The sequence below is a fragment of the Eubalaena glacialis genome, chromosome 5 (assembly GCF_028564815.1).
Source record: "Eubalaena glacialis isolate mEubGla1 chromosome 5, mEubGla1.1.hap2.+ XY, whole genome shotgun sequence".
NCBI lineage: Eukaryota > Metazoa > Chordata > Mammalia > Artiodactyla > Balaenidae > Eubalaena > Eubalaena glacialis.
The window spans coordinates 147,497,971-147,569,046 of NC_083720.1; the positions used below are offsets into that span (position 1 = coordinate 147,497,971).

A 71,076-nucleotide genomic window follows, 5' to 3' on the forward strand; every position below is an offset into this window, starting at 1 on the left:
TGGAGCATGAATAAAAAACAAACCTTTGCTGTAAGCCTCTGAGTTTGGGGTTCTTTGTTATTGTAGCATAATCTATCCTGATAGATGTATTTTATGTTATTTCCTTCCTACTCTTTCTAACCTCCCAGAGGCCCCTTTTACCTAATGAAAAAAAGTCAAACTGCTTAGCCTGACATACAAAATTCACCTAGCCCTAACCAATCTTCCTCCTTTTATTTTTTTTAAAATTTTTTTGCTTTTAAAGTTATAATGAGACAAATGGCAGTTAATCACATTTGCCACATATTTAGCAAAATATTATGCATATTTGCAACTTGTACTTATTAATTACTTCTGTGGGTCAAGCCTCTGCTTAAGACCTAATAGAGGGTTTGACTAAGCCCATAGATGTGCTGGGCTTGTGGGGGGGATGGCTAGAGTAAACTCTTGCAAGAATCCATAGTCAGAAATTGACCCAGTGGGTTGATAACCAAGACAGAGCTGAGAGATCTGAAATGATTCTGTGCTGAGATATGATGATAGTGCAGGGCAATGGGGGAAATTGCATAGAAAGAGGTCAGTAACTAAGACAGAATTGAGAAATGAGTGTGGTTCCCAGAAGTAAAGCCACAGAGAATTAAATGTCAAAGTCTGAAAGATATATGGGGTGTTACAGACTGAACTGTGTCTCCCCAAAATTCATATGTTGACGCCCTAACCCCCAGTGTAACTAGATTCGGAGATAGAGCCTTTAAAGAGGTAACTAAGGTTGAACGAGGTCATAAGGGTGGGGCACTAATGTCCTTATAAGGTCTAGTGTCCTTATAAGAAGAGGGAGAGACCCCAGGAGTACATGAGTGCAGGAAAAAAGGCCAGATGAAGACACAGTGAAAAGACAGCCATCTCCAGCTAAGGAGAAAAGGCTCAGGAGAAACCAACCCAGACAGCACCTTGGTCTTGGACTTCTAGCCTGCAGAACTGGGAGAAAATTAGTTTCTGTTACGTAAACCACCCAGTCTGTGGTACTTTGTTATGGTAGCCCTAGAAAACTACCACACAGCATAAGCAAGGAGAAGGGTCCTACAGGCCAGGTCCTGGCCAAGAGAACTGTCAACACTCTGTTGTCACTGCAGCGTCCCTTCATCCATACTCACTTCCTAACTTGGGCTCTCCACTGTGTGAAATAAAATTCATATTTTATGGCAAGACAAGAAAAATCTAAACATAAAAGTTCTTCTCGGCCCTTTGGCCTCCTCTCTCCCCTCACTGTGCACTGTGTGTGTGCATTACGCATCAATCAAACCTCCCCATCGGCAGGAACACCTGCTCAACCATAGACAGCAACATTCTCCCAGCACCAACAAGACAGACAACTCCTGAAAAAAGTCATAAAGCTTTTTGATCTTGTACAGGGTCACATGACCTACCATGATGACCCTTAGATCTGGATCATGTAAACTGTCAATAATACATCATTTCTGACAAAGCATTAATCTCCAAAATTTACAAGCAGCTCATGCAGTTCAACACCAAAAAAACAAACAACCCAATCCAAAAATGGGCAGAAGACTTAAATAGACATTTCTCCAAAGAAGATATACAGATTGCCAACAAACACATGAAAGGATGCTCAACATCACTAATCATTAGAGGAATGCAAATCAAAACTACAATGAAGTATCACCTCACACCAGTCAGAATGGCCATCACCAAAAAATCTACAAACAATAAAAGCTGGAGAGGGTGTGGAGAAAAGGGAACCCTCTTGCACTGTTAGTGGGAATGTAAATTGATACAGCCACTATGGAGAACAGTATGGAGGTTCGTTAAAAAACTAAAAATAGAACTACCAAATGACCTAGCAATCCCACTAATGGGTATACGCCCTGAGAAAACCATAATTCAAAAAGAGTCATGTACCACAATGTTCATTGCAGCTCTATTTACAATAGCCAGGACATGGAAGCAACCTAAGTGTCCATCGACAGATGAATAGATAAAGAAGATGTGGCACATATATACAATGGAATATTACTCAGCCATAAAAAGAAACGAAATTGAGTTATTTGTGAGGTGGATGGACCTAGAGTCTGTCATGCAGAGTGAAGTAAGTCAGACAGAGAAAAGCAAATACTGTATGCTAACACATATATATGGAATCTAAAAAAAAAGAAAAAAAAAAGGGTTCTGAAGAACCTAGGGGCAAGACAGGAATAAAGATGCAGACCTAGAGAATGGACTTGAGGACACGGGGAGGGGGAAGGGTAAGCTGGGACAAAGTGAGAGAGTAGCATGGACATATATACACTACCAAATGTAAAAGAGATAGCTAGTGGGAAGCAGCCGCATAGCACAGGGAGATCAGCTCGGTGCTTTGTGACCACCTAGAGGGGTGGCATAGGGAGGGTGGGAGGGACATGCAAGAGGGTGGAGATATGGGGATATATGTATATGTATAGCTGATTCACTTTGTTATAAAGCAGAAATTAACACACCATTGTAAAGCAATTATACTCCAATAAAGATGTTAAAAAAAAAAAAACGTCATTTGATGTACAGCCCTCTGTCTCAAAAAAACTTATATAACTGTGTCTTAAAGTCTAATGGGTGGAACAGTTCTCAGAGCTTTCTGAGATGCTCTTCCTGGGCTATAATCCTCAAATTTGGCTCGAATAAAAATTTCCATTTCTTTCTGAAATCAACTGATTAATTTTTCATCAACGACTACTCCAAGGGAATCGTGCCCCCTTTTGACAATGAGTATATTCTTGTCTCTTAGACTCCTTATAGGCAGGAACTATGATATTTCTCTCCTATCACCCAGAGGTTTGTGCTGTGTATAACAAAAGGGCTCACTTGGTGCTTAAGCACTGATGAAAGTGTTCTCTGGCCCTGCACCTGAATCAGAGGTTCTTAACTTCATGGAACCCCTGGGGTAGGGGTGTGGAGGGCAGTTCATGGATGAACTTTAGGAGCTTGCTCACCGCTTTCGTCAGACTCTCAAAGGAAATCCGAGCATTAAAAAGTTGAAAACACACTTCAACTTTGATACTGACTTTTGTTAGACCCTTCTGACCAAAGCTGATGTTGTCTGGGTCAGTTCACACGCAGGAATGTAACAATCTTTTTTTATCAAAGTTCTCTCATCACATTTAGATGTTGGATAAGTTTCTAAATCTATTCCACAGCTCCGTCTGTTAAGTGGGTATTGGTGTAGGTTTATTGTCCTCAGCTGCATGAGCTGTAAACGATTTTAGAAATGACAGCTTCAGAAACAATAAAAGTTTGGATATCTGCCCATAAACATTCGCAAAATAAGGTCGTACTTAAAAGACATTGCGGATTCAAGGTCCCTTTACTAAAACACACACACACACACACACACACACACACACACTTTTCTCTATTATCTAGTTACAAGAAATACAGTGGATCCTTTTAACCATGTTATAGATTAATAAGACCTAGAGCAAACATCCTGTATAACTCAGAGTCAAAATTCTCAAGCTTTGCCACCTACAAAGGAACTCTCAGGGTACCTATTCACATTTGAGAGATAAATCCAGTTTGCTCTAACCAAGTTATTTTTTATGTTAGCATAGATCTCTGAAAGAAATTTTATGATCATTTTGCAAAGACATAAAATATCAATTTTAGTATTAGAGAAAATACTTTGGTTGGTCAAATCGTTTTCCCATAGCCCTCTAGCTAAAACTTTCTCTACATTTTCACTGAATTGCTGTAGTCGCCTGAAACCAACCTCATGAAGCTATGTCAAGTAAATGGGGAAAGTCGTTAGAAGAAGTTAGCATTTTGAGTTCCAGAGAAAACCGCCTTTGGCCAAGCCCGGGCAAAATCATCAGTAATGCTTGTCCTACATATTCCGCAATAGTCCCACCACACCTGTGGCCCTCGGGAGCCACTGGAGAAATGGTGCCTGTGTCTCCCACACTTCCCAGACCATGTGCACAGAAGCAGAGGGCCATCAGAGTCGAACACAGCCCATTCCTTTGATCCTTCCCTGCGGAGACTGCTCACACCCTAGACCTGGGCTAAGGAAAAACATCCCATTGTCTGAGGCCAAAGGACATCACGTCATTTCATCCTGTGCCTGGAAAGGCGGTTTGGAACAAGTCATCCTGATTCTGGAGATGTTGAGACGATCCCAGCTGCACTGTGGCCTGTTTTCGGTTCCTAGGCAAATTGCCCAGTTTCCTCCGCTCCCAAATTTCCCCAACTGCAAAATTGAGATCATTCTCGTTCCCTTTCTCTTGTGGTGTTCTGAAAAATAAATAGGGCAAATGTTTCTAAAGTGCTTAAGGACAACTGTCCGAGGGCATATTTGCCTAGAACTAGAGGTGGGGTTTTTCTTTATTTTTGTTAATGTTGTTTTGCTTTTGGCCTGACTTTGGCATCAATGTAGAAAAATCCAAGTTAAATTAAATTTTAACCATTTATCTAAGGTTAATGGAGCATTTACAGTATGTAAAGCATGGTGCTAGGCACATGGAGAACACAGAGCGGGCACGTCCCCACCCTCAAGGAGCTCACGGCTCCCACAGAAGGAGGTGTTATAGCCTAGAAGTTGAGTAACACAGATGCAGCAGTCAGCCGAGATAGCTGGGTTGGCATCCTGCTCTACAACCTACGAGCCAGAGAACCTGGAAAAATCACTCAGGTTCACCAAGCACTGGTTTCCTCATGCAAATCATAATCACTAACATTTGAGTGTCTGCGGGGTGGCAGGAAGTGTTTACCTACTTAAAACACAGGACAGCCACCTGAGGTAGATACTAATATCATCCCCTTATTTGTACCCGTGTCTTATAGATAAGAATTCTGAAGCTTAGAGACATCACCTAACTTGTCCCAGGTCATATCTAGTTAGGAACCAAGATGTAAACCCAAGCTGTGTGGCCTCAAACATGGAGACTTTCCCACTAAACCACACTATCATCAGATGGGTGTAATACTCACTTCATGTAGACTTGTGAGGATAAACTGAAATGGATGCATTAAAAAAAACGTTAGCCAGTGTCTGACGTAGTAAATGTGCAATCAATGTAGACGTAGCCGTGGAAGAGATTAGATACATACATAAATAACCAGAATGCCAGGTCTATTTCATGGCAAAACTCTTTCTTCCAGACCAATCATCATACAGAAGGTTGTGGTAGGGAGCTGTGTAGGGGGAAGAATAGTCTACGAACTGTAACATTCCTGAATCGGCTTATAAATGAGCTACACTATGAAGGAGTAATGCTTCACATACATGTACATTTCTGAAGGTCACTTAAAGAAAGGTTGAAGCATCTGCAGTATCCTGCTGTTAACTAAATTCAGGCATATTCGTGAGAACAATTTTTGCAGAAGCAATGTAAAAATGCATCTGCTGCAATTATTCTTACCCCTTCCTTAAACCCCACCCCACCGATTTCCTTTAGGAAGAAACCACAGCATGGAGTTTCTTTTCAGTCTTAAAATAAAAATTCCCCCCAAAGGGATCCTGCTTGTAAAACCTTTTAGAGTTGTTTGAAAAAGAGAAGAAAAACAGAAAAAGGCATAAGGAGCCAAGTGCTTATATTCTGGCCAAGTTACAAGCCTCTGAGAACAAGAGCTTGAGGGGAGAACTGTTAACCCATTCTCTCCGGGAGAATGAGCTCTCTCCCTGTGGGTCTGCGCTGCCTGTAAAGCTCAGCGCGCCCTCGCCCTTGGAGTGAGAGGCTAGCCCGCTGGAGAACTGCAGGAATCTGCGACAAAAACGATGACAGTCTGAAATACATCCCTGTGCCAACCTCCAAATTCGTCTGTCACCTCAGACCCTGAGTAGTTGACAGAGCAGCAGAATTTCAACTCCAATAGACCTGAATGCGTTTCTGGGCAAAGAAGCAGGGCTTAACGAGGAAAGCGATTTAAAGAGTATTGGGCATTTGTGAAACTTATTTCCTGACTGTGTGCAAGGACAGGATTCAACTTCAATTTTCTGCCAAGGCTCTGGGTCCAGCCGCGTACCTGAAGGTAAATTTTAATAAGTTTACTGTATTTGTTAACTTGATTTGCATGATCTGATAAAGATGTCTAATATTTTTGCCTAATACAAAGCCATTTTTTAACAACAAGAACAAAAAAACCCTTTTGCATGATTTACAGAAAAGCTACTTACTAGGGAATGTTAACACTTGAATTCATGTTTCCTTTTCTTCTCCAAGATTAAATAGTAAGAACTAATAAATGATGTTTAGAAATGTAGAAATGTTGTTGGCCAGACTAGCATTCAGATCTTGGTGAAGTCTGAAATCCTGAAATGTGCTTTGTAGAAATAGTTTACTAAATATATTAAATAAATCAAAAGGAAAGTAGTTAAAAAAAAAAACTTTCAAATCAAAGTAATTTGGGTGTTTTCCATGGTTAAATTATCTGAAGTTATTCAATCACCACCACTATCCCAGTCTGTACCTAACAGCAATGTAGAAATGGAACATTTTGCTTTTCCAAAAGGTAAGAAAATCCCTATAATACTATATTTTCCTTTGATTATTTTTTAGTTATTGTGATTATTTTTTCCTGACTCCCTTTTATAGTTTTCTGACTCACTGTCTCTTGTCCCCTTCTATCATTTTTTAGGATACACACACACACACACATACATAAAATTTCTAATTCCTAACGATGTCTAATTTAGGAAGGGAAAAAGGAGGGAGGGGAATCGAAGAGCTAAAAAATTATGATAACTCCTATATTGTAAGGTACCTTCATTTCTGGCTCTATCTTCTAAAATAAAACAATAATGCAAGTCATGCTCCCTCATTCCTCCTGGGTATTAGAGGTCACCCTGCAGGAGAAAACCATGCTTTCAACTGCAGATCAATGCTGTTGATACTATAACCAAGAGGTAGTGCAGAGAGAATATCTCTTTTGAACTGCCTTTAATCTGCACAGAGGTTAAATATGTCACCTTGGCATTATATCTGAGCTCCCCTCTGGCCCAGGGCCTAAGTACACTGAATAGAAATGTTCACTTGGTCCAACTCAGCAGAAATCTTTTTTTTTTTTTTTTGATTCTCCCCTTTCTCATGGATACCAGTTTTTTTCAATTCACAGCTTATTCAGCTAAACGTTGATGGGTACATTAACTATGAATATTAAAAAAAAAAAAAGGACACCCCTCTCAGGAAAGATTTAAGTTTATATTTCTGTCCATTTAACGAGATCCAGCAAGGTACAGCAGTCTGTTTCATCTACTTATCATCCAATCAAACAATGCTGCTTTCCACATTTTGGAAAAGGATATGTGCATGTTATTAATGAATCTTGCCTTTTTTCTTTCAGGGAATTTTTGTACAGCCATTTAGCAATTTGAGTACTGGGGTTTCCTTCCAAGTCCTTCGGTATTTAATCCCCAATAGGCTCTTATGCACAGTTTCGCTTATCAACTAAGTAAAAATAATAAATAGTGATGACGGAAATGAAATGAATAGTGATATATCTGGACAACTCCAAAACATTCTTCATTTCATTTCCTCTTGACTGCTTATTATTTTTATTCAGTTGATATGTAACGGTACACAAACATTGCTATTTTAGCTAGTTTAGCACAAGGTCCAGAACGTGTTGGGAATCTTTTTCCACCAAGAACATAAGCAACTGTTTTTCAGACTTCAGATGGCTTCTGGAACACCCTTCAGTGAAGGAGAAGGGGGGCCCATAAATCCAGGAGAACTTCCCCAGTAGGTCTGGCTGCCCAAGAGATGCCCAATTAGGCCAGGGTCTGGTTCACACAGGGCCCACCGAGCATCTTCCCCCAAAGGCTGGGCTTGCACAGGTAGTACCACCTGAGGCTAGCCTGATTTTTATCTTGGGCATCAAAAGATGATCAGAAGTTTGGGGAACAGAGTGTGTGGTCTTGACTGATTGTAGGGAGACGGTGTGATAAAGTGAACAAGATCACGGGCTCTAGAAACTTACAGATCTGGTTTATATCTGGGCTTTCCCAGGGTCTGTGACTTTGCACAAATGACACTTTGAACCTCTGTGCCCTCATTTGCCAAAATGGGGATCATAAAATTAGTTACAACCTTAGAGATTTGTTGTGATAAACGAGGAAAACAGCTATGTCTGGTACGTTTGAATCAATCTATCGATCGTAGCTGATATTAAAGCACTAGTCTACCTATATGTCCCGAATGGAACTCTGTAGAAAGGGAATTTACTCTAAGATTTCCCTCAGGGTTTCTTCCTTGTACTTACACACTTTGCTGTATAATAAAACATCAATGCCAGGTCTATGCCTCAGAGTCAGCCCGACAGAGCAGATACAGCATGGGTTTCAGCGTCTAACACGCCTCAGTTTGAATCCTGGCTCTGCCTCTTACAGGCTATGGGAGCTTAGGCAGTCACTTCACACCTCCAGGACTCAGTTTACCCATCTATTAAGCAAATAGTGATAATAATACCCACAATGGGGTCATTGTAGGAATTAAATAAGATGTTTTTTAAATGTCAGGTATAGCACCTGGCAGAGTACTAGACACACAGTGAGGAAGTGTTTGATTACACACTTGGAATAATTTTTCTGGCAGTAATAGTGGGGGTCAAGAAGGAAATATTCTTTGAATTGTCTTTTTTTATCCAAAGAAATGGAAAAATAAATCTGACACTACCGTATGCCCTTGAGAGGGCCTCAGCATGAAGTATTTATTACTGAGTCCTTACTGCTTCATCCATTAGTAGCTTCTTAATGGCCAAGTCAAATGAAACCAGAGTGAGTCTTCTGTTTCAGATTGCCATTAAGAGGAATGAGGCGAAATGCTGCTTTGCACTCAATTCTGTTTTATTGGCCTACCTGGAGGGGGGGAAAGGCCCCAACATTTCTCCTTTCTTATCTTTTCTAAAGGCAGGAATTTCTAAAGGCAGGGTATTTTTTTCCTCTCTAACTGAAATTCAAACAAAAGGGTTTGTTTTTTGTTTTTTGTTTTTGTAAACCTCTCCTCTACGTTCCTAGAATTGAAATGTCAGCTGCTTTTTCTGGCTACATGTAGCAGGAGCAGCCTGTCGTCATAGCAATGAAAGAGTATAGAGAGGCTCGAGTTTCACAGCCCTCTCTGTGAAATAACTCTTAGTCTGCTTTAAAAATCCTTGAGAAATGAAGTCTCCCATCCTGGCTTGTTTCCTTCCTATTATGCAACCAACTTAGTAGCCAAACATTTCCTTTAAAGAGTCAGTGAATAGGTGTTAAGAAAATGAACAAGAAAGCTATGAAATGGTGACCAGCTTACTGTGGAGTGCAGGGAAAAGCAACCGGGAAGGCAAAGGAGGAGAAAGAGACAGGACCGCACTTTGTAGGACAGGCTGGGCCCTACAATAAGGCCATTTTTCGATTCCCCACTACCGCCTCCCACCTTCACGATGTGCTTATCTAGGTGGTTATCAATCAAGGGGACTCAGGGCCAGGCTGCCTGGACTGCCCTGGCACTTATACTCTCTAGTTTTTTTATCTCATCCACTCTTTGCCTCATCTTCTCATATGTAGAAGAGAGATAATAATGGTCATAATATTGTCACAGGAATTGAATGAGATACTGTATGTAAGGCTCTTATTACAGGATCTGACCAGTGGTAAAGGTTGGCCGTGAAGTTCACCAAACCTCAGTTTCCCCTACTTCTTCAATGGGGATAACAGCTAATTCATAAGACTGTTGTAGGATTAACAGAAACAATGGATGGAAGTGCTCAAGAAGTAGTCATTCTTTTAATACTTTTCTCATTTGGTCTAACTCTGATAAGAATGGCTTTTTTGAACTTGGAATCTCCCAGTGAGGAAACTGGAATGAAAACAGGCCTCAGAATTATCCTTGTATAAACATGAATCATTGAATTTCTTAAGAGAATAAAAGGGAATAATTAAGGATTTTTACATTTATAAGGAGTAAAAGAGATTCTTCTCATCTTGATTAACTCTAGGGCAAAATGCGTCAAAACATCTTATCTTTCATTAAAATAATTTTTATTAAAATTTCTGTTTTAGTTTCTCCAGTGTTTTCCAGGTCATGAAATAAGTAATATTTTTATCTTATGTCTCAAACAACTAATGTACTCAGTTCTATTCTGTGTGAAATGCCAGGGATGCTACAGGAACAGAGAATGGCTGTGCTCTTGTGGCACTTACTATGTAGTTAGGGAGACAGTTGTTAATCAAAGTATCACATTAATAAAAACTGCATTCGTGAAAAAGAATATATATGTTTGTGTGAGTGTGTGTGTGTGTGTATAACTGAGTCACTTTGCTGTACAGCAGAAATTAACACAAGATTGTAAATCAACTATACTTTGATAAATTTTTTTTAAAAAGTATATTTGCCCCAAAATAAGGTGACCTCAAATACAAAGCCACCTTCATTTTTCTAATAAAAAGATCCTCGGCCAAAATCTTTGGCCAACCTAAACGCACAGATGGATAATATTGTAAGGTATGCTTAGGACACTTACTCTATTGTTACAAATACATTATTTTAAATCTCATTTCATTTAAAATATTTTATACTTATAAAAATGATTTTTTTATCCTCATACTTCATGAAATGATTTTGCTAAAACTCTCTCTGTGCCTCTTTAACATCACTGTCTGTGTTCACTGGATCCACTCTGTAATTGTCTGATGGAGAGTAGCGCGTCATCAATCCTCTGCAAGTTGTTTATAACTCCCTTCTCAGAAACCTGCTAGTGTTGCAAATTTGAGCCCCAAGCATAAATTCTCATTCCACGGTGATGATCTCTACATATTAATTACCTCCTATATGGCTTTTTCCAGTGCTCTTTAAAGGGCTTATTGAAAACCGCTTGAGTCTATGAAGTGTGGTTTTCTAAAATTGTGTTAATTCCAACAGTTGCAGAAATGGAGTCATACCTCAAGAATAATTGCTAAACCTGCTTTAAATATCTTTATGTCCTTTTCTATTGTCCAGGTGACCTTCTTAAGAACAAAAATAAGCATTGCTTGAGATCATTTCAGGCTGTTTGCCTGAAATGGTACTTTGTTGTTCAAAATGAAGTAATTGAGACAATATCCTTTTATGCGAGAGACCTCAGAAATGCTAGAATATAAGGCACATCCCTTTTTTTATAGCATGATTTTGGGGGGTGAAAAAGTTCACATTATATTGAGCGTGTATTGTATAATTATATGCTGAAATAAGTGTTAAGAGGGAAAAGCACCTTTCTTCTAAGAAAGCATGTAAGGATCCCGACTTCCACTCAAGGTCAGGGATGGCTTTCCTTGATCGCAAGGCTAAACAGAGGTTAGCCCTGTGGGAGGCGTGCGTGCTGGGCAGTGGTAGCTGGAGCAAGTGGATGCTGACAAGAGAAGTCTGAGCGTGCAAAGACCCTGTGGCAGGAGGGACCATAGACTGAGGAACAGAGAGAAGGCCAGATGCTCTGAGAGGAAGGGGCAGAGCAGCGGGAGATGTGAAGCCCTGAAAGTATTTGTCCTCTGCTTGATTCATGTTTAATGTTGAATTCTGGTTAGACTCAAAGTTCCGATGGGCATGAACCGTATCTATCCCTAGCCTAGACTCACACAGTGGTAGGTTCAGTTAGGCAGGATGCCAGGCAGTTGCAGGTCAGAGCGCTAGAAAAGTCTGCATCTTTGAGTCTGAGTGTATCATATATACTGGCAGGACTGGGGCACTTTGAGGTCAAATGGTGACTCAGCAGAGAACTCAAAATAGAAAGCCATCCTTCTTAAATCTTCAGATTAATTTAACACCAAGCTACAGAGCTCTCCCCAGAGACTCAGTCATACTTTAAAAGCCCTAAAGCATCAGTGTTAACTCTGGATCAGGTAACAACATGTATACGTTAGCCAAAATATGACTAAGGGGTTTGCTCTCTGATAATGAAGCCTTTGGCCATCATGTAAAATCAGGGTGAAGGAGAATGTGCTGTCTGAGTCTGATTAGGAAGCACCTATAATAATCATTTTGTTTACTACATTTCCCTGAAGGGAAATTTTTCCATAGTTATAATAATTACTAAAAATAGTTGCCTACATTCTTCGCCTGATATAAACAAACTCAACAAAAGATACCTGGCCTTATTTGGAAGTGTAGATGTACATACTCCAGGAAATAAGAAACCAGTCGTAAGAAGAAAAGTAAAGTAACAGGGAAAACAGTCAGGGAAAACTTCTCCTTTTTCTGCACGTACGTATGTCATTCTCAATTCTTTTGACCTTAGACAAGGTAAGACAAACAGATCAAGTAGTCATCGTCTGCCTTGAAAACCAAAAATGCTGAAGGAAGTTTCCTTGGTCTCCAAGAGAAGGAGGAAGACTTATACATTTGGCTGAGGCTGCCAATGAAGGAGCCAACAACCGGGGGTGGGAGAGCAAGGGGAGGGGTTACGGAAAATACTGGCCGCCTGAGGAGCTCCAGGCAACATGAGGGAAATTCAATTAAAAAAACTTGGAACGATAACTACCAGCACTAAAATTTCCAAGGAGTCATTGACATAGCCAATACAAGAGATGGAAAAGGGTAGACTCCAAGCCTGTTCCTGCCTTTAAAAGTATGGATGGCCATGTTTCCACTCTGGTTCAGTGGTCAGACAGCTTGTTAATGCTTAGGAGAAAAAGAAAGAACAAGGAGATAAGAAGAGAAAAGAGATATAGCGAGACAAGGAGTGCCCAGTGGAGATAGATGGTTAGATGAAGTAGATTTACGTGGCAAGGCAACAAGCAGAACTTCAAAAATAAAATTCGCCATTTTAAATGTGAATTTAAATTAACGTTCTTTTTAAAAACTGTAACAACTGAAAAGAAATCAAATACAAACACCTACTCTGACATAACCGCATTCCAATTTAAACTTCTAGAAAATATTATGGAAACTGAAATGGAACCAATACAACTAAGAACTCAAAATGAACCACAGTACCCAAAATATATTCTGGTTGTTTGTGTAAGTTCATTCCTAAATCTAGATGGAGAATGATGTTCTAGAATGTTCCAAAGTTTAGATGCCCTCCGCTTCTCTAGGAGATAGAAGTTTCAGGAGGCCAAGAGACAGAGAGACCAAGAGTCAGAGGGTTTCATTCGGAGGAATGTCCTATGTTTCCTACCAAATGCCAAGAAATCTTTAGCTGTCACTTGCATTGCTTTCCACCCTCAACCTGAAGGACCACGCACTCAGTCTTGAAGCCAGAGTTGACATTGTTCCATCAGAGGTCGGGGGAGGATGACACACCCATGGCCCATTCTGCCCGAGCCTTTCAGACCAATCTCTGCAGGCTTGGCTGGCTACCTTTCCAGCTAGAGGAAAGAATATTCAGGCCCTTTTTTCTGTTTTTTCCAGGGACAGAACTCATAGACCTGCTGAGAAATCTAATTACAACTTCCTTTCATGGTGAAATCCAGTTACAGCCTCTCCCATGGTGAAAGCCAATCCTTTTGATACAAAAGGAAACTAAACAAAGGGGTTTCAGACATGGGGATGTGTCTGTGTTCTGCCTTCTCTCTTAGGCAACTATGCAGAAAGGTTGCAGTGACCTTGACCGGCCTTACTTAGGAATGATGGTCATACTATTACTACCCCCATTCCCATAAGAAGGAAAAATATGTTCATATCTGATGCCAGGAGTTTCTGGAGATTTCCTCCAGGATCCATTAGCTGAGCAAAGCAAAATCCTTTACATACACATTTTTGATTCAGCAAGATGACTTCTCTTTTTGAATTTGGAATGTCATGTCAAACAATAAAAAAAAGTAGTGAGTTATTTAAGCCAGTATCCTCCTATAATCTTTTCCTGACATCTTTAACGCCCTGTGCCACCCTTTCAGCCAACCCATTCCCTTGAGGATAAGGAGAAACTGCAGTGCTGCTTAAAGAAGGGTCATCCTAAATTCCTAAAACTTAATTGAGATAAATGGAGATAGTTCTCAAAATAGTCATTTATGGAAATACATATTTTACAAATACCTGGCAAAACTCTATAATTGTTGAAACAATAAAACTACCAACCACATTCTAATCAAATCTCTATCACTACAACATAATCACTGTAGTCTACTGAATATGTATAAAACCCAGATTTGCAGCTTATCCCCCCAAATGGGCAAAATTTTTAGAAGGAGCATCCAATCAACTCATAAGTTTTTAACTGAATATGAGTGGAATATGAACAGGTAAATGCTTTTGTTTTGTTTTAATAGGATAAAGTTTACCATAGGTTCAATAATACTGATATGCACATAGAGTTAATAAAAAGTAAATAAACAAGGATAAGAATCCACCATTCATAGTTACCCTCAAAGAGCACCAAAAGTAATGCATTTTTACCATACTTGGTTCAACTTGAGTTACCTAATCATCTATATAATATGATAGAGACCCAGTAGGAAGGTGGCCTGAAATCTACAAAAGTCAGAAGAATTGATCTTGATTATGGGTCAAAGAAAACCTGTAGCAGGTTTCAAGACACCATGATTGGTCAGATCTTCATTCTGTCTTAGCACAATGGAATCATTTTTAACTCTCAAGCCATTTGTTCAGTGGATTTCCCAACCTTTTATTGGGGACCAAGCAACTTTGAGCTAACTTTAAATCTACACAGCATTCTGTTGGAATTCAGAAGAAACAAAATACAAATGCTGAACCCCAAGGGTCTTCTTCCCTTCTCCTTTTCTTCCCTGCTCCCCAGTTCCAGCACACGTAACAGCAGGCTTTCAGGACCTCATAACGGGGTAGATGAAGCTCTTTCTAGGAAAACTTCTCAGTAATTTCCTAAAATATAGGTAGAGGAAACTACTGGAAGCTTTTGCTTTAAACTGGGAGCTTAAAGCTTTTGGCATAGACCTTGGCACTCCCAGTGACCTTGCATTCAGTAGCTTCTTAGATAGGCATGGGGGAGGGAGGGGTGGGAAGTACAGCATCAGTTCACCGATAAAAACAACTGGTTGATGTCTTCTTGTGATAGGAAAACAATTTAAAGTGATTGATTTCAAAAGCAAATAAATGTTTTCTTATAATTTGAAAAATACTCTGGGTAGGAATGCTGGAGGTTACTATAGCCTGAGATCTGGATATGACTAACTTCTTTTCTTTTCCAAAAGATGGCACACAAAAATCCAGCCCATGCTTACTCTACATTTGGTTCTTTGTTGTTTTATTTTTCTTAAATCCTGTGTTTAGATGGTGGCCAGAGTAAGGTCTGAGGTTGTGGTCATGGCTGGAGGTGGCTGCCTCGCCTTATGCGTCCCAGCATCTTGTTAACAGGGTTAATATCTGTAGAGGTCCATAGCCCAGCCAGTTACTGAATGTGGTATGTACATTTTAGTGCCATGAAACCCAAAATAGTCATTATCCAAAAAGAATTAACAACAGACTCCCTTGTGCAGCATTATTCATGCAAAATACAGTTTTGTTTTAATGTGGCTAATTAGACTACTCTCTCCCTCTCTCTCTCTTTTTTTTTTTTTTTTTGGCTGCACCATGCAGCATGCGGGGATCTTAGCTCCCTGACCAAGGAAGAAACCTGTGCCCCCGGCAGTGGAAGCGTGGAGTCCTAACCACTGGACTGCCAGGGAAGTCCTAATTAGACTACCCTTGATTAGGCAAATTTCTACACATTCTGGGACTAACAAGCCAAAACCAGTATATTTAGAACAATGTTTAAAATGTTCAGTCAAACTAAGCTAATGAACTGGGTTTCCTTTGGTGTGGGAAAGGACTATAATGGAAGGGAAAAGAACAGAGAGACTGATTTACTTCCCAAGCCTCCAGAGTAATCCTGGTGTCATAACATTCGAGCAATTACATGAAAAGAGAAATAGGAGGGTAAAGTGAAAATGCCAAGTTCCAACACAAAACACTCCCAGAGCTAGATGCCCATATTTCTTTCTAAAACTCTTCGATTCTAGAACACCTTCAAATCCTGGGTGAAATCAAGTTTATTGAGTGCTAATCACGTGTTAATACCTTGTAACTTTTGATTCTCTCCAAAGGTGAGGACTGCTATGTTCCATTCACTTTGTTATGAAGCAGAAACTAACACACCATTGTAAAGCAATTATACTCCAACAAAGATATTTAAAAAAAATTTTTTTTAAATAAATAAATAAAAAGAAATATGTGCACCTGCTAAGGCAATGTAAGGGAGGAAAAACTTTTTCCTCTATCCTCTTATATTCAGTAATTGGGGCCTGCAAATTAAACTGACAAAATACAGATTAATAGGAGAGAAACGTTTATTTATATGCATAGAGAGGCCAACAAAAGTAGCTGGCTCCTTAAACTGTTAAAGGCTTACTGACCTAATTTGGTAGGAGAAAGGGAAAGGGGAGAAACAGCTTCTGTGGCAAGAACAAAAAGATTTTTTAGGAAAGACAAATGGGTTTTTAGAACAAACTAGAGATACGAGAGTTTATGGTATTTGTCATAAAGGTATAAGTGGTTTTTCTGTCTTTTTCAAGGTGATAAAACTGCCCTGGAGAGGAAATTATGGTAGATTTACCCTTGTTCTCTCTACTGGGAATAGAGCCACCCTGAAAAGGGAATTTATGGTAGTTCTCATTTCTCAGAAGTTTCTGCTTTTAGTCAGACAAGGAATGCTCTGAGAAGGCTTCACTGTTGGATCTCAAATGTCTTCATCTTAAAATAATCTTTATACAAACCCATAGCAACTATAGAAAGACTTGAAACAGGGCAGCACTGGGGAGCAGGAGACAGCTTTGCTGGCAGGGGATCTGAATTATATTCAAACCCATGAATCCTAAATTTGGATCAAGTGCTGTGGGTCAAGGTCTAGCAAGGAAATGGCGGATCCGGGCAGGAAAACTGAATTTGGGGATTTGAGGAGAGTGGAATTAAGGGATGATTGACCAAAGAATGGGCAGGGCATAGAGAAGTCACAAGGTGTTGTAGGAATAGACTAGTAAAAGCTAAGCTTGTACGAGCCAGGGAAAGGAGAACTTTTTGAGCCCAGACAGAAAATGCTGTGTGGAGAGGGACACTGAGAGGGGCTGTGACCTTCCAGAGAGGGACACAGTCACAGAGAGGGCGCTGAGAAAATACACACCCTGGTTTTACTCTCCTCCTTCCCTCAAATCTCTCCTGCCAGTACACCCCATTGGCTGAGCCCAACAGAAACCATCGTGCAAGAGAACCTGATGCTACAGTTCACACAGGCCCTGGGACAGCTCAGGGCGGAGAAGGCAGGAGAGTGGGTGTGGAGTGGATTTGGGGGAGCAAGTGGAAGATATCTGGATATTCAGAGAAAAATAATCTCTTCCCAATGTGGGAAAGGCAGAATGTACAGCTGTAGACAAGCCGTGTCTTCTCCTTGCTTGAATAAATCTTCCAGGGCTTTCCCTCTGAGGGCATAAATAAGCGTAGGTTTTCACCCTATTTTCAAAGAACTCCTCAAACCTCAGCCACAAAATCCGCTGCGGTGTATTGTATCTGCTTCTTTCACAGAAGGCAGGTAATGAGTAACATTGTACCACTGGGCGAGCAGTCTTTCCCTATTCAGTGTGTTGGCTCTCAACAAGGCTCACGAGAAGCGTGATGAATCCTGAAGGCACTTCTGCTTGAAGTGAACGCTTTCATTAGCGGTTCGCACAAAAGCTACTCATCAAAGCCCACCGCTGTTCCCCAGCGGGTCCCAACGCCATGAGAATGAGGTTACTTGGAACTGTTCTTAGGTATGATTTGCTGTTTTTCTTAATCCCGGAAGAGAATTACCCCAGTAAGTAATTCTTGGTACTTTCACAGAGCTGAAACACTTGAAATTCTTCTCCCAACCAGCTGAACTTAACGACCGACTTACTATATTAACTAAAGAAGAGAGACAATTTCCATTGAATCCAAAGACGTTTTATATGCTGGTAGAGTTTAACTAATAAGGGAAATTCAAATAAGAGGAGAAAGCTAAGAACCTGGCATTCAGAGAAAAGAAATTTTAAGAAGGTTGAGAATAAAATAACTTAGGGGGTAGAGAGAAGAGCTAAAGGCAGAAAAAGAATAGGACTCATGTAACTGATCCTTTTAGGGGCTAGGGAGGTTTCAAAAGGTGAATTGCCATGCTATTAGGACTACGAAGCAAATCATTCAGATATTACTAAGTCCTGCAACATGACAAATGCCACAGGCATTCAGGTGAGCCGTACTAAGGAGTAGATTCACCACTTGTGAACCAGAGGTTTACACAATGTGTGGGACCTTCTTTTTCATTTTTATTTTTTTATTTTTTAAATATTTATTGATTGCTTGATATTTCGGCTGCATCGGGTCTTAGTTGCAGCATGAGGGATCTTCGTTGCGGCATGTGGGAACTTTAGTTGCGGCATGCGGGATCTTTAGTTGCGGCATGCAGACTCCTAGTTGTAGCATGCATGCGGGATCTAGTTCCCTGACCAGGGATCGAACCCAGGCCCCCTGCACTGGGACCGTGGAGCCTTAGCCACTGAACCACCAGGTAAGTCCTGGGACTTCTTTTTTTTAAAAAAAATAAAAACATAAAAATAAAAGAAGAACCTCATTTAAAAACATGCATGCATGGGCTTCCCTGGTGGCACAGTGGTTAAGAATCTGCCTGCTAATGCAGGGGACACAGGTTCAAACCCTGGTCCGGGAAGATCTCACATGCCATGGAGCAAATAAGCCCATGCGCCACAACTACTGAGCCTGTGCTCAAGAGCCCATGAGCCACAACTACTGAGCCCGTGCACCACAACTACTGAGCCTGCACTCTAGAGCCTGCGTGCCACAACTACTGAAGCCCATGTGCCTAGAGCCTGTGCTCCACAACAAGAGAAGCCACTGCAATGAGAAGCCCGCGCACTGCAACAAAGAGTAGCCCCCGCTCTCCGCAACTAGAGAAAGCCCGTGCACAGCAATGAAGACCCAACACAGCCAAAAATAAATAAATAAATATTTTTTAAATGCATGCATAATTACAGTAACAGATTCCAATATAAATCTTTCAAAATCTGACAGATCTAGAAGATAAAAATTTAGCTGGGACATAGAGGATCTGAGCATTAAAATCAACCAGCTCAATTTAATAGATGTGTATAGAACTTCGAAACCTACAAATACAGAACATGCTTTTTTTTTTACCTTATGTCAATAAAACATTTGTATATTTATATATATTTCAATATCAGGTATATTTCTATATCATATATATACATATATATATGTGTATATATATATATATGTGTGTGTATATATATATATATATATATATATATATATATATATATATATATATATATATATATATATATATATATCATGTACTTGGCCACAAATAAAACTTGACAAATTCAAAAAAGTGAAAAAAAAAAAATAGAAAGATCAAAATGAGGCGTAGGGATTTGTAAGGAGCCTGTAAAAGTGAGGAGCCCTGAAACTTAAGCTTCTTAGCTTTGTGGTGCATCCACCTCTGGCCATACTCAAAAGTCTATACCCCAAAGAATATGCAAAAAAGCAGGGAGGAATAAATAGATGTAAATGTGAGAAAGCCCCACATTCACAGAAAAAGAGGAACTTAAAGGACAGATATCAGAGTATGATTTGAGCAAAGAGAATTAAAGGTGGCCAAAGTCATTCCTCCCCTACACCCCAGGGCAGGGAGAGGTGGCGACTTTCTGAAGGAATGGCAAATGTCTCAGGAGAGGAGCAGAGCACTGCCTCCAGGGGGCCATCCCGAATGAAGCTGTGAAATGAGACCCAGTGAGATTAGTGAGTGGTGGGTGACACAGTAAGATGAGGAACTCTGAAAGGAATGATGAAGAGGTGTGGGGACAAGGCTATCGCACAGTCTTGCCTAAGATAAGCCTGTGGGGTTCCTCTAAATATAGTTAAAGGAATTCCTCAATTACACATTATATAATAGGCAGACTATACTAATTTCTCCTGAGCTAGAAAGAGAGAGATCTTTGAGAATGTCAAGGCCACCCCTTTGGAAATTCCTTTGGCTTCCATGCTCCTCACTCATGACTGGGCACAGTGGCACAGAGGGATGTGCAGCAAGCTCTCATTGGATGGATGGATACTCTATGAAGTGGAGGTGAGGTGACAGGTGGGAATATATGGGTGATGCATGGGTGATGTACTTACCATAGTACCTGGCACATAGTAAAATCTCAAAAAATATAAGCCATTGCATTAGCTACTATGTTAAACAGCCAATGATAAGAACCTACTTTTTCAATAAAATAATACTTTGATGAACATAAGTTATTCTACTTCTAATGAATATTTCACTCAAGATATTTAATGTTCAGTCCAATTCTTCATTGCTGCTTACCAATTGTGACTTTAAACAACAATTATTACATAATTTCTCAAGATTTTGTGCGTTAGGAGTTTGGGCAGGTCACTCAGAGGTACTGAGCTGGCAGGTGAGCCACTCTGGAGGATCCAAGGTGGCTCCACTCACATACACTGTGCCTTTGCAAGGACACGTGGATAGCTGGGATCAGGGACCATGAAGAGTGTCTTCTGTGGTGTGACAGTCTCTTACAAACTGGCTTGGGACTCCCAAAACAAGTATTCCGAGAGATTAAGGTCAAAAGTCCAAGGCCTCTTATGAGCTAACCTCCAAAGTCCCAGAACATCAATTCTGCCTCAGTTGTTTGGTCAGGTAAGTGACTGACTAAGCCAGTCCGGATTCAAGGGGAGGAGAATTCAACTTCACCTCTCAATGGGAGGAACAGCAAAGAATTGATAGGCATCTTTACTTTACCATACTGTTTATACATATCAAATGAAAAATGTTAGAAACTGTGTCAAGACAACTATTCGCTTGAGTTAGAATAGAATTGACATTCGTGGGTGTTTAGTTCTTAATGGAAGACCTATTTCTGCCATGTCAAACGTTTCATCTGGATATTCGTTTTGATGGTATATGGGCCAGCCAGTAGAAGAACTGCAGGCATTTGAAATTCTAAATCCTGGGCTTCCCTAGAAAGGCCATACCTAAAAAATGGAGTCTAGCAGTCATCTTTTAAAATTCCAGATGAGGTTCTCCTAAAAGTTTGGTAATGAGACACTTTGTTCCTAAGAGAAGGAAAAGGCTCTCCTTGAATTTCCCCACCATCTCTCATCTTTAACCTCTCTAGACCCATGAAAAGAAACAATGGGACAAAGGTAAGAAAAAAATAACTTAAGAACTGTAAGTAAAAGGATGAATTAGGGGCTTCCCTGGTGGCGCAGTGGTTGAGAGTCTGCCTGCCAATGCAGGGGACATGGGTTCGAGCCCTGGTCTGGGAAGATCCCACATGCCGCGGAGCAGCTGGGCCCGTGAGCCACAATTACTGAGCCTGCGCATCTGGAGCCTGTGCTCCGCAACAAGAGAGGCCGCGATAGTGAGAGGCCCGCGCACCGCGATGAAGAGTGGCCCCTGCTTGCCACAACTAGAGAAAGCCCTCGCACAGAAACGTAGACCCAACACAGCCATAAATAAATAAATTAAAAAAAATGTTATTAATAACTATTAGGCACTACTAGAATTGAAAAAAAAAGGATGAATTAAAGTCTCTGTGGATTATTACTTATTAGGGTTATTAAGCCATTTTTTGCCTTATCAATGTTTCAAAGAAATATTATCTTTCATTTCATATTGACAGTTAATAAAATTATCACATGACTATCTGATCACATTTGAGTCTCAAAACAACCCTAGAAGATAAGTAGGAAAGCTACTATTATTTTTCCTGTTTTGTAGATGAGGAAACCAGTGACTTGACCGAAGTCTCTCTGCTGGTAAAAAGTAGTTTAAGTCTGGACTTAGATCTTCCAATTCCATACAACGTGTTCTTTCAGCTGTACTGCTGCCTTTGAATCAGCTCACACATTTAGGCAAAATAATATTCATCTAATTTCACATCACCACTGCATATTTACGTCTTCAAGAATAATAACTCTATTCAAAAATTTGTCTCACTTCTGCATTTTTCATATAGAGTTTCATTTGCTCTTTCTGCAAAAATAACAATCTGCATCTTGTAGAGAGTGCACACAAATTCAAATGTCTCAAAATATATGACGTTTTACTTATCCAAGAATGAATGGTATTCATCATACTTAGCAAGAACATCATGGGTTTCATTTTCGAAGTATTTTGCAAGCATCAGCTAATTAAGACTCCTGTAGTCTTCAGTTTGACAGTTGTTTTCAAAAGTCTCTTGTTTCCCAGGAAAGTTCTCCCCTCTGTCTTATTTATACAAATCAGCACATTTGTTCGGTTGTTAAAATAAGAAGCTAAAGGCTGTGAAATTATTTTTGATCAGTGTGTGACAAATACAATGAGCTCAGTGAGATAAAAATGCCCAGTGACTGGTCTGAAGGACAAATTGGAACACAGCAGAAGAACTCAAGGTCTTCTACATTCTAAATAGATACTGGATTGTTCCACAACGTCCTATCTTTAAAACTACAGCACAGGCATCTGCTTTACAATTAAAACTTGAAGTGGTTTCCTACTTGGATCATTCTGTATTTCTGTTTGTTTGTTTGTTTGCTTGTTTTAACATCTTTATTGGAGTATAATTGCTTTACAGTGTTACTTTCTGCTGTATAACAAAGTGAATCAGCTATATGTATACATATATCCCCATATCTCCTCCCTCTTGCATCTCCCTCCCACCCTCCCTATCCCACCCTTCTAGGTGGTCACAAAGCACGGAGCTGATCTCCCTGTGCTATGTAGCTGCTTCCCACTAGCTATCTATTTTACATTTGGAATTGTATATATGTCAATGCTACTACCTCACTTCATCCCAGCTTACCCTTCTGCCTCCCTGTGTCCTCAAGTCCATTCTCTATGTCTGCGTCTTTATTCCTGTCCTGCCCCTAGGTTATTCGAACATTTTTTTTTTAAGATTCCATAATATGTGTTAGCATATGGTATTTGTTTTTCTCTTTCTGACTTACTTCACTCTGTATGACAGACTCGAGGTCCATCCACCTCACTACAAATAACTCAACTTCATTTCTCTTTAAGGCTGAGTAATATTCCATTGTATATATGTGCCACATCCTCTTCATCCATTCATCTATCGATGGACACCTAGATTGCTTCCATGTCCTGGTTATTGTAAATAGTGCTGTAATGAACATTTTGGTACATAACTCTTTTTGAATTATGGTTTTCTCAGGGTATATGCCCAGTAGTGGGATTGCTGGGTCGTTATGGTAGTCCTATTTTTAGTTATTTAAGGAACCTCCATACTGTTCTCCATAGTGGCTGTATCAATTTACATTCCTACCAACAGTGCAAGAGGGTTCCCTTTTCTCCACACCCTCTCCAGCTTTTATTGTTTGTAGATTTTATGATGGTGGCCATTCTGACTGATGTGAGGTGATACCTCATTGTACTTTTGATTTGCATTTCTCTAATGATTAGTGATGTTGAGCATCCTTTCATGTGTTTGTTGGCAATCTGTATATCTTCTTTCAGGAAATGTCTATTTAGGTCTTCTAGCCATTTTTGGATTGGGTTGTTTGTTCTTTTGATGTTGAGCTGCATGAGCTGCTTCTATATTTTGGAGATTAAACCTTTGTCCGTTGCTTCGTTTGCAAATATTTTCTCCCATTCTGAGGGTTGTCTTTTCATCTTGTTTATGGTTTCCTTTGCTGTGCAAAAGCTTTTAAGTTTCATTAGGTCTCATCTGTTTATTTTTCTTTTTATTTCCACTTCTCTAGGAGGTGGGTCAAAAAGGATCTTGCCGTGATTTATTTCAAAGAGTGTTCTTCCTATGTTTTCCTCTAGAGTTTTATAGTGTCTGGCCTTACATTTAGGTCTTTAGTCCATTTTGAGTTTATTTTTGTGTATGGTGTTAGGAAGTGTTCTACTTTCATTCTTCTACATGTAGCTGTCCAGTTTTCCCAGCACCACTTATTGAAGAGGCTGTCTTTTCTCCATTGTATACTCTTGCCTCCTTTAGCAAAAATAAGGTGACCATATGTGCGTGGGTTTATCTCTGGGCTTTCTATCCTGTTCCATTGATCTATATTTCTGTTTTTGTGCCACTACCATACTGTCTTGATTATCGTAGCTTTGTAGTATAGTCTGAAGTCAGGGAGCCTGATTCCTCCAGCTCTGTTTTTCTTTCTCAAGATTGCTTTGGCTATTCGGGGTCTTTTGTGTTTCCATACAAATTGTGAAACTTTTTGTTCTAGTTCTGTGAAAAATGCCATTGGTAGTTTGATAGGGACTGCACTGAATCTGTAGATTGCTTTGGGTAGTATAGTCATTTTCACAATGTTGTTTCTTTCAATCCAAGAGTATGGTATATCTCTCCACCTGTTTGTATCATCTTTAACTTCTTTCATCAGTGTCTTTTAGTTTTCTGCATATAGGTCTTCTGTCTCTTTAGTTAGGTTTATTCCTAGGTATTTGATTCTTTTTGTTGCAATGGTAAATGGGAGTGTTTCCTTAATTTCTCTTTCAGATTTTTCATCATTAGTGTATAGGAATACAAGAGATTTCTGTGCATTAATTTTGTATCCTGCTACTTTTCCAGATTCATTGATTAGCTCTAATAGTTTTCTGGTAGCATCTTTAGGATTCTCTGTGTATAGTATCATGTTATTTTAAAACAGTGACAACTTTACTTCTTCTTTTCCGCTTTGGATTCCTTTTATTTCTTTTTCTTCTCTGATTGCTGTGGCTAAAACTTCTCAAACTACGTTGAATAATAGTGGTGAGCATGGGCATCCTTGTCTTGTTCCTGATTTTAGAGGAAATGGTTTCAGTTTTTCACCATAGAGAACGGTGTTGGCTGTGGGTTTGTCATATATGGCCTTTATTATGTTGAGGTAAGTTCCCTCTATGCCTACTTTCTGGAGAGTTTTTATCATAAATGGTGTTGAATTTTGTCGAAAGCTTTTTCTGCATCTATTGAGATTATCATGGCTTTTATCCTTCAGTTTGTTAATATGGTGTATCACATTGATTGATTTGTGTATATTGAAGAATCCTTGCATTCCTGGGATAAACCCCACTTGATCATGGTGTATGATCCTTTTAATGTGCTGTTGGATTCTGTTTGCTAGTATTTTGTTGAGGATTTTTGCATCTATATTCATCAGTGATATTGGCCTGTAGTTTTCTTTTTTTGTGACATCTTTCTCTGGTTTTGGTTTCAGGATGATGGTGGCCTCGTAGAATGAGTTTGGGAGTGTTCCTCCCTCTGCTATATTTTGGAAGAGTTTGAGAAGGATAGGTGTTAGCTCTTCTCTAAATGTTTGATACAATTTGCCCGTGAAGCAATCTGGTCCTGGGCTTTTGTTTGTTGGAAGATTTTTTTTTAAATTAATTAATTTATTTATTTATGGCTGTGTTGGGTCTTCGTTTCTGTGCGAGGGCTTTCTCTAGTTGTGGCAAGCGGGGGCCACTCTTCATCGCAGTGCGTGGGCCTCCCACTATCGCAGCCTCTCTTGCTGCGGAGCACAGGCTCCAGACGCGCAGGCTCAGTAATTGTGGCTCACGGGCCCAGTTGCTCCGCGGCATGTGGGATCTTCCCAGACCAGGGCTCGAACCCGTGTCCCCTGCATTGGCAGGCAGATTCTCAACCACTGCGCCACCAGGGAAGCCCTGTTGGAAGATTTTTAATCACAGTTTCAATTTCAGTGCTTGTGGTTGGTCTATTTATATTTTCTATTTCTTCCTGGTTCAGTCTCGGAAGGTTGTGCTTTTCTAAGAATTTGTCCATTTCTTCCAGGTTGTCCATTTTATTGGCATATAGTTGCTTGTAGTAATCTCTCATGATCCTTTGTATTTCAGCAGTGTCAGTTGTTACTCCTCCTTTTTCATTTCTAATTCTTTTGATTTGAGTCTTCTCCCTTTTTCTCTTGATGAGTCTGGCTAATGGTTTATCAATTTTTTTTATCTTCTCAAAGAACCAGCTTTTAGTTTTATTGATTTTCCTATCATTTCCTTCATTTCTTTTTCATTTATTTCTGATCTGATCTTTATGATTTCTTTCCTTCTGCTACCTTTGGTGTTTTTTGTTCTTCTTTCTCTAATTGCTTTAGATGTAAGGTTAGGTTGTTTATTTGAGATTTTTCTTGTTTCTTGAGGTAGGATTTTATTGCTATAAACTTCCCTCTTAGAACTGCTTTTGCTGCATCCCATAAGTTTTGGGTGGTCATGTTATCATTGTCATTTGTTTCTAGGTTTTTTTGGATTTCCTCTTTGATTTCTTCAGTGATCTCTTGGTTATTTGTAGCATATTGTTTAGCCTCCATGTGTTTGTATTTTTTACAGTTTTTTTCCTGTAATTTATATCTAGTCTCATAGTGCTGTGGTTGGAAAAGATACCTGATATGATTTCAATTTTCTTAAATTTACCATGGCTTGATTTGTGACCCAAGATAGGATCTATCCTGGAGAATGTTCCATGAGCACTTGAGAAAAAAGTGTATCCTGTTGTTCTTAGATGGAATGTCCTATAAATATCAATTAAGTCCATCTTGTTTAATGTGTCATTTAAAGCTTGTGTTTCCTTATTTATTTTCATTTTGGATGATCTGTCCTTTGGTGAAAGTGGGGTGTTAAAGTCCCCTACTATGATTGTGTTACTGTTGATTTCCCCTTTTATGGCTGTTAGCATTTGCCTTATGTATTGAGGTGCTCCTATGTTGGGTGCATAAATATTTACAATTGTTATATCATCTTCTTGGATTGATCTTTTGATCATTATGTAGTGTTCTTCTTTGTCTGTTGTAATAGTCTTTATTTTAAAGTCTATTTTGTCTGATATGAGAATTACTACTCCAGCTTTCTTGTGATTTCCATTTGAATGGAATAGCTTTTTCTATCTCCTCACCTTCAGTCTGTATGTGTCCCTAGGTCTGAAGTGGGTCTCTTGTAGACAGTATATATATGGGTCTTGTATTTTATCCATTCAGCCAGTCTATGTCTTTTGGTTGGAGCATTTAACCCATTTACATTTAAGGTAATTGTCAATATGTATGTTCCTATGACCACTTTCTTAATTGTTTTGGGTTTGATTTTGTAGGTGTTTTCCTTCTCTTGTGTTTCTTGCCAAGACAAGTTCCTTTAGCATTTGTTGTAAAGCTGGTTTGGTGGCACTGAATTCTCTTAGCTTTTGATAGTCTGTAAAGGTTTTAATTTCTCCATCGAATCTGAATGAGATCCTTGCCGGCTAGAGTAATCTTGGTTGCAGGTTTTTCCCTTTCATCACTTTAGATATGTCCTGCCACTCCCTTCTGGCTTGCAGAGTTTCTGCTGAAAGATCAGCTGTTAACCTTATGGGGATTCCCTTGTATGTTATTTGTTGTTTTTCCCTTGCTGCTTTTAATATTTTTTCTTTGTATTTAATTTTTAACAGTTTGATTTTTATGGGTCTTGATGTGTTTCTCCTTGGATTTATCCTGTATGGGACTCTCTGCGCTTCCTGGACTTGATTGACTATTTCCTTTCCCATGTTAGGGAAGTTTTCGACTATAATCTCTTCAAATATTTTCTCAGATCGTTTTTTTTTTTTTAATTTATTTATTTATGGCTGTTTTGGGTCTTCGTTTCTGTGCGAGGGCTTTCTCTAGTTGCGGCAAGCGGGGGCCACTCTTCATCACGGTGTGCGGGCCTCTCACTGTCGCGGCCTCTCTTGTTGTGGAGCACAGGCTCCAGACGTGCAGGCTCAGTAGTTGTGGCTCATGGGCCCAGCTGCTCCGCGGCATGTGGGATCTTCCCAGACCAGGGCTCGAACCCGCGTCCCCTGCATTGGCAGGCAGACTCTCAACCACTGTGCCACCAGGGAAGCCCCCTTTTTTTTCTCTTCTTCTTCTGATACCCCTATAATTCGAAGGTTGGTGCGTTTAATGTTGTCCCAGAGGTCTCTGAGACTATTCTCAATTCTTTTCATTCTTTTTTCTTTATTTGGCTCTGCGGTAGTTATTTCCACTATTTTATCTTCCAAGTCAGTTATCCGTTCTTCTGCCTCAGTTACTCTGCTATTGATTCCTTCTAGAGAATTTTTAATTTCATTTATTGTGTTGTTCTTCATTGTTTGTTTGCTCTTTAGTTCTTCTAGGTCCTTGTTAAAGTTTCCTTCCATTTTCTCTATTCTATTTCCAAGATTTTGGATCATATTTACTATCATTACTCTGAATTCTTTTTCAAGTAGACTGCCTATTTCCTCTTCATTAGTTTGGTCTGGTGGGTTTTTACCTTGCTCCTTCATCTCCTGCATATTTCTGTCTTCTCATTTTGCTTAACTTACTGTGTTTGGGGTCTCCTTTTCACAGGCTGCAGGTTCGTAGTTCCCATTGTTTTTGGTGTCTTCCCCCAGTGGGTAAGGTTGGTTCAGTGGCTTGTGTAGTCTTACTGGTGGAGGGGACTGGTGCCTATTTTCTGGTGGGTGGGGCTGGATCTTGTCTTTCTGGTGGGCAGGTACACGTCTGGTGGTGTGTTTTGAGGTGTCTGTGAACTTAGTATGATTTTAGGCAGCCTCTCTGCTAATGAGTGTGGTTGTGTTCCTGTCTTGCTAGTTGTTTGGCATGGGACATTCAGCACTGGAGATTGCTGGCCGTTGGGTGGAGCTGGGTCTTAGTGTTGAGACAGAGATCTCTGGGAGAGCTCTTGCCGATTGATATTACTTGGGGCCTGGAGGTCTCTGGTCATCCAATGTTCTGAACTTGGCTCTCCCACCTCAGAGGCTGAGGCCTGACACCAGGCCGGAGCACCAAGACCGTGTCAGCCACACGGCTCAGAGAAAGGGAGGAAAAAAGAAAGAAGAATAGTAACTAAAAAGAAAAAAGAAAATTATTAAAATAAAAAAATTAAAAAGTAATAAAAAAAAAGAAGAGAGCAACCAAACCAATAAACAAATCTGTCAATGATAACAAGCGCTAAAATCTATACTAAGATAAACATAAAAATCAGAAACAAGTCAGTCACAGACAGCAAACGCCAAGTCTACAGTTGTTCCCAAATTCCATCGCCTCAATTTTGGGATGATTCGTTGTCTATTCAGGTATTCCACAGATACAGGGTACACCAAGTTGATGGTGGAGATTTAATCCACTGCCCCTGAGGCTGCTGGGAGAGATTTCCCTTTCTCTTCTTTGTTTGCACAGTTCCTGGGGTTCAGCTTTCGTTTTGGCCCCGCCTGTGCGTGTAGGTTGCCCTCAGGCTTCTGTTCCTGCCCAGACACGATGTGGTTAAAGGAGCAGCTGATTAGGGGGCTCTGGCTCACTCAGGCCGGGGTGAGGGAGGGGTACAGAATGCGGGGCGAGCCTGAGGTGGCAGAGGCCGGTGTGACGTTGCACCAGCCTGAGGGGTGCCATGTGTTCTCCCGGGGAAGTTGTCCTTGGATCACGGGACCCTGGCAGTGGCGGGCTGCACAGACTCCCAGGAGGGGAGGTGTGGATAGTGACCTCTGCTCACACACAGGCTTCTTGGTGGTGGCAGCAGCAGCCTTAGCGTCTCATGCCCATCTCTGGGGTCCGTGCTGATAGCCGCGGCTCGTGCCCATCTCTGGAGCTCGTTTAGGCTGTGCTCTGCCTCTGTGGGCACACAGGGAAGGAATCCCTTCTCCTTGTGCACCCTGAAACAATGGTCTCTTGCCTCTTAGGCATGTCCAGACTTTTGCCTGGACTCCCTCCTGGCTAGCTGTGGCGCACTAGCCCCCTTCAGGCTGTGTTCATGCAGCCAACCCCAGTCCTCTCCCTGGGATCCGCCCTCCGAAGCCCGAGCCTCAGCTCCCAGCCCCCAGCTGCCCCAGCGGGTGAACAGAAGCCTCTTGGGCTGGTGAGTGCTGGTCGGCACCGATCCTCTGTGCGGGAATCTCTCCGTTTTGCCCTCTGCACCCCTGTGGCTCTGCTCTCCTCCATGGCTCCGAATATTCTCCCTTGCCCAGCCCCCGTCTTCACCATTGAAGGGGCTTCCTAGTGTGTGGAAACTTTTCCTCCTTCACAGCTCCCTCACACTGGTGCAGGTCCCGTCCCTATTCTTTTGTGTCTGTTTTTTCTTTTTTCTTTTGCCCTACCCAGGTACGTGGGGAGTTTCTTGCCTTTTGGGAAGTCTGAGGTCTTCTGCCAGCATTCAGTAGGCGTTCTGTAGGAGTTGTTCCACATGTAGATGTATTTCTGATGTATTTGTTGGGAGGAAGGTGATCTCCACGTCTTACTTCCAGCATCTTGAAGGTCCCCCCCACTTGGATCATTCTAAATGACGTAACCATATACTGTCTTTAAATTATGTTCTTGATTTCAGGATGGAAATAAACATGAGACCCCTAAAAAATAGTTCCAACCTGGGACACAGTAAATAATCAGGGACCATGCAGCAAAAGTTTATGGTTGACTCCCAAAAATCCTGCACAACTGGCCACCTAAGCTCATATGACAAACCCTATACTTATCCTGCCTTAATATGTCTTCTCCACAGCTATGCCAAGCATCTCAGCCTTCTATAGTTCCTTTAGGTTAAGGCCAATGTGAAGATACCTCTTACCAGGACTAGAAAGGCATTAACTTAGAAATTTTCTTATCTTCTACCCATGGATTCGATGCATGTAGAAAACTAGAATGTAAATATGTGGAATATAGGACATGTGAGTTTGTTTCATTGAGTGAACTAAATGTGAAAATATTTTGTAACTGGGACTCCTGGGTAGCTTGATGTCACCAAGGGGAAGAAGACGTGAAAAGAGGGAGGAGAAAATGTAAAGAACACTAAAGATTCATTTCCCTTATACCACACTAAATATAAGACATAAATGGCTTTAATGATAATACTGATGACAGCCACCAGGCAGAGCAATGGAAATAATAATCACTTACACGTGTATGTTATTTCAGAGTTTGCAAAGAGCTTCCCCACTTCAATGGCTCCCTTTGACATTGGAATTGTTATTCCCATTCTATAGATGAAGTTTGGAGAAATTAAGTAATTTTCTCAAAGTAGCATTTAGGACTTGGCAGTACCAGGGCCCAAAGCCAGACTTCTGATGTCTAGTGTGCAGCCTCTTCTGCGCAACCATGTGAGAACCCTGGATTCTGAGTCCACAGCACAGCAATCTAATCCGTGCTCACCTCTCAAGTCTTGCACATCTAGCCAAATAATTTATATTCTTCAAGCTTCTGTTTCTTTATAGTTAAGTGTTATCTACCCTCCTTTTCTTATTGGATAAAATGAAACAGTATACAAGAAAATCTTTTATACACTGTGAAATGCTATATAAATGTGAGGAAGGTGTAACTCAGTCCAACTTAACGACTGATATTTCTCGGGGCCTCACCTCTACGTATCCTTACAGTTAAGCTTTCCTCCCTTTTGTCTGGAAGAACAAAGAGTCTCTCCTTCTCTTCAAAGTTAAACCTTCCACCTGTGCTTATATGAGACCGGCAAATATTTATCAAGGGCTTACTGAGAGTCTATTGTCTCACTTAATCTCCATCATCATTTTACAGATAAAGAACTGAGGCTCCTAAAAGCTGAATAATTTACCCAAGATTATGCAAATTAAGTATTAGAGCCCAGGAAGTCCCATTTCAGAGCCTACGTCTTTAATCACTGTGCAATATTGCCTCCCCAATGACTCAGGCAACTTCTCTGTTTTCCCCCATTTCAGTCATCTATTACTGCATAACAATCCAGCCCCAAATTAAATGGCTTAAAACCAGTCCCCCTATTTGCACATGATTCTGCAATCTGTACTGAGCTCAACTGGGTCATTCTTCTGTTGACTTTGTCTGGAGTCACTCATGAGGCTCCAACCAACTGGGAGCTTAACTGGGGCTGAACCATCCCTTGTGGTTTCTCATCCTCCAGGGTTCTCTTCATGTGGCTGCTTATCATTCAGTGGTCTGGACTAGCCTCTAGTCCAAGCATTTTTATAGCATGGCAGATGGCTTCCACAGGAGGACAAATCCCACTTTGCAAGTGCTTCCTAAGTCTCTGTTGGCATCCTACTTGCTAATGTCCCTTTGGCCAGAACTAGTCACAAGGCCAAGGGCAAAGTCACAGGGTATGAAACCCAGGAGGTGCAGTTCACTGGAGGCCATCATGTTTACCACATCTCCTCTCTTCCCGTCTATCTTCTCATTCATTACTTATGTTTCCCCCTCAGCATAGAAAAGACTTGGACGACCACATCTGAATACAAGTAAAAGTTTCCTGTGACTGCATTTCCCCTTTAGCTACCATCTCCATCTTACTCTCTTTCCTTTCATAGCCAACCATCTTAAGAGTGGTCTACACTCACTGTCTTCACTCCATTACTGTCTATCTACTCCCCAGTCACTGGAGACTGGCCTCTACCAACACTGTTGCACCAAAACTACACTCCCTCAACTCTCCAATAACCTCTGCATTTCCAAATGCAGCGGAGAATCCCTAGACTTGTTTACTTTGACCTCTCTGTAACATTTAATGTTTTCTTTTTCTTACGTGACTCTCTTTTCTCTCATCCTTTGTATGTTTAGTTCTTCCCATCCTCTAATGGCACCTAATGGTCTTCACTCACCAGGGTTCTGGCTCCTGCCCTCTGTTCTACTCACTGTATAGCTTTTCATGCGAAAAACACTCAAACTATACCTTTAGCCCCAAACTCTATGCTTACCTCCAGACCCATTCATTTAGGTATATCTCTACTCAAATCCAACAAGTCCAAAACGAATCATCATCTTTCTTCTAAAACTCTTATAATCCCTTATCTTTGTATTACCACCACCGTTTACCCAGTTGCCCAAATTAGAAATGTGATAGCCCAAGACTCTTCCTTTGCTTCTTCCCACAGTATACAATTTGACATTAAGTCTTATCTGTTCCAGCTTTAAATATTTCTCATAACTATCCAGTGGTATACTGGCAAATGTTTATCTACCAGCTTTTGCAGGGGATGGGGGATTAGTAGCATTTGATGATCTCCATGGTGTAATCCTCCCACCATGGTTGATTTCAAGCTACTAATGTGACATCACTGAATAGAATTGGGAAGAGAAGTGCATTACCACACATTATATAGTATTTCCACCTACAGATACAATAGGCATAAATAACCTCAAGAGAGTAGTAGCAGTAAAAGTAGTAAAATAAGTATAAAATGATGAGTTTTGAGTATTTATTTCTTTTGTTTTTAATATAACTAAATTGTAAGTGTATATACTTTAATTTTCAATGATGGCTTTGTTTAATAGCCAGCACACAAAATTCCTGGAAATTTAACAACTGGCTCTCATGAGCCAGTACAAGCTGGATCTATCCCTCTCTTTCCCATTCTCAAGACCAGAGGCAAAATTTAAGGCTCTGACCACCTGTCATCTTGATATTGCAATTTCCTCCTCGTAAGTCTTTCTACTCATCTGTCCCCCACATTGCTGTCCCAAGGACCCTTTCTAACACTCAAATCTGATTATATCATTCCCCCACTTACAGTCATTGAAGTCCCATAGCTTTTCAACTGGAACTTAAAATTCCTAGTTTAATGCACAGAGACTTGCCTTGTTTTGAGCCTTATCTCCCTCTGCTTCACCCACTAACACCCTAGCAACTCAAACATATGCTGTCTTTTGACTCTGGACCTTCCCCCATGCTGCTTCCACCCTCTAGATTGCCCTTCCATCTTTCACACAGCTAACTAGTACTGAGTGGTTTTTCAAATCTCAGGTCAAGAACTCCCTCCTCTGAAAGTCTTTTCTATACAGGGGCAGTATAGAGTACTGATTAAGAACACGGACATAAAACCAAACAGCTAGGTCTCTAATGTCGGTTCTGCCACTTAACTGAGTAACCTTGAACACGTTACTTAACCTTAGTTTCCTTACTAATAAAATGATGAAAATAAAGTGCTACCTTGTAGAATTGTTGGGAAGATTCAAAGAGTTACTATGCGCAAAACCCTCAGAACAGTGCCTATAACTTAAGCCCTTAGGACTCAGTAAATGTTAGCAATATTAACTACCTAACTGTAAATGCTTCTTATCTGTATTTCCACTGTATTGTGTACACACTCATCACATGATACTAAATCACTGATTTACTTGACTTCCTCCTTTGTAACTCTTCAGACAGGAACCATGTGGCCCTGTGCTTAGGCAGTGTCTAGTAAGTGCTCAATAAATGAATAAAAGAGTAGATGAGTGTTGCAAGCTCTGGCCAACTGGGCACATGTTTCTTTTTGACTCATTCAGCTGCATTAGATTTAAGAAAGTGAAGGGAATTTGTGAGATCCTGTGATCAAATCAAAGGGAAATATTTTCTCAGATTTAATTAGCTATACATGGTGCTATAAAAACTAAAATCAGAAGGAAATCAGTTTTAAAACCTGCAATGCTTTTGCTGATTTTTGCTTCCTCTTTATGTTGCTACCATTTATAAGAAATGTGGTAACGGTGCCTTAGCCTAATTCCATTGTTATTTGTGATGAATGTAGGAAAGACTCCTCGAGTTAAAGGGAGCTTTGGTAAATGTGTGGGCAAAAGAGACTCTAAATGTCCACTGGAAAATTATCCTGACCTCACAGCAAAAAATTAAATTCTATTATTTTCTGAGGCTCTAAGTTGTTTATCTAAGAATCGCAATTTGACTTTTATGGAAAATGAAAAAAGAAAGAAGAAAGATGTATTGAGCATCTCCTAGGTATCAGGCATTTTTACAAATACTATTTCTTCTAATCTTCACAAAACTGAATTAGATGTTGTATTAGGGTTCTCCAGGGTGGCAGGGAATAGATATGTGTTTATGTTTATGTTTATATATAGAGACTGATTATAAGAAATTGGCTCATTCAACTATATACACTGATAAAGTTCCATGATTTGGCTTCTGCAAGCTGGAGACCCAGTAAACGTGGTGATCTCACGTAACTCTGCAGTTCTAGTCTGAAGGCCAGAGCACCAGGAACTCTGATGGTATGTGTTCCAGACCAAGGGCAGGAGAAGACCAATGTTCCCGCTCAAACAGTGAGGCTGAGGGAGCAAATTCTCCCTTATTCCAACTTCTTGTTGGCCCTCAACAGATCTGATGAAGCCCACCCACACTGGAAGGGCAATCAGCTTTATGCAGTCTACTGATTCAGATGCTAATCTCTTCTGGAAACACCTTCACAGACACATCTAGAAATAATGTTTAACCAGATACCTGGGCATCCCACAGGCCAGTCAAGTTGTCGCATAAAATTAACCATCACAGATGTTATCCCCATTTTCAGATGGGGAATCTGAGGTTCAGAGGGTTAAGTAATTTCCCAAAGATTACATAGATGGCAAGTGTGGGTTCAAGTTCAAATATATGTGTTTCTAATCCCAAAGCACCATGTTCCTTCTACTAAGACAGTAGTTCTAAATCAGGTGAATTTGCCCTCCAGGGTCACTTGGCAATGTCTAAAGACATTTTTGGTTGTCATAACCGGTGGGGACTGAGGGACTTGCTACTGACATGCAATGGGGAGAAGTTAGGGATGCTGCTAAACATCCTACGATGCACAGGACGGCCCTCACAACTGAAAATTATCCAGCCCAAGATGTTAATAGTGCCAAGATGAAGAGACCCTGCCTGAAACTATACTATTTGAACAGTTTTCCAAAACAGTAGACTAGTAATAATATGCTGATCTAAAATATAAATGACTAGAGTTCCATAAACCTAATAAATACTGGTGAAAAGAGTGAATGAATGTTAAATTCTAGATTATGATTTATTTTAATAGCCTCACCTACCTTGGAAAATGTGGGAAGAATAAGTGATGGGTACATGGGAAAGTACTTTGAAAAGGGAGGCAATTTCTAGGTCCAGACAAAAACAAAATATTGTTCAAGAAAAGAAATGTAAGTATTATTCAACACAAGAAACTGCTACTTGGCTCAGCTGTGACGAATATTTACCTTGTCATAATGTTAAATAGTGATTTAAATAAGAATTGTGATACAATTATCTTAGGAAGGGGGGAGGGGAAGGAGGAGAAGAAGAGTACTGTGCGCATGTGTGCGTGCATGTGTTGTGTGTGTGTGAAGTGATAGCTGTTACAGTATTAAATTAGTTGAATAATGTTAAATATTAAGATATTTTTAAATACCCGCTTAAGCATTTATTTAAAAATATTGAGTAACTAGCAGAAGAAATTGCTCACTTTCTTTATAAACATCAAAGTAATATTTAAAGCTCTATGGATGTATTTATATAGAAAGCTATGATTCTAAAAAATCATTTAATAAGTCATATTCTAGTTCTGGGAGATCCAGAGAATCTCTATTAAAGAATAAAAAGTGTACCCCTAATCCCATTCAGAGTTCAGACTACCAGGCTTAGGGATACTCTGCAAGAAAATGTAGACAGCCCACTATTTTAAGAGTTCATGTGGAGGCCAATTTACTTAGCCTCTCTGAGCCTCACTTGTTTCATCTCTAAACTAAATAAGTTCATTTGGAACTAATTAAACTCAAATGCATGGCAAATAACAAAAATGAGACAGACCAGGTACAACTGCCAGCATCACTTATAGATGATAGTCTCAACTCATATCCAGTCAGCGGTTGCCATAAAGACATATTGGTGCTAAGAGGCCCAATGGTTCAAGAGAAACTACGAATCTGAATTTTCACATGAAAGCTCCAGATTTTAGAATGCTAGTTTAAAACACACAGTTCCTGCCAAACCCAACCCATCTGCAAGTCACCACCAGCTCACAGATTCCCAATGTGCGACCTCTAAATTAGTGAACATGGATGGCCCCTGTAGGGCAGTGCGATGTCTCATTTCTCAAAATCTCTATTGAATGTATGAGTTTCTCCAACACCAAAGAAGCAGTTTGTTTAATCCAAACCTGACCCTCTATATTACCTCACTTTGTGACTTTTACATTCACTGTGAACACTCACAAATCTTCAGACCCAAGATCTCCATAAAGCCTTTATCCAAGGAAGCATAGTCATCAACAAAGCTAGGTGGGCTTCCCTGGTGGCGCAGTGGTTAAAAATCTGCCTGCCAACGCAGGGGACACGGGTTCGATCCCTGGTCCGGGAAGATCCCACGTGCCGCGGAGAAGCTAAGCCCGTGCGCCACAACTACTGAGCCTGCGTGCCACAACTACTGAAGCCTGGGCGCCTAGAGCCCGTGCTCCCCAACAAGAGAAGCTACGACAATGAGAAGCCCGTGCACGGCAATGAAGAGTAGCTCCCGCTTGCTGCAACTAGAGAAAGCTCGCGCACAGCAACGAAGACCCAACGCAGCCAAAAATAAAAGAAAATAAATTAATTAATTAAAAAAAACAAAACAAAGACAGGTTCTGCCAAACACAGCTGGGCCAAAAAATCAAAGAGTCATTCTCAGAGGGACATGATTGGGTAAAAACTGTCATTAATCGGTCTTTTCAGACATGTTAGTCCACAAAGACAACAATTGCCTTTACATACAAAGGACAGTATCAAGCTCAATATTTGCTAAGCAGAGTATCTTTTAATCTTTTACAAGGAAACTTTTACCCACTACTGCTAATTATCTTCTTGGTTTACAGGTCTAGAAAAATGAAGTCTGTGATTTGTTTCCTATTCATTTTGGGAACTGCAGTTGCAATCCCGGTAAATATCCTTTCTTCTATTGTTACATCTCTCCTTCCTGACATTCAATTTAGAAATCCTCCATTTCAAAGAAAATGTTCTTCAGCTTGCGCTGTTTACTTAGTAGCATGTTAATCATATCACTTGTGAGGTGGTTTTGATTTTATATAGCCCTAAATTGTTAAGAAATAAACAAATCAGGGACCACCCTCCCAAAACAAACAAATAAATAAATAAATAAATAAAATGTTCTTATAGAATGGTTTGAAGTTCTCTTTTTTAATTTTTTTATGTTTATTGGAGTATAGTTGACTTACAATGTTGTGCTAGTTTCAGGTGTACAGCAAAGTGAATCAGTTATACATATACACATGTCCACTCTTTTTTAGATTCTTTTCCCATGTAGGCCATTACAGAGTACTGAGTAGAGTTCCCTGTGCTATACTTAGGTCCTTATTAGTTATCTATTTTATATATAGTAGTGTGTATATGTCAGTCCCAATCTCCCAATTTATCCCTTCCCCACCTTACCCCCCTGGTAACCATAAGTTTGTTTTCTGCATCTGTAACTCTATTTCTGTTTTGTAGATAAGTTCATTTTTATTTTAATCAAATTATTTTTTTCCCAAGCAAGGAATGAATGACTAGTAAAAATGAAATAAGGTACTTTAAAAAAATATATTTCTTGGGAATTCCCTGGTGGTCCAGTGGTTAGGAATCCATGCTTCCACTGAAGGGGGACTGGGTTCGATCCCTGGTTGGGGAACTAAAATGCCGCAAGCCGCGAGACACAACAAAAATAAAGGTCAACAAAAAAAATATATCTTTAAGAGTTAACAGGTTCTACAAGATACAAGTACGCAGCTGAAAGTGTTGACTAGCAGTCTATTAGCCAGGGAATATGCCCAAATACCAAAGAGAACAGGAAGAAATAAATTCTCCTATGGAAGCTCACCAGGCTAATATGAGAAATCTAAGAAATTAGTATGAGAAATCTTGGAGCAAATACCCACACTCGCCAGCAGCATTTTCTTCAAGATCAATACATACTGGCTGAGAAATTCTGAGTCTATAATGAAAGCAGGACCCAATAGGTTAGGGACAGGAAATGATATGGTAACCATAAATCAGCTCCTAACTCACACTTGGGGGTACGTCCAAGCAAACATGCTGAAAGCAGACAGTGCTAGAACTTTCTTTTCTTCACAGCCAGATATACTAGCCCCACCATTCACACTGCAATAAATCAGCCACACACAAATCAGATAATCTGAGACTATGTCAGCAGACTCAAAATACCTGAAAGTTGTCTTTGTTTATTTAATGGGACCGTAGCTTGGAGGATCATTTGGATATCTCCCAAAGGATCCATATCATCCTTCATGAGACTAAAGGATTTGTGCCATTTTTTCCTTTTCACCAAATGGATGAATCAACCTCCTTAAAATAGACAAAGCAATTTATCTCTTGTCCCTTCTCTCCTTCCCTCTCTACTATGTCTAAGATTCTGTCCTTGCTTTTGTTGTTGTTGTGGTTTAAAGATTTATTTATTATTTATTTATATATTTTATTTATTTTTGACTGCGTCGGGTCTCAGTTGCAGCACGCAGGATCTTTCTTTGTGGTGCACGGGCTTCTCTCTAGTCGTGGCGTGCAGGTTTTCTCTTCTCTAGTTGTGGTGAGCAAGCTACAGGACACGTGGGCTCTGTAGTTTGCGGCACATGGGCTCTAGTTGAGGCGTGTGAGACAAAATTGTTCATTGGTTAGTGAAAAGTTCTGCTCTTCCCCACTGGCATACTCCATTCTTTTTTTTCCCAAAGATTTATTTATTTATTTGTTTAATTTATTTTTGGCTGCATCAGGTCTTAGTTGCGGCACGTGGGCTCTTCGTTGTGGTACGCAGTCCTCTCTTTAGTTGTGGCGTGGGCTCTGCAGTTGTGGCGTGCCGGTTCCAGAGCGCATGGGCTCTGTAGTTTGTGGCACAGGGCTCTAGTTGAGGCGTGTGAGCTCAGTAGTTGCTGCGCGTGGGCTTAGTTGCCCCGCGGCATGTGGGATCTTAGTTCCCTGAGCAGGGATCGAACACGCGTCCTCTGCATTGTAAGGCAAATTCTTTACCACTGGACCACCAGGGAAGTCCCTGTCCTTGCTTTTTGGATAGCTTCTGGTTAACAGATGTGTCAGCAAGGATAGACACCATGCCACCCAGACCAAGTAGTTCTTAGAAAAAAGAATTTATGAGCACTGCTAAGAATCAGGCTTAAGTAGTGAGGGGCTACTCCAGCTGTAATTATAAATTTTCCTCTGAAATTACAGAAGTGGGATAATTAATATGTTCAGCACAGAGAGAAGTTCCCACAGAACCATTGTTTTCTCCTGAAAATGCGGTTTGCCCTTGCAGCTGTTGCCACTATGTAAACAAGCATCAAAAGGGTCTTTGGACCAAATGTTTGAATGACACGCCTGCATATAGACATGTTCCAGATGTTTCCCTCTTAGGAAAATTTTTTTTCATACAGACTCAGTCCCGTGTTAAAAAACTAAGTATCTTCTCAAAGGATATACCTGTTAAAAATCTTGTATCATTTTCCCTGCCTGCCTGAATTCTCCAGAAATAAGTGGGTTCTGTATGGTTCGGAGAATCCACACAGATTTCCAGAGGGTATGTTGTTACAAATATACATGTGGAGAGAATGATGAAACAGAATTTCACTTTCTGAAAATTTCTGAAAGATAAGCTGCTGTGTTTCTGAAAGATAAGCTGTTGCATTTCTTCCAGCTTGCTGAGAGGGAGTGGAGGAGGAAGGGTGCAGAGACGGGGAGCAGTTCTCCATTAATAAGCCTAAAGTCTCCTCCACTATTGTCCTCCATCAGGCCCTTGCCAGCGACTTGCCAAACTGGCCACCGTTCTTTCTCCATGCTCCTCTTAAAAATGGCTTCTCTGGAAATTTTTTCAAATATGATTATTCCTTTTAGTTGAAAAGGTAATAAGAAGCAAGAGAAGAAACCACATCTAAAAAAAATCCTGGGGGTGGAGGGATGAATTGGGAGATTGGGACTGACATATATACACTACTATGTATAAAGTAGGTAACTAATGAGAACCTACTGTATAGCACAGGGAACTCTACTCAGTGCTCTGTGGTGACCTAAATGGGAAGGAAATCTTAAAAAGAGTGGATATATGTATACGTATAACTGATTCACTTTGCTGCACAGCAGAAACTAACACAACGTTGTAAAGCAACTATACTCCAATAAAAATTAATAAAACAATACAGGACTTCCCCAGCAGTCCAGTGGTTAAGACTCTGCCTTCCAATGCAGAAGGCGTGGGTTTGATCCCTGGTCAGGGAAATAAGATCCCACATGCTGTGGGGTGTGGCCAAAAACTAACTAACTAAATAAATAAAATAATAGAATAGAATAGAATAAAATAGATAACCAACAAGGACCTACTGTATAGCACAGGAAACTCTGCTCAATATTATGTAACAACCTAAGTAGGAAAAGAATTTGAAAAAGAATAGATACATGTATATGTATAACTGAATCACTTTGCTGTACACCTGAAACTAACACAACATTGTTAATCAACTATACTCCAATATGAAATAAAAACTTTAAAAAAGTAATTTATATTTCACTTTAAAATTAAATCAATCAATAAATCAATCAATAAAATCCTGTACTCCATGACTTTCTTTACATTATATAATCAGCACTACAGGACCTGGTAATGGAGTAAAGACAAGTCAATTCAAATAAAATCTGAGTTTTATACTTATACCTGGACCTGTCTGACATGAGTGTTCACAGTATCTCTCTAATAAAGGTCTGTGATGAATACCTGCCTAAGATATCAGACAGCTCATATTATTACCACTGTGTGATATTACTACTAGCTACAGTAATTTTTCACTTGGGTTACCCCTTAAAATTCACAAAATGTCTTGTATACATAGCCTTATCTTGATATTTCTGCTCACTTCACCTTGAGAGATGAGAGAGTACAGACGAACAATTTGTCAGACCACCATACATAGTAAATAGCAGAGTCAAGACTTGAAGGAAGGTCTCTTATCTCTACGTCCAGTTGTTCAACTTCTCCATCATGTATCACTGCCCAGCTCTTCATCTATGCCTCCAGTCTTGCTAGAAATAGAGCTATTCCTATAAAGGAAATAATACTCCATAGCTGTTCAGCCCTTCTAGACTTCGTGTCCTGTTTCATACAGTTTTTCAATTAGTTCAAGATTAAATTATTTTTTTACTACATGATTTCCTGATGAATATACGGCTGATAGAGTTAGGAAAGTACACAAATATTGAATAAAGGGTTTATAACTTTTTCTGCTAATTATCAGTGAGTACTTAAAAGTTAATTTAAGAAAATGCACAGTGCTATAGCCTATGGTTAATTTGATTTCAACTTTATGCTAAACAACATTTTTCAAAATTATAAAGTATAAATGCTTTGTAAAAGTTTGAAAAACACAGAAAATAATTCCAAAAATCAAAGGTTGCTATTATTGAAATCATTTTGGCCCTATCTTCCCCCATTCTCTGCATATATAACTTTTTCTTAATCATGATTGGGATTTTGTTTTCACTTAAGATTATATTCTGACTATTTGCTTGTATCTTTAAAAATTCTAGAGAATATCTTTTAACTGATGTTATAAATGAAATATATTACTACTAACAATGATGTCAAGAAAAAAGTAGCTAGAAATTTTAAACATTAACATTTAGGCATGAATAACAAACCAGTTTTTAATTTTTTCAGACACAAGCAAGGTTCCTATCTGATCATTCCAACCCAACTGCTGATTCCTTGAGTTCCTTCCAACAGGCTGAAATGTTGGTAACATCTGAGCACACTGCAATCCCCATTGTAAGGGCTGAAGATGCAGAAAATGAAAAGGAAACTGAAGTATCCATAGAAGACCATCCCACTCATAAGGTAAAAGTAACATGGTTATACTAGTACAGACTTTTGTTGCCCAAGGTCTCAATTCTAAAGTGTGGTCGAAGAGACTACCTTATTCACTCTAAGTTTAATTTTTTTAAGATGATGATCACATCAACTGCCTCCAATCTCTAACAGAATTGTGAGGATTAATGAGTTTTACTTCTTGGGCTGAAGTGCTACATAATTGTTTTATTTCACAAAATTCAAGTTCAGGTTAAACTTGTAGCTATCGAATGTGAAGAACATCAAAAATAAGTTTATAAGACATTATGTGAAGAAAAAGAATTAAGCAATATTCAGTGTTGGCTTATGATTTGTAAATATGATGTAGATATAACATTATCATTTGTTTCAAGGATAAACTTTTTTCCTTTTAGCCTGAAAAATCTTCAGTACTAAAGTCAGAGGAGGAAAACCATGACCCGTCAGCAGATCAGGACCAGAGTTACAGCCAAAACCTGGGATTACAGGATCAAGAGAAAAGTGAAAGTGACTTAACTGAGAATTTGGAGTATACACCAACTGAAGGTACATTGGACCTAAAAGAAGATATGAGTGAGCCTCCAAAGGAAAAACTCCCCGAGAGATTCCTTGGTCATGATGTTAGTTCCATTGTCGATTCTAATCAACAAGAAAGCATCACAGAGACAGAGGAAAACCAAGAACAACCTATAAATGACTCACATCCTCAGTTGAACAGGAGCAGCAAACATAGCCAAGACCTAAGTGTTCAAGGAAACCAAGAGCAGGATCCAAATATCCCAAATGGAGAAGAGGAAGGGGAGAAAGAGCCAGGTAAAGTTGGTACCCACAATGATAACCAAGAAAGGGAGAGAGAAGTTCCCAAGGAGCATTCCAACAGCAAGCAGGAAGAAGACAGTACACAGTCTGACGATATTTTGGAAGAGTCCTATCAACCAACTCAAGTAAGCACGATGCAGAAAGATGAATTTGAACAGGGTGGCCAAGAACAGGAAGAGGAAAACTCCAACGCAGAAACGGAAGAGGAAACTGCATCAAAAATCAGTAAGCCCAATCAAGATAAAGAATGGCAGAGCCAAGAAGGAAAGCCTGGCCTTGAAGTTATCAGCAACCATGAGGAGATGGACAAAAAGACTCTTTCTGAGCCTTTGCTGGTGGAGCCTACAGATGATGGTAACATCATGCCCAGAAATCATGGGACTGATGATGATGGCGATGATGGCCCCAGACACAACGCAAGTGAGGAGTACTCCGTCCCAAGCGAGGCTTTCCTGGAGAATGAAAGAGCTCAACCCAATTACTATCACATTAAATATGAGGAGCAAAGAGAGGAAGCACATGAGAATGAGAATGTAGATACCAGCGAGCCTGTAGAAAACCGAGGGGTGAGATTATTTACAATGATGCTTGTCCGAAAAAGTGGTTAGCTTTTCAAAAAATAGCCATGACCTTTCTCTGTGCTCTGGCAATCCCTTGTGCTTATCTCTTAGTACCTTACTAAAATATATTATAATTATTTATTTTTCTCTACATCTCCATCATTAGTCTGAAAATGCCTGTTTTATTTGGGTTCCCCTAGAAGCATATCCTGGATTTTAGTGCAGTTTGTTTGAGAAGTTCAGGGAACAAAGAGGAGTGGAGAAGTGATACAGGGAAGGAAAGGAAGCTCATCAACGGTACATAATTAAAGCCATGTAAAGCACATTCCTCTGAATTATCCCCTTTGGAAAGTGAGGGAGCTGTGGCTTTTATATAAGCTGAGGATTACTAGGAGAGGTGTTAATTCCCCAGCACTTCCAGTCTGTCCTTGAGCAGGCCATATGGAGTGCCGTGGTTTTCCAGGCACAGAGATGCAGATACCGGCAGTTGAACGTCCCTGGCACTAACTAGAGTGGTAAATTCTGATAGATAAGAGGGATGGGAGGCATGACAACTGTTGCTCTCATGCCTTGATAGCAGGCGCCAGGTCATAGTCAAGTTGACCACCAATGTCTAGCAAAATGCCTCTAACATAATAACGTAAGAGATCCAGCAACGTTTATTGATTTAGCTATAAAGGCAAAGAACAAAGACTTCAGCTACAGCTTTATGAAGCAAACACACACCAAAATGATAATTGGGAAACGTCAACAGGGTGAGGGAAGGGAAGAAACATATTGTTATTTGGTTGTTTAATCATTTGGAGCTTTCATGCAAAACTCTGGCAGCCACCGCCCAGGAGCACCCGGCACAGCTTTTGGTGGGCAAGGTGAATACTAACTTCGATTCCTGAGAACTCCGCTGCCATTCTAAGGCAGGAGTTTTCTTACATTTTAGAAACCTGGTAAGAAACATTTCCCAATAGCGTCACAGAGATTACTAATGAAATCATGTCTTAACTATAGAATCACATGGTAATACCGCATTTCTACTGTTTTCCCAAACCAAAGGGGGGGTTCCAACCTCGCTTCTGATGTTAGTTCCAATGTTTATTGGGTAATCCCCAGAGATATAGCACTGAACCCAGTTCATAAAGATAGAAATGGCTCCTGTTCTCAGAGGGTTACTGTCTATTTCCACGGTTGCGGCTGGTGTCTCCTCCTTCTGAGATCTGAAATGATTGGAGTATGAAAAGATCTGTGAAGGTACGCACAGTGGAAATATAAATTATGTAAAGGCTTTCCCTAAAATAGACTTCAACTTCTGCTCTTGTTATTATAAAGGCCGAGAAAGCAGAAAGCTCACCGAATGAAGATGACAGTTCAACTGAAGGCAACACAAGGGTGCACAGTGTCGGTGAGTACGGGCTAAGCAGTCTGTGACTATATGAGGAGAGAGACGGAATGGGCTATGCTGGGCTATCCCCACGCCTTCATTTGTGACTACTGCACAGAATTTTTCCTCTCCCCACTCCTCCCCAAGGAAATGCTCCCATAAATTGTTGACATTCTCGTGTGCACATTTGATCTACAACTATGGTAACTGTGTTTACAAACTGGAAATCCGGTTGCAATATTACTGCAAACGCTAGAATTCTTTTTCTCTAAGTCCTTTTGCTTCGAAGAAGAAAAATTGATTCTACCTTATTTACACTCAAATCCATAACTTAGAATTGAGATCCCATATTTAATAAAGACCTAATTCTTAATCACATACCCCAATCACAAAATTTTGAATTTCTTTTTTTTTTTTTTAATTTATTTTATTTGTTTATGGCTGTGTTGGGTCTTCGTTTCTGTGCGAGGGCTTTCTCTAGTTGCGGCGAGCGGGGGCCACTCTTCATCGCGGTGCGCGGGCCTCTCATTATCGCGGCCTCTCTTGTTGCGGAGCACAGGCTCCAGACGCGCAGGCTCAGTAATTGTGGCTCACGGGCCTAGTTGCTCCGCGGCATGTGGGATCTTCCCAGACCAGGGCTCGAACCCGTGTCCCCTGCATTGGCAGGCAGATTCTCAACCACTGCGCCACCAGGGAAGCCCAAAATTTTGAATTTCAACCATAAAATTCTCGTGGCTTTATTTAACTTTTGACCAACTTGCACAGCACTGCTCTGCAGACGTCAGACTATGACCATTGCAGGCAGGTCAAGAAGAGTTGTTTGTTCTTTGTAAATCCCCAATCCAAACTGCAGAGAAGTCTAGACTATTACGCAAAATAGTCTGGAGCCAGAGGGTCCCACCTGAAAATTAATGCATCCATTAAAAAGGCTTCTAATGTTTTCCCAAATTTTCTCTTATTCATGAAAATGGAACTGTTTGGATGAATTTGAGTTTATGCACTCAGTTTAGCTTTGTCCATGTTTCCTGTCCAAACTTTTCTGTCAGGTTCTTGCATGAGCTTCCAGTGTAAAAGAGGACACGTCTGCAAGGCTGATCAACAGGGAAAACCCCACTGTGTTTGCCAAGATCCAGTGACTTGTCCTCCTACAAAACTCCTTGACCAAGTAAGGATTCTACAAAATGGTCTTTAAGGGACATCAAACAGTTAGTGATTTGAATGAAAGTAATTTGCAATTGAAATCTTTTGTTAAAGAAAAAAGTAAATGCCCAGGTTATCATCTAATGTTTAAACAACAGTCAATAGAAACAGCAGTTCATTAGACAGACTTTAAGCAGAGTGTTTTCCCAATGAACATTCCCAAGCTTGAGGTTTTTCTCCTACTTGTCTTTCCTAGGCTTGTGGCACTGACAATCAGACCTATGCCAGCTCCTGCCATCTCTTTGCTACTAAGTGCAGACTGGAGGGGACCAAAAAGGGGCACCAACTGCAGCTGGATTATTTTGGAGCCTGCAAATGTAAGAGTCCAACCACCACTGCTGAAAGTGTTTTGGGTGAATCTGAATTATATACAGATATATATGCAGATGACAACAACAAAAAGTTAATGTAGTTCTGGATCCAGGCTGCACATTAAAATAACTGGGAAGACTTTTTCAAAAATTAGAAGAATAATGCCCAGGCTTTAACTGTAAGAGATTCTGATTTAATTGGACTGGGTTGGAACCTTGGCATTGTTTTTTCACTTGTTTTTAAAGTTACCGAGACAATTCTAATGTGCAGCCAGGGTTCAGAACCACTATGATAATGTTATCCGCTTAATAACTGAGATGAATCATTGGAATTTTGTTAAATTAGTTGTCCTCTTCCCAAGCTAAGCCTTTGCCAAGAAGTTTTAATGACAGCATAGCCTTCCAGAATTTTTTGAAATTGTCTTCCTTCCCCAGGATGCTCTCAATTGTGTTTGGATCTCCTGGTCGCTAAGTGATTCTCCACATTAGCGGTGCTCACTAACCTCTCCTGTCTTTCCAGACACATGAGAGGATTCAGTTTCTCAGCCCCCTTGATGTTAGATGCAGCCATATGAGTTGCTTTGCCCAGTGAAATTTGAGCAAAAATCATCCATGGGAGTTCTGGACAGAGCATTTCAGAGCTGGTGTATGGCTCTCCATGCCCTCTTCACCTAGTGTTGAGATGATGCTGAGATGGCAGTGTCTCCCCCATCCTGAGCCCCAGGGAGACAGATGAGCAGAGTTCTCCTGCCAACTTACAGGGGACACGTAGCAGGATGGAGAAATAAACGTTTGATGTGATGTACAACATAGTAGTCAACACTGCTGTATGGTATATTTGAAAGTTGCTAAGAGAGTAGATCCTGAAAGTTCTCACCACAAGGAAATAAAAAATTCAAGTAACTATACAAGGTTATGAGTGTTTAACTAAACTTACTGCAGTAATCATTACACAATATACGTATGTCAAGTCATTATGCTGCACACCTTAAACTTACAGTGTGGCATGTCAGTTATATTTCAATAAACCTGAAAAAAATGTTTGTTCCTTTAAGCCACTGAGATTTAACATTATTTCCACAGCATAAGCTAACGTCTGCCTCCTTCTCTTTTCTCCTAATAAATAGCTCTTGTGACCTCCACCTCTGAATTCCAGCTCTCTGATTCTAGAGCAGTGGTTCTCAGCCCTGGCTGCACCTCACAATTACTTCTGGAGCTTTTTAAAACATCCTGATGCCCAGGTTCCACCCCCAGATCAATCAAATCAGGATTTCTTTGAATGGAAGCTGGCATCTGGTATGTTTTTAAAACACTCCTGGCAATTCTGTTATGGCGCCAGGGTTAAGGACCACTGTTGTGATGGAGGGGCAGTGAGGATGCTGTCAGTCACCAGAAGTTGTTAAGCGTGCTGTTATGAGGACTTTCCTTGGGACTGGAGTAAGACCCAAAAATTAAAATCAATTTACTTTCTGCCTGGAACAGCTATTCCTGCTTGTACGGACTTTGAAGTGACCCAGTTTCCTCTAAGGATGAGAGACTGGCTCAAGAATATCCTCATGCAGCTTTATGAACCGAACCCTGAGCACGCTGGATATCTAAATGAGAAGCAGAGAAATAAAGTAAGTTATCCACGGCCAGCTACCTAAGCGTCTGTCTACAGGGCTTGAGGAAAAAAGTGTCAGGGGATGGGGGGAGGGGGGGTGGAGGGGTATATCAGCCCTTCCTCTGCATATCAGCAGCCACACCTGGTTAACACCCATGGATTAACAGAATAGTAGTGGTCATCGTTCACGCCTCAAAGTTTGGGACACAGCCAAACCACCCGATTCCTACACACAGGGCAGGGGCCTGAGCAAGAGCTCTGGAACTCATCCCTAGAGCAAACTCTGTTGAGCAAAGTGAACCTCAGTTCAGCATTTATATGTTCAGGCCCAGGCATATTATTTAAATCTAAATGTATTTTTGCCTTTATAGGCCAGACATAGATTTATGATATAAGGGAAATCCATTATTAACAATGTCAGTAATGTATTAAGATTAAAAAGTGCAGAATATTAATCCTAGAAGCTCCCAGGGAAAATTCATTCATCAGATAGTTATTGAGTGTATACCAGGTACCTGGAATTGATTTACATGCTGGAAATACAGCAAGGGACCAAACAAAAATCTCTGCCTTCATGAGCTTACATGTTAGGCAAAGAGACGATATATAGTTATATACACAGGTATGCAAATATGAACATACATGCAAATGTATAAATATATGCAAATAAACATTTATGCAAATATGTCAGGTGGGATGAAACATGCTATAAAGAAAAAAATAAAACATGTAGGAGGGGTGCATTAACTGTGTCAAATGCTGTTTACGGGTTGTTGAGATGAGGACTGAGAGTTGGCCCCTGATTTGGCACATGACAGTCATAGGTGACCTTGACAGGCGCTGTTTTTGCAAGAGAAAAGCCCGCATGGATAGGGTTCAAAAGAGAATAGGAGGAATGATGTAAAAGCAGCAAGTATAGAAGATGTTTTGCTGTAAAGGGGAAAAGTGAAATGGGTGGCAGGTGGAGAGGAATGCGAGTTCAAGGGTCCTATCTACCAGCGGAAGGTGGTAGAGGGTGTTTGTATGCTTCTGGAAATAATCCAGTAAAGAAGGAAGGGTGCCCACCTGCCACAGAGTATTCTTGAGCAGATGAGAAGGGGTGAGCTTCTGAGCACCAGTGAGCGGCTGGGCTTAGTAGATGAGGAACGAAGGAATTCCATGCATGGTGACAAGGAGGGAAATTGGTAGATGTGTTTATGAGAACAAGTAGAAGTTCTGTTCTGATTGCTTCCAATTACTCAGTGTGCTAATAGGTAACGTCACAAGCTGGTAGTTTTATACGCATTGCCCCTAAATATGTTTCTATCCTCTCTCTTTAACAACACATTGCCACAGACAGCCTTGAGAGCATTAGATACAAAACAGGGAAATTTCAATGGGGGTGCCAAGCAGCATCACGCCAGGGCTAACCTGAGCCGCAGCAGGCACTGGATGGAAATACATAAAGGATTAAGAATGGAGTATGCCAGGACTTCCCTGGTGGTCCAGGGGTAAAGAATCCGCCTTCCAATGCAGGGGACGCGGGTTCGATCCCTGGTCAGGGAACTAAGATCCCACATGCCGCGGGGCAACTAAGCCCGCGCGCCACAACTATTGAGCTCACACGCCTCAACTAGAGCCTGAGGGCTGCAAACTACAGAGCCCAAGTGCCCTGGAACTGGCACGCCACAGCTGCAGAATGCACGCCACAACTAGAGAGAAGCCTGCGTCCCATAACGAAGAGCCCACGTGCCTCAACTAAGACCCGATGCAGCCAAAAATAAGTTTAATTAATTAATAATAAATTTAAAAAAAAAAAAGAAAGAATGGAGTATGCCAGTGGGGAAGAACAGAACTTTTCACCAACAAATGAACAATTTTGTCTAGGTCAGTTCAGCCCTTTTCATTAAAACCTTTTCATAGTTTTAAGAAATGTGAGGAACATCACTTGGTTAAAAGATCAGAAAAAGACTTAAATTTCTTCTGAAAACCCCAGGGTTTTTTTAATGTTAGCTGTTATTCTATGCAGAAAGCTGTAGTGTTGATTAGAAGGCATGTAATTTGTTCTCAAATAACATTCTGGGTTTGTTTTCCTCTGTCATGTTAGGATTACTCTTCAAGTAAAGTTTAGCAAGTGATAATTCCATTACACTTGTCTGATTCTCTAATGATCATCTCCCTTCCTAATCTCAGGTCAAGAAAATTTACCTGGATGAAAAGAGACTCCTGGCTGGGGACCACTCAATTGACCTTCTCTTAAGAGACTTTAAGAAAAACTACCACATGTATGTGTATCCTGTGCATTGGCAGTTTAGTGAACTGGACCAACATCCTAGGGACAGGTAAAAACTTTCCACCTTCCCATTACTAGGTCACCTCGCTGATATAATGTCAGTTATCTATATCCAAGAATTCTAAACAGATTTAGGAAACTTCCCAGTGCCATTTTAGAACACAGAAATGTCAAGCAAATACAGTTATGAGTCTAAACACAAAGCTGCTTTGAGGGACTTCCCTGGCCGTCCAGTGGTTAAGATTTTGCCTTCCAATGCAGGGGGTGTGGGTTTGATCCCTGGTCGGGGAGCTAAGATCCCACATGCCTCGCGGCCAAAGAACCAAAACATACAACAGAAGCAATATTGTAACAAATTCAATAAAGACTTTAAAAAATGGTCCACATCCAAAAAATTTAAGAAAAAAAGAAAAGAGCTGCTTTGAAAATAACAGAATATGGCCACAATTCCACAAGCTCCCAAGTTTACATGTTAGGGTCCAGCCTCCCGAGAGGCTCTTTCCATTCTTTCTCATTCTTGATCCTAAATTCTGAAGCTAACCTGATTGGCCCCACTTGGATTAAGCACCTACGTCTGGAATGATCCGGTACGGCCGGTGGTAAGAGCCAGGTTGTATAAACATGATTGTTGGGATGCACCCCTATAAATTTAGGGTGGAGGGAGGATAGTTCCTAGGGAAGAAGGAAACCTTATGAATTGACCTCCCAAAAGCTGTCTGTCTTACCCACAAATAGTTTATTTCATTTGTAGCTCTTCATGAATGCACTATTTATTTGCCGTCCTCAGCAACCTTGTGGAAGAAAAATGCCCTTGATTGGTGATGCTAAGAGTTAGCTCTTCATACACAAGTTAGTTACCCAGTTAATTGGCTGCCATTTATCTCATTGCAGAGTCTTGACCCACTCTGAGCTCGCTCCTTTGCGGGCATCTCTGGTGCCCTTGGAACACTGCATAACGCGCTTCTTTGAAGAGTGTGACCCCAACAAGGATAAGCACATCACCCTGGAGGAGTGGGGTCACTGCTTTGAAATTAAAGAAGGTAAATTCATCATCAGCCCAGGGAGAGGGGTGTCCTCTTCTCCAGATAAGCCCTAAGCCCTGCAGCCCTCATAGACAGGTCCTGCTGTGTGTTCAAATTGAAACCTAGAGACCACAAGGGGGCAGACTGCAAGGTTATTTCTTACTCCCTTTATGATCTCTGTTTCAAAGTGTAGCAAGGGTGAATATTTAAGGGGTAACTGCACTGAGGTCTCAGAAATTGGCTAAGCCTAAGAAAGTGATGTGAATCCAGAGAGCTGAGCCAAATCTCCGAAGGTTACCTTTCTACGGAAGGAAGGAAGGACTTTATATCCTTCCTTAACCTGAGTATTGGGCCAAACTTTAACAAATCATATGTGAAGAGTAAAACAGCAAGCTGGATTCTGAAAATGGGAGATGCCAGAAGAATCTTAGAATTTATTACCAACACACTAAAGATTTTCACCAGTTGTGCCCAGGTGTTATTCCTTTAATCCAAAAGGAATTCCCCCTGCAGTGGAGGAATTTAAATTTAGACATTTGTTTTGCTAGGTTATGTCTTAATGGACTTCCTTTTCTTTTCCTAAGTTACAGTTGATTTTTATGAGCAAGCCTGTTTTTAATAATCGAGATATGAAAGATGTTCAAAAAATGAGCAATCAAAACTGCTCACAGAATGTAAACCAACAATGAACATCAAATCTCTAAAGCAGAGGTTTTACCCATGTGTTCACGACATACGTATATGTAGGATGACTATGCAGCCAAGAAATAAAGAAAAGTAAGTTCATCAAAGGTCAGAGTTTCCCCAAAAGAGGTAACTTGTGTGAACTTCACTCTAAAAATATTCTTTATGCATATGTATGATGGCTTGAAATTGGAAAGAAAGAGTTGGAATATGAAGACTTATTTATTGATAAATAGATAAGCAGAAAAGGTCCTTTTCCTCTACAATGTTATTCTGTGAAATAAGTACAGCTGCAATGAGCAAAGAATGAATATTTTTGTAAGCAGCTCATTCTGTGTATTAGGTGTCTATTTCTGCACAACAAATTACCCTAAAGATTAGAAGCTTAAAATCTCTCTCACAGTTTCTGAGGGTCAGGAATCCGGGAGGACCTTACCTGTATGGATCTGCGTTAGGATCTGCTCTGAGCTCACCTACGTGGCTGTTGGTAGGAGGCTTCAGTTCCTCACCATGTGGCCCTTTGCACAGTGCTGCTCGTAACATGGTATCTGGTTTCCTCCAGAGCAAGTGATCAGAGACAGAGACAGAAAGAGAGAGAGAGAATCCAAGACAGAAGCCGCAGTTCCCTGTAGGACTAATCTCAGAAGTGACATAGTTCTGCCATATTCTGTTTGTCACACAGTCTAACCCTGCTACAATGTGGGGGAAGACCACAGGAGATGGGGATCATTGGGGGTCAGAGTGGAGACTGGCGACCACATACTGTTTACACCCTATTAACATCAATAGGAAATTAACAGGCAATTAAGACCCAGTCTCATGCAAATAATGCCAATTTCCTTCCTAACACCTATTCTATAAGCACAGTACTTACAAATTCATATACAGCCCTAAAACTGGCTAACAATGTTTTTTTCCAATTCCCATGTTGAAAAGATAAAATGTACCCAAGGACAGCTGCCCCGACCCCTCCCCTCCACCATTATCAAGAAAAAAACTTAGCTGGGACAGGACATATTTATGTATGCCCTTTTATATGGCACGTGATTTTAAAGGAGTGATCCAAAGGCAAATTTAAAGAGAGACCATTTAAGGAAACCAGTTGCACTTCACTGTTCCTTTCGAATTTTCTGGCAGCTCTTCAACATATGGGCCTACGCAGGCCCTGTGCTGGGTGGTTGTCTGGGAGAAGCAGGACGGGCTTAAAGTTCTGTGACTCGCAAAGCTCCTAATGTTCTTGTTTGTTCACTGTGGTTTGGCCATGATTACATTTTGAAGAAGGGAAAGAATTATCACACAATAAGCCAATAAAGCAGATATTAAATATTCAGTCAGGACATGTAAACAAGTTACTGCTTTGGGATTCAGCTAGGGAAAGAAAAAAAATGTCTATTTGTAAGCATACAAATTTATTCCCGCAGGACGGAGAAATCCACAGGACAAGATAAATTGTAGCCAGTGTTGTCCTGAATTTTAACCTCCTTTGCTCTGAACTAGATGTGCTCAAATACTCCAGCTCTGTTATTAACTAGCTATGCGAATTAGGGCATGCCACTTATCCTCAGCAAGTCTCATTTTCCTTGTGTGTAAAAATGGGATTCAGTTACGAGGTGAAGGAGTCTTATTTCTTAGTGCCCATGACATACTGTGGATTAACATATATCCACATTAATCTTTAGGAAAACCTTCCAAGCTAGACGAACAGGGGAAACGAGTCACATCACGCAGGTCCTACTAAGCCAGTTAAAGACATTATCCTCACCGTACTGGAGGATCCCCAAAGGGTTTTTAACAAGGGAGTGATTTCACTGGATTTGTACTTAAGGAAGATTCTTTTGGTTACATTGTGGATAAGCCAGAGAACTGTTGTGGTGAATCCAGGCAAAAGTTGATGAGAACCTGAATTAGGGCAGTTATAGTAGGGAAAAAGAAAAGTAAACATATTCAAATATATTTTAAAATATCAACATATTCAAGATATAGCAGAGAATATAAACATATTCAAGATGTACAGTATGCAGAAATAATAAGACAATGTTTCATAGGAAATACGTGGAGGCAGGAAGCAGGCAGTTAGGTTGAGAGGAAGAGAAGTACAATGCCTAGGTTCCTGGCACAGGCCAGGCAGGGTAAGGAGAGGTACCTTCCACTGAGACAGAAAACACAAGAACAGAAGCAGGTTTGGGGGGAAAAGATAAATTCCATTTGGGACACATTAAATTTTGAAGTCGTTGGGTGACAACGTACACTTGATAGTTGAGGGACTTCCCTGGTGGTCCAGTGGTTAAGACTCTGCACTTCCAATGCAAGGGGCGGGGGTTCGATCCCTAGTCAGGGAGCTAAGAGCCCACACGCTGTGCAGCACTGCCAAGAAAATAAAAATGAAAAAGAAAGATAGTTGAATATATGGGTCTGCTTTTCAAGACAGAATTTAGGAATTGAAATACATATGTGGGGATTGTGAGCATACAGAAAATAATTGATACCAGGGAAGGAAATTAATTCTCTCAGGAAAATGTGCTGAGTTACATGGAAAAGGGTTTGGGGTTGAATACCAAGGAACATCTAGATGATGGATACAGGAGGAAGAAGGAGTACATGAAGCAGAATGAAAAGTCTCCTGAAAGGAAAAAGAAAAGAGGATAGTGCCATATCTAAGGAGGTGTTTCAAAGAGGAAGAAGAGATCACAGTGCTAAATGCTGCTGAGATGTCAAGTAAGGTAAAAGACAGAATATTCATTGGACGTAGAAATAAGGATACCCTGGATGGCCTTGGAAGAGCAGTTTTTGTGGAATGGTAGAGATGGAAGCCAGACACATGAGAAAGAAGAGGAGATAAGAAAGGCTAAAGAGTGAAGGTTTGAAGGCAGGAATGAGCTAGAGAGGGATATAGAGTTGAGGGAAGCATTTTTGAGAATAAAAGAGGCTTGAGCTTTTATCATTTACTCATGCATTCATTCCTTCAACAAGTCTTTACTGGTGGTCTACATAGTACCAGGCACTGTTCTCAAGGCTGGATATGCAGCATATTTCAACATTAATGGGAAGGGCCTGGTAAAAAAAAGGAAAGATTGAGGATATAAGAAAAAAAGAGGAAAATAGGGGAGAATTCTGAGATCAGAAGAGATCCTGAGCACAGGCAGAGGATTAGCCTCCAAGTCAACAGGAGGGACATCTCTCATCTGAACAGAAAGAAGACAGCAAGATGGCGGAGTAGAAGGATGTGCTCTCACTCCCTCATGCAAGACTACTGGAATCACAACTAACTGCTGGACAATCATCGACAGGAAGACACTGGAACTCACCAAAAAAGATACCCCACATCCATAGACAAAGGAGAAGCCGCAATGAGACAGTAGCAGGGGCACAATCATGATAAAATCAAATCCCATAACTGCTAGGTGGGTGACTCAAACTGGAGAACAATTATACCACAGAAGTCCACCCACTGGAGTGAAGGTGCTGAGCCCCAAGTCAGGCTTCCCAACCTGGGTGTCCAGCAACAGGAGGACGAATTCCCAGAGAATCAGACTTTCAAGGCTAGTGGGATTTGATTGCAGGACTTCGACACGTGTGGGGGAAACAGAGACTCCACTCTTGGAGGGCACACACAAAGTAGTGTGCGCATCGGGACCCTGGGGAAGGAGCAGTGACCCCAGAGGAGACTGAACCAGACCTACCTGCTAGTGTTGGAGGGTCTCCTGCAGAGGCGGGGGGTGGTGGTGGCTCACCACAGGGACAAGGACACTGGCAGCAGAAATTCTGGGAAGTACTCCTTGGCGTGAGCCCTCCCAGAGTCCACTATTAGTCCCACCAAAGGGCCTGTAGCCTCCAGTGCTGGGTCACCTCAGGCCAAACAACCAACAGGGAGGGAACTCAGCCCCACCCATCAGCAGACAAGCAGATTAAAGTTTTTCTGAGCTCTGCCCACCAGAGCAACACCCAGCTCTACTACCACCAGTCCCTCCCATCAGGAAGCTTGTACAAGCCTCTTAGATAGCCTCATCCACCAGAGGGCAGACAGCAGAAGCAAGAAGAACTACAATCCTGCAGCCTGTGGAATGAAAACCACATTCACAGAAAGACAGACAAAATGAAAAGTCAGAGGACTATGTACCAGATGAATGAACAAGATAAAACCCTAGAAAAACAACTGAATGAAGTGGAGCTAGGCAACCTTCCAGGAAAAGAATTCAGAATAATGATAGTGAAGATGATCCAGGACCTCGGAAAAAGAATGGAGGCAAAGATCGAGAAGATGAAAGAAATGTTTAACAAAGACCTAGAAGAATTAAAGAACAAACACTTAGAAAAATTAAAGAACAAACAAACAGAGATGAACAATACAATAACTGAAATGAAAAATATACTAGAAGGAATCAATAGCAGAATAACTGAGGCAGAACAACGGATAAGTGACGTGGAAGACAGAATGGTGGAATTCACTGCCATGGAACAGAATAAAGAAAAAAGAACAAAAAGAAATGAAGACAGCCTAAGAGACCTCTGGGACAACATTAAACACACCAACATTCGCATTATAGGGGTCCCAGAAGGAGACGAGAGAGAGAGAGAGAGAGAGAGAGAGAGGACCCATGTGTCTGGCTTCCATCTCTACCATTCCCCATAAGGTTAATAACTGATTATAGTTGAAAACTTCCCTAACATGGGAAAGGAAATAGCCACCCAAGTCCAGGAAGTGCAGAGAGTCCCATACAGGATAAATCCAAGGAGAAACATGCCAAGACACATGGCAATCGAACTGACAAAAATTAAAGACAAAGAAAAATTATTAAAAGCAACAAGGGAAAAATGACAAATAAATTATAAAAAAAAAGAAGACAAAAAGTATGAGTGCAAATATGAGTAAATTTATAAGTAAGGAGACTATTATCCCTACTTTACAAGTGAAGCCAGTGCTCACAAGAAATACAGCAAAAGCCTGTAATCTTTCCGTCTCTTGGGGCAAGGGGAAAACTTACATTGGGCAGGAAAACTACTTGGTGTCCCAGACAGGGTAGTATGCTTCAGATTAATCCACTTTAGGTATCTGTTCAAGAATTATTGAGTAAGGGTGGGCCACAATGCTAAGGAGTGGTCTTATATCCCCCAGAGGATGCTGTCTTCTTCCATTAGTGTGGCAACAAGTTCTTTTACAATTACTTGATTGAAAATTTGATATAACTGGCACTATACTTCTATTTATTTTGGTTATATTTTAGCAACCTTTACAGATTAGTATACTTGGCACTTCTTGCCTGGTTTCCCCTCAACCTCCTCTATCAGTGGTTCTCAACCCTACATCAGAACTACCTGCAGAGCTTTCTAAATGTATACATGCCATTGGCCCACCCATGGGGATGCTGATTCGGGGGGGCAGGAGTGAGGCCCAAGGATATATAGTTCTTAAAGTTTCACAGGTGATGTTGAGCCCTACCAGGATTGAGAACCACCATCGTACCGCCTTATTGATGGGTTCTCTGATCCCCTAGTTCTGACATTGTTTATATTACTGCTCTGGCTACTTTCTAAAAGTATGTTTTGTTTTTGTTTTTTACAGAAGACATAGATGAAAATCTCCTGTTTTGAATTAAGATTTGAAAGAACTCAAACTACCCAGCATCCTCCTTTGTTCTGACCACTTCTGAAGTATATGCAGTGTGATACTTGTAGATTTATATTTAGCAAAATGCTTGCATGTCTGAGACGACAATGAGAGTAACTGCTTGATAACAGTATATGCACCAGGCATTTAACATTAACTTTGGAAATAAAACTTTAAAATTAAGTAAAGTCAATATATGCAAAATATTGTATACTGTTTGTGAACAGGAGTTTAACTCATCACTCTCTGCATCCATTTATGAGATACTTAAAGATTATAAAACTCAAAAAAATAATACATTCATTTTGTCCATAATACCATGTGCACTTCAAAAAAGTGAAATAAGGCTCTTTGTTGTTGATGTGTGTTATTTTCAGTATCTTAATATCCTAATAAAAATCCAAATGTTTACTCAAGTTTATTTCCAGTCATTTACTTGAACAATTATATGTGAAAGACCAACCCAGGGCTCATACTTCATATCAAACTATAATCACGCTTTCTAGACCCTACTGCTTAAAAAAAAAAAGTATGAGTGGTTGGGGAGCTGTTTCTTATAGGAAACAAATATTCAGTTGTTAAATGGTAGTTGCTCATGAATGGTTTTTGTCATAATTTAAGTTTAAACAGAAAAAAAAAAAAAAGAATTCAAGTGCTTTTCACCAAATTCAATTTAAAATATGGGTGATTGTGCACTGCTTGATGCAACTAATTTTAGCTTTTGTGCAGATGTGCATGTGTGTCTGGGGAAAGGGAGGCCCAGCAAAATCTCTACACATTTCATGTCCTCAAAATAAAGGGAATGTAAAGATAACAGACAGTGGAGAGCCCTGAAGTGTCTTGATGTCCAAGGTAGTCAGAGGTGAATAGTACTAGAATAACTTGATAGCAAGACAATGTGTCATAAGAGAAAATTTGTGTCTTTCTTTGGTCACTATTGTTTTTTTTTTCTTTTTGGCCACACCGCCACACTGCATGTGGGATCTTAGTTCCCCAACCAGGGATCGAACCCTTGCCCCCTGCAGCAGAAGTGCAGAGTCCTAAACCACTGGACTGCCAGGGAAGTCCCCACATATTTTCCTATCTGAAATGGAATATATCAGTGCAATTGTCTTTATTTTCTTTCAACTAATCAAAAATTTGTTGTTGTTGAGAGGCTTATCTGTGATAGTCACTTAAAGAATATGCCCCTAGGAATTTTATCTGAAGGACACTTATGGAAGAGTTTGTTTTTTATCAGAATAATCTCTGATTAATTTCAAAATTGTATTTTATCTTTTACACTGTATTGTCTTTTCTTAGCTCAGTGAGTCACTTGTTCTTAACCAGACGACATCACACCAGGTCATGTGTAAATAATTAAGTTCAATTTGATTAATTAAAATCTAAGCATTATTTATAATTTCTTCCAACTACAGAAATAATTTTAAGAATTATTACAAAATTCAGAATGTTTTTACGTGTACCTGCAAAGAAATGTCATGGGAGGTCCTAACTAATTCGAAACCACGTTTCTAATTGTACATTTGTTCGGAATAGTGAAATTAAATTTGGAGGCATTAATTAGACCTAAATTACTATGTTTAACGTTTTAAATACTTTAAGAGTTTTGGAATAGTGAAAAGTGATTTTAATGCTGAGGCCACTACCTATTCACTAAAAACGTTTTATTTGAAAATAATTTTCATTTTGAAGTAAAAATATTATTTAATAATAGAAAGTTTTAGAACCTTAAATTTTTCTATTAGTTAAGGCTTCCACATGTATAGCTGCCCTGGATGATATATTGTAAAAGCACTTTAATATTCTTAGTGGTCATAATTTTTAATTGTGAGTTGTTTGCAGTAATGACATTACTCTAATCCCAACCAAGGAGATGAAGTTATTTCTCAGTAATCAGTCTTTAAGCCTATCTCTGTGTAACTGAAATACTTTAGAAGTTGGTGTTCCTAGTCTAAAACCAATTATTCAATTTTGCATCAAATTCTGTGACTCATATTACCCATGAGCACAAAGGCATTAGTAATATCGCTTAAATACGAGATGGGCATAGAGATTCTAGATCACACTGCTCTTTGAATTTGTTGCCCAAGGACCATTTGAAGCAAAGGTAATTGAAAAGACACAGTATAATTTGGACTGATTCTATCGCACTAGGTAAAAGTATTGTTTTGGATAATTTAATGAATAGGTCCACTTATCAAAGGAAGAAATAAAGCCAAGGGTTTGAATCCAGAAGGAAGAAAAATACAAATAAGAAACATGAAAAAGGGAAAGGGAGATAAGCTGCCTAATTTCAGGCAAAATGAAATAGCCTGAAGATAAATCAGAGTTGAATTTCAAATACATATGTATAAAATAGTTGAAGAGTGACTTATAAAGGGATATGACTTTCTTCAGATGATGCAGACAAGTCTTAAAAGGAATATGATGAAATTGATTTTTCTTCCAATATTCAATTCCAGAGTACAGTGATTTAGTTTGAAACTCCTAAGGTAAGTTCATTTGAATTAAATGTAATTTAAGGCCATATAAAGCTTTGCTTTCAGAATCAGCTGGCCAGTAAAGATCATATTGATTTGCTTCATTGAATTTATTCATATTGTGTTTATTCTCTACCAATCCATTATGCCTTTCAAGATTTTTCCTATATCATTTCCTTCTTGAGAAATTGCAATTGTCAGTAACAGCACCCAGACCATGTGAAGACCTGGTAGATCTCATGGGGGGTAGAAGCTCAAGGTGGATTTACTTGTATATTACATAAGAAATCTCACTTGAGCCAGTGGTGTTATATCTCCGATCCTAAGTATGATACGACATTGGTGTTTGAAGATTTGTGGGTAGAGATCACAAGTTCAAATAACTTCAGGGACCAAACAGTACAGGTTGAACTGTGAGATTACAAGGAAGAGTAGTAAGTATATGCAATGTTATGAGCCACAGAATGCATGTCTTGTCTAAAGACAGGTGGTTTTTAAAAGAAATATTTGTTTATTTATTCATTTATTTATTTATTTGGCTGCTGGGCCTTAGTCGTGGCACACGGGATCTTCGTTGCTGCATGCGGGATCTTCACGGCGGCATGTGGAATCTTTTTAGTTGTGGCATGTGGGATCTTTTTTATTTTTCTGTAGTTGTGGCACACGGGATCTTCGTTGCAGCATGCAGGATCTTTAGTTGCGGCATGGGAACTCTTAGTTGCGGCATGCATGTGGGATCTAGTTCCCTGATCAGGGATCAAACCCCGGGCCTCATGCATTGGGAGCGTGGAGTCTTAACCCCTGGACCACCAGGGAAGCCCCTAAACACTGTTTTTAAAGCACTGATGTAGGTTTACAAAACCTGGATCAAGAGACAGAATTTAGTCTGACCACTATTCAACACCTCTAACTAAACAGTCTATTTATAATGGGAATAAGACTTAGAAAAAACTAAAAATGATCTCCTAACCCTTCAATTCCAGACTCCTCCTTCAGAATGAAATTTCTTATCCTTGCTGGCCTTTTGATCACTGCCACTGCTCTGCCCATCCCTATGAGTACTGTTCCTCAGTTTTCCACTCCATTTCCATTCTAGAGACATAGTATTTCTGGGCTAGAAAGCATTACCTTTACCTTTTCAGTTCACAGAAGAGGAAAGTGGACTCCAGGAAAGTTGTAGAACCAGGAATTTACCACTCTTCTTCAGCCCAAGGGTCTTCCCAGCACAAATCCCAGCTCTACATGCTATTTGAAGCTGCATGACCTTCAGTGAGGAACTAACCCACGGCTTCCCAGCCTGTAAAATGAGTTGTAAGAACTACCTCAGAATTGTGCAAGGATGATAAACATACATCTAATGCACTTAAAGAGTCCTAACTGGAACATAGGAAGCTCTCAAATAAACTTAGCAAGATAGAGCAAGTATTCCACAGTGACCTAAGTCTTAATTAGGCAGTTTGAATTGAGTATCATTTACCATACCCTTACCCCAAACTATCTCATGTTGATTATAGACATGCGTCCCCATCTATACAAATGAGATCTATGAGTTTAAGCTCTGCTTATTATAGTCTGACTAGGTAGGGTACCTAGTAGGCAGGAACACCTGTCCCCTAAACATTTTGTAACAAAGGAGCCTTCAAAGAAGTGAGGGAGCTTTCCAAATCTGTACCTGGGGATACAAACTTTAAATTTACACTTCCATGCTCTCTCCACTTTGAACTGATAAATGCTGAGAATTAAACTGAGGACACTATTGATTTGAAGATGAAGAGGCATGCAATATGTAATTAATCTTACAAAATGTAAAAGAAAAAGAGAAAGCATTCTTTGGAAATAAGTTTAAAGGTAAAAAGTACAAGTTCTAAATCACTGGACAAAATTAATTCAACTTTTCCCTATTAGACTCAACTGTTTTTTGTTCCAGAAGGACAGCTGCATCACTGATGAGTATAATGCTCAATAGTGGCTTGTTACGTATTCTCATTTAGAATAAAAGCCCTTTGTAATGAATAACGTATTGCCATATGTTGCTTTACCTTGTTGCTGTTATTGTTTTACAAGCTTGAACAATCTGGAGGAAGTTCCAGTGGTCAGGTAAACTTCTGGTTGTATTTTCAAATGACATGTTCATCATTTTAAAAGTTTTCAAATGTTTGGAATGACTGACATCATGTTTCTTATGATAGAGATTTAACTTTTACGCACCACAAGGACCACTATTTTTTCCTCGGATCCCATTTCTCCCACCTCCACAATTGCCCCTGGTAAGCATGGGTTTGGGGAATCTCAAACTGCAAAAAGTATTTATTAGTTGGATGATGGTTACAACATTTTCCAAATTTTGACACAGAAATATAAGAGGCCACCAGGCATCAGCTATTCACACTACCCTCCCTGCATAGCTTGTGGCGAAGTGTGACAAAGGAGGAGCAACTTTCCCTCTAAAACTTCAGTGACTTCTTCCAATCTCTCTCTACACTTGCTATCAAAAAGACGTTTACACTGAATTACCCCGACTATAATGAGCTTAGTTACTCTTCATGAAGGGAATGCTAACCTTTTCCTATATTACCTGTTCTTTTTCTTTTTGTAAGTAGCCTTGCTGCTTTCTTTTCTCTAAAGTTTTTTCCCCAGCTCTCTCTAGCTTTTTTCCACAGGTCAAACAATATAAATTATTTTGCTCTTCTTGTACCCTCTCCAATCTCTCCTAATATCTGAATTCTTATAATATCTTTTTAATAAAGGCCAGAACAATGCTAAATACATAATAGAGTTACCTTTTTGGTACAGACAGCATTCATTTGGTTAATATTTACTGAGTGTCTGCCAAATAATGGGGTCTACAGTGAGTCCTGGAAAAACAAAAAGTATAAATAAGTTCACAATCTGATGAGGAAGAGAGATTTATAAATGAAAAAACAATGTAATTTCGTAAGTGCTTCTAGATGCAAATACAAAACCAGCTGACTTAGGCTATGTGTCAAAGAGTTCATAACAGAGGAGGGGTAGCCAAGCCAGGTCATGAGAAGTGGGAGGGGCATTCCAGGCAGAGGGAACAGCAAGTGCTGAGAAGGACACGGCAACCTGGGGAAAGAATGACCAGGGCAATGAGGCTGCCACACAGGTTGGGACATGTTAAATAAACAGTATTTAGGCAATGATGTTTTGAAAAGTTCATACACATTTTAAAATAGCATCTTGTTTAACTTCTTGTCTATCATCTAAAAGTTTTAAAATATGAACACAATTTTGCATAGTTTTTTTTTTAATATCTAAATGTAACCAAACACCTTCCCTTTGCTTATATTTAATTTCAAACTGTTTACTTCTCAACTTTAAGTCTTTTAGAAATTGTCACTAAAGTTACGGTCCTCAATGGAACATTCTTTCCCTTTAATGTTTTCACATGGCCTGACTGTTAGACACTACATTTCTAAGTTCTTGCATTTATAATTAATTGCTAATTATTTTGGTTCTAGTCAGGGTTAGGTGCGTTGGTTCTTTTCTTTTTCTGAAATCCATAAGATTTGGATTTTGCGTTAATTTGTAAATTAATGCAAAATTCTGGAGTCTTGGTTTATAATTAGAATTTAGGAATTGCTACTAACGTCTTATGCTTAAAATTATGTAAATTTTTGTGGCAATAAAAAGAATCACTAGTATTTGAAACAGAAGCTCCTCCTTCCACCAGATGGCAGAATAGTATTAAAAATCAGGCAAAGATGGCTTACTGTAGAAAAACTGAAGGATTTGCAAGAACTATCAACACATAAGACAGATTCCTAGGCTTTAGGTTTGACTAATTAAGCAAAATAAGCATACTTCTTGAAAGAAAAACATGATTTGAAATTCACTAGAATCTAATCTCCATCAACTAGAAGGTGAACTCCCTGAGAGCACGTAATTGCTCAATAAATACTGATGGATGGAGGGATGGATGGATGGAGGGATGAGTAAATGAATATATGAGAAAAAAAGCTAAAACAAAATGTTCCACCTTATTTTATTCACAATTCACTTTTTTCCTCCTTTTTGTAGATTCCAATTCCTTTTCCATTTCCTAATAATCTAAATCAGGTAATTATACTTAAAGTTTCCTTTAAGAAAGTATTTAAATGAATACAAAACAAAAACTTGAAAATTCTTTAGATTTATTTGGAAAGGAAGTTGATACCAAAAATAATGGTTATTATTCTCCTTTGGGGACAATTAGTGATTGATATTTTGTCTGATTTGAGTCATTTAATGTAAAAATCTCATATATCCTTGAAACCTGAGACCTGAAACTTTCCTTGATCATGTGGAGGGAACCCAGGAGACCAGTAGAAAAGCATTTGAAGTCAAATAATCTGGGGATGCAAGCTCTGCCATTTAACACTTTGGAGTAATCTTAAACTCCTTTGTGTCTTACTTTCCTTTAGAATTATAAAATAGTGAAAATGAATGATTTATGAAGTCCATTTCACCTCTAAAATTTTGTACTTATATTTGCTATTAATGGGGGGAAAATTCATTCTTACTGAAATGGAATCTGTCCCAGAAGCCTTTGAACTAGATTTAAGGTTATGGTCAAGGTATAAAAGGATTATTTAAATTTTACTTTTGACAGGATTTTAGTGAATGAGGGGAAATTACATAGAACAAGACTGACTCAGTCACAAGCAAAAAATTAATTATGTGTAACATAGCATATTAATTCTAAATTTTTAAATGATACTTCAGTTACAATTATAGGAGATGATATTATTCAAGTTTTTTTTCATAAAGAAGTGATCCCTGGGAATTCCCTGATGGTCCAGTGGCTTTCACTGCCAGGCCCAGGTTTGATCCTTGGTCAGGGAACTAAGATCCCGCAAGCCACGTGGTGCAGCCAGAAAAAAAAAAACAGGGATTCCCAAATACAGTCTTTTTTCCAACCTCGTAAGCATAAGTTTAATTATCTTTCCAAGAAGTCCCTGCTACGTTTGGAGTCCGCACACACACACACACAGAAATGTGGACTCATGTTTCCTGAGATAGTAGGTTTGAAGGGGGTGGGTGGGTACTAAAGGGTGGAGGGGTACTTAGAATATTAGTGAATGTGAATCTTACTGATGTAATTTTATAAATGCTAAGAATTCTAAAAAGCATGTTTTCATTAATCAAGCTAATAGAAAATATATAACATAGAAAAGATAGATAAAGTACTGAGTTACAACTCCTTGATTATTTGATTGTATTTCCTTTTTTCTAGGTCCTGACACTTAATGATCTTATAGCAGTAAATACTGCTCTGTTAATCTATAAAGTTTACAAAAATATTACATTCGACACTCCATTTAAGGTGAGCCAGTTCATCAGAAAAATTACTGTATTTATTAGTCCAATTCATTTGGAAACAAAATTAAGAACAGCTGTTAAATTCAAAGCCAAAAAAACTAACTCGATACATGCAAACAGTTCTACATTCATTTACTCAACTCATCCAAACTATAAATTGACAAAACAACCTCTTCTATCATTGATAAGGATGAAGGTGAAGAGTCTTAAAAGACTTAAGAGTTACAGAATAAATTATTTTAGCAGAGATGAAATAGACTAGTTTATTTCTTCACTAATGAAGCACTAGCATAAATGCATTAATACATTAAAGATGATCAAATCTAAATCCCAACAGATAATTTTTTTTATTGAACTGCACATAATTCAACTATTTAACAAGGCCCTTTATTGATATATGTTATTCAGAATATTAGTTTATAAAAACACAGGAGAAATACTTGAAGGGAGTTACAAAAGAGAACACTAAAAATTTCATTTCCCATATACTTTTCACACTTAAACATTTCTGAAATCAAGATACATCTCACAACAGATGCATTTAACCTAGAATCTCCTTTTTCTTTAAGATTCATCATTAACTAAATGGTGCACTTTACAGTTGATGGTATCTCAGAGACCTGCAGTATTCATAAAAATGTCAAAAAGTTAGGCCTAAAAAGTTAGGCCTAAACCATTGTGTGCCTGAGGTAAAAATTTTCAGGATTCTTCACTACAGATTATTTAAAGTCAATCAATCACCTTGAAGAATATTTAAGTGTGCCAGAAACCTTAAGGTCAAACTAAATAAGAACCAGAGTCAAAAAAAAAAAAACCCTAAGTCAAGTTCAAATAGCTAGTGTTCTTCCCACAATCCACTCTGTTTAAGAGATTCTATAGTCCATTTCCAAATGACAAATTGTAAAAATTCTAGCATCTTTCAATTAGAATGTATTATATATATGAATATGAATATATATTCTAAAAATGTTTTAGGAAACTACCGTCAATAATTAATTATTGATGATTACAAAATTAGCAAGTTCATCTTTACATCAAAACATGGCTAAAAGAGCCCTGGCCTGTGGTGGGAAAGCGTAGATTGTGAGCTCATCTTTAAAATTAAATTAGCTCTGTGACCTTGGGTATATGTATTCATTTACCTCCAAAGTCTCTTCCAGTGAAAATATTGACTCCTCAGACATATGACTCATTCAAATTACCAAATCTGAATACTTAATACCTATTTATGCTTTACTTTTCTGAACTTTATTGAAAGTGCTGTTGGCCACAGGCCATCCAGAAAGGATCCTGACAGAATAACCTACAGAACCGCCATATCTTCACAGTGATAAGAAGTTTTTTCTCCCAGTGATTGTGGTTAAACCAAGCAGCAGGAAAACGCACCCTAAGGGAACAAATGCTACCTCGGGGCAATTGTTCTTGCCTAAGAACAAGCAGGACAGTGTTTAGCTTACATATTCTTGCATACGTGCTGGGACGGACAGCTCTACAAATAGAGGGATTCACCTTTTTGACACAGTGGTCAATTCCTTGAGCAAGCTGCCAGTCTCTTAAAACAGGACCACACGAAAGCTATAAAGCAATACTTAACCAGTGAAATTGCTTGTGTAAGCAAACCCTCGAAGCAAAGTCATAGCTGTCCTAAAATTTTGGTTCAAGTATCATTCACAGAGGGAATTCACATAATTTAAGAAAGATAGCACTTGTATGGAAGTGTTTACAGTGAGTTTCTCAACCATTCACATCAACTTTCTATATTTCAGATACAGTGAATACCGTTACAAGGCAGTTACAAGAAAATATTTCTGTGAATTAAGGGAATTTAAATCTAAATATTGCATATTCATTTAAAAATCTTACCTCATGTAAATAAAACACAAAGCAGTAAAAATGGAATTAATTTTTCAATAAAAACAAAGATTTTCATATAGAAAGTATTTTAGCTTATATATGTACTAAGTTAAAAATAAGCTAAAAGGCAAACCCATCGATATCACTGATCATTGATTTTTCTTCTTTCACAGTTAATCATTTCTGTTTTGAACCAACTTGGGGTAAGTCCACATTAATTTTTAAGCTATTATAAACTACAAATCTACCTAATGGACTGAAGATAGTATCTTATTAATTTTTTTTAATATTTAGGGCTTCTTTGGGGTAAAACTTTTTTGCTATGGTTATATTGATAAAAGCAAGTGATATTTAATCTCAGAAAAGGTTAAGAATAATTCTTCTGAACCATAAAACCATATGGCAGAATGGAACCCAAGTGATTTACCCAAATTAAAGCTCATGAGTTATAAACTCGATTTCCTCCAAGATCTTTTTTTTTTTTTTTTCTGGCTGCGCCATGCAGCATGTGGGATCTTAGTTCCCTGACCAGGGATCAAACCTGCGCCCCCTGCATTAGAAGCATGGAGTCTTAACCACTGGATCACCAGGGAAGTCCCTCCTCCAAAAACTTTAGATCAGAATTTCTGCAGGTCTAAAAATGTATTCTTTTCATAATGCCCATAGCATTTGATAAAATTTCAGTTTACAGAAATTAGGTTAAGAAATTTCAAACAGTAAATTTTACCTCAAGCTTACTTTTGTCTTACGGACAATTCATAGCAAACAGTGAGAAAAGCCTGCTGTGAAACTACCAAATCTAGAAATGCTCTAATCTCAAGGCAAGGCAACAAGTCTCCTTAACACAAAAGCATCAGCTCTCTTGATGGAAAGGCTACAAACCTTGAGACTTCTGCTTTGACTCTCACCCAAGTTTGCTTTCATCTAAAATATATACAAAAGAGAGAGAGAGACCAAAAAGGTATATTCCTTTTTAAAATATCTGAATTAATGTCAATTAAAATTATATACAGTATGTATTTATTTTAACCTACCTTGAGAGAAGCTGATGAATCAAAATATTCTCAATCCTAATTTTGAGAAAGAAATTGGATTTCACGCAAGTTTTCCTTCTGAAAAGTTTCATTGCCCTCAAGTGCTTATTCTGTGTTTCTTACCAATTCAAATGCTCTTACCAGCCCATCAAAGGCGAAGTGGGAGAAATTAAGCTCTATGTTGCAGAAAAGACAATTGATGGTTCAATTTCTCAGCATTTAGGTATAACAGAACCACATTATTTGCTACCTCCCAACATTACATGATTGTACCCATACTAATCCATCAACATTAAATAAACATAATATGGGAGACATGGGTGGAGGCAAAGAAAAAATATGGCAAAAATACCTTCATATAGTAACTATAATCTGTATTGTTTATTTTGGCAGAAATAATTCTCTTACTACTATGTCAGAAGTTATATATGGTTAGTAAAATCTCCAAATATCTTTTGAGCATTATTATATATTTTTAAATACTTCTATCCTAAGAGTTTAACAGCTTCAGATTGTGCCCATATTGGTAAGTTAGTAATATGATGAAAGGAGGTGTAAACAAGACCAAATTAACTACAAGTGCTTTCTTCAAATGATGTGTTTTGAAATCAATTTATTTATTAAAACTTCACAAATATTTTAGAAAATAACAGCAACCATCATAAGTCCTTATACTGTAAGACAGAGTAGCATTTAGCCTCTAAAAGTGGTTAGAAATTTTAGGTGCCCTCTTTAGCATGTTTAGTATCTTGCTTCTATTTGAGTTTGAAATGCTTTCAAATCTCAACAACACCTGCAGGCAAGACACACTGATTGCAGCCGCTCATCCTTAGGTTAAGATATTATCAATAAATTGTCTCTGGGCCAAAATTATGTAAACAAGTTCAACAAGGCTAGCCAAGTCAGATGTGGCCCTTAAATTTCAAGTCACAAACCATAAACGTATTACTATGGATAACATGACGATTGCTTAAGTAATATAGAATCTTCCAAACTACAAACTTAAAGTAAGAAATCATAAAAGCTTCACAAACTTAGTAGGGAATACAGCAGACGGAGAATTGGCTCTGGAACCCTGCAGACCAGGATTCAAAATCCAGCTCTGTTGCTTACTGAATAAACCTTGGGGCAACCTTTCTAAATATCATTTTCATCTGTGAAATAGGAATAATACCACCTAACTTCACAGGATTGTTGTGAGGATTAAGTGATACAACGTAGATATTCAATAAATGGTATCTATCAATCACTGTTTTAACTGTCTCTAAAAAAAAAAACCAAAAATATTCCTTATATCTGAAATATAAGAAAAGTAAATATGAAGGCAATATCACCTAGTGATACAGGAGCAGATATTCCTCCAGAAATGTCTTCAACTAAAATTTTAATCTGGTTTTTTTCTATTATAGATGGTGCTGGATACTTACAGTTAGAAGATTATCTACTTCTACCCTATCTATAGGGTATAGTAGTTTTATCATTTTGCACACTTTGTAAATGTTCCAATGAAAACTACAAAATGACACAAAAAAATTGATTATCTGCGGATCACGTGCTTTAGTCATTCTTTCTTTAAATAAAATTTTCATATAACATAATATCTTTACTAATGTCAGGTTAGATGTGTCAAAACTATTAAAACATAAGTAAATGTCATTCTTTAGGCAATTGCTCAAACTTTCTCAGGAGCTTCTGTAAGTAGTTTCAATTTTAGAGAATTCTATTCCATGCCAGGAAGAAGCAATTTCTTCCTACCAAACAGTAAACGTAGAATCAGACTCTTTCATGCTGGGACAAGGTTATCCTACCCCTCACCCAATGAGCAGATCATTCTTGTCAAGTACAAGTCCCTTGTTATGTACCCAAGGACCAGGATTTTATGGATTTTAGAAAATTAATACTGCACATAAACCTTATAACTCTTCCAGAGAGGTTTGAGGCAGCATCCTGAAATCACACATTCTAATGTTTCTCAGCAAAACTTATAGTCACACTAAGGGGAAAAAAGCCTCCTGTCAGTTCAGTTCAAATTTACCCCAAAGGAGTTTTGACACTAACTCGGGGTTGGGGGAAGAGAAAACAAAGAACAAAAAACACCTTTTCGATTGATTTACCTTAGCCCTAGTTCTGTCCTCTAGCTACGGAGTAAGCCTAATACTCTTTTCAAATATCTGAAGGAAACAACCATGTCTCTATCCCCTAACCGTCCTTTTCTTCAGATGCCCCACCTGTAATCCAACTGGAATGAAGATGGAATTATGACAGTCCCTGCCTCAGGCTGACAGGAGTTAGTATCATGAGACTTTCCCAACGGATATCTTGGCCAGAATGTGATACACATGCAACAAGGCAGTGTTATTTTCCTTCCTCTTCCCTGCTTCCAAGAACACGTGGAACACCAACTCTTTCCTTTCCTCTGGAAATTACAATGTTAATAGTGAGTCTCTCAAAAACCTATGTCAGTCTTTAACAATCT

General features: G+C 39.5%; 1 protein-coding gene across 2 annotated transcripts; it reads left to right on the plus strand.

Moving 5' to 3' along the window:
* The first annotated feature begins 5,464 nt into the window (after positions 1–5,464).
* On the plus strand, positions 5,465–58,228 carry SPARCL1 (SPARC like 1). Of its 2 annotated transcripts, none has more exons than XM_061191746.1 (11): positions 5,465–5,997; positions 37,460–37,523; positions 42,289–42,465; positions 42,852–43,841; positions 45,159–45,231; positions 46,257–46,375; positions 46,607–46,727; positions 48,204–48,340; positions 50,497–50,645; positions 51,488–51,636; positions 57,863–58,228. In XM_061191746.1, the coding sequence occupies exons 2-11, from the start codon at positions 37,470–37,472 to the stop codon at positions 57,889–57,891; spliced, it is 1,998 nt and encodes a 665-aa protein (XP_061047729.1). In that variant the 5' UTR covers positions 5,465–5,997; positions 37,460–37,469; the 3' UTR covers positions 57,892–58,228. The 2 variants fall into 2 exon arrangements, with proteins under 2 accessions (XP_061047729.1, XP_061047730.1); XM_061191747.1 differs by having other exon boundaries at positions 42,355–42,465.
* The last annotated feature ends 12,848 nt before the right edge of the window (positions 58,229–71,076 follow it).

Bases quoted from the DNA above. Each gene is read 5' to 3' on its own strand.
- SPARCL1 (XM_061191746.1), top strand. From the start codon at position 37,470: ATGAAGTCTGTGATTTGTTTCCTATTCATTTTGGGAACTGCAGTTGCA. The intron at 37,524-42,288 runs GTAAATATCCTT...TAATTTTTTCAG, and splicing joins GAACTGCAGTTGCAATCCCG to ACACAAGCAAGGTTCCTATC. The intron at 46,376-46,606 runs GTAAGGATTCTA...TGTCTTTCCTAG, and splicing joins CTACAAAACTCCTTGACCAA to GCTTGTGGCACTGACAATCA.